Below are 72,089 nucleotides of genomic sequence, written 5' to 3' on the forward strand. Positions count from 1 at the left end.
TTCTTCGATCTGATTTCACTAAACGTTTAAGTGATCACTGATTACCATCAATCAGGATTTTTTTTTACGACCACATTTCTTCCTCAAAGACGATGGTTCCCCACTATCCTTCCAGTTTTTAATAATGCGTTGGACAGTTCTTAACCCAGTTTTAGTAGTTTCTACAATCTCCTTAGATGTTTTCTCTGCTTGATGCATGCCAATGATTTGACCCTTCTCAAACAGACTAACATCTTTTCCACAACCACAGGATGTGTCTTTAGACATGGTTGTTTAAGAAATGAGAAGCTACTCATTGCATCAGTTGGGGTTAAATAACTTGTTGCCAGCTGAAAGATAATCAACCATGCAGTAATTATCCAATAGGAGGCTCATACCTATTTGATTAGTTAAATCCAGTTGGCGACAATCTTTTTGCCCAGGCAGTGTATGACAATCACAGGAATGATATCAGTACATTCCCACAAGCTGCTGTCATTTTATTTATGTGGCATTTACGTACAAGTGAGTTTGTTTTGTCTTGAGCACCACAACATAAAGTGGAGACACACAAGAGGTAGAGTTGCAGAAATAAGGGTTTATTTTATTAAAAAGAAAAACCAAAATGCAACAGGTGAGACACGGTGAGCCTCTGCAGCTGAAAAAATGGTCGTCTTCACAGAGGGCCTTTATTCAGTCATTCCTGACCTTTATGTCTTTTTTCTTGTGTTATTGCAATAATTACGTCATGTCCAAGAAATTAGAGAAACAGATGTATGTAAAAAGCAGATAATCTTTAATCTGAGTAGTCTCACAAAAAAAAGTAACTTAGCATGAAAAAATCTGGCTTCTAGTGCGTCTTCTTTGCTAACTAGCATACGCACAAACATGGGCATGCACACTAGAGCACATACGAAGGCCGTGTAAGCCTGGGTTTCTGTAATTTGAATGGTTAAGATGAAGCAGCACAACATGGCTTCAAAGATCCGTCACTCCTGCGGCTGTAGAGACCCCGCCCAGACTCAGACCCAGATCCAGAGCGTTCCTTTTTTTAAAAACAGGTTTGACATCTGTATCATGACTTTATCAATCCTAAAATAGATTCAAGATGTTCCCGTAAGGAGAAGAGAACAGTGTAGTGAGGCGGCCGGGCTGATGGTGCAGTATGTGAAAGAACAATGATTTAGGGCTTCAATGCACATGTCAGGCGTACTGTAACACCTTGGGAAGGCAGGGCTTCGTCTCCTGTCAGCGATAACTTACTGTAGGGATGAGTCCAGCCAAAAGATTCTCAATGAATAAACACAAGAGGGCAATAGTTTACCAGGAATTTCTGATTGAAGTGTCTTGAGATAAAGTCACACTCTGCTCTCTTATCAAAACCAGACTCGCAGAAATTAAAGCATCTCTTCTGCACGTGGTCACAGCCCCAGTCCCAACCCCCGCACCCCCCTCTCTCTCTCTCGGCCGGACTTGCATCCAGTTGAGCTCCCCGGAAAGCAATTTCCGAGTCTTCCAAAATGTCTTAAAAGTGTTCGTTCGAGACGGATCAATGGATCGATGACTGACACCGAGGGGATCGTGGGATACCTTCCAGTCAGCGTGCTGTCACTCAGAACTTCCTCAAAGGCGAATCTCTTTCAGAGGACCTTGTTAAAATACACCAGCGCCCGTATCTCCCAGTTCTCCCAGTTTCATGTTTTACGACGAGCCGGCCACACTCCCCCGTTAATCAATCAATGGGATCCTTTGCATATTTTGTTTCTAATGAAAGACGCCACGATGAAAGACGGAGTGGCTGTTACTCAAGCCTGGACATTCTTTTCCACTTAAGGACTCGATGGATAGTTTATGGTATGAAAACAGACCCGCTGTGCATTATGTCATGCCGCCTCTCTGTAGATCCATGTGCAGTGCTCGTCTTTATGGACGCATCTCCCAATTTAAAAGGCCCTGAGGTAAATTTGCAGTAAAGACCGGTTTAGAGGCGGGGGGTAATGGGGTGATTTTGAGTGTTGCTGGAACAAGAGAGAGGAAGGGGGGGCACATATCAGACGGACAAATAATTCCAATAATTATTGGAAATAATGTCCAGATAAATGGGGTCGAGCCAAATTCTGAAATCATGCGCTTCTTCTCTGGTACATCACCCGGCTCATTATTTGAAGTCGAGCTTGGAAAAACAGGTGTTTCTAATACCGAAGCCCCGTCTCCACGGTCCTGCAACCCCTTCATTCTCTGATGATGGTTCAGATATGATATTTCATGGCCGGAGCTGTTCGTATGATAGGAAGTGATTGGGGAGACATGCGTTCAGAAGACATGCGTGTAATGGATGCTGATTGCCCCCCCCCCGGTTAAATCCCTGGAGCCGGTGCCTGTGTAACAAGAGGGGAAGCACAGAGCTGGAGCTAGAAATGATCCTAAATGCTGCATGTTTCCCCTCTTTGGGAGGTTCAGATGATTGCTAGGGGATTTCTCTGTCTCTTTAAACAGGTGCCATGTTTATGGGCGTCAAGCACAACAGCGGTGCAGATGAGTGCAGTTGGCACAAGAGGCTCCGCATTCTCACAATAAACCAAACCAGCAGGGAGAAAATTGTCTTTTTTTGGGGGGGTATTTTTCTCCCACTTTGGTTTATGATGGATGCATTACGTCAGCGTTGGACGCCTGTGATGTGGAGCGGAGCAGATGTGTGTGTTTTATAAGCAAAGAACACGCCGCTCTTGTGTGATTAATAATCGTGTCGTTAGTCGGCCTTTGTGCGCCGGAGGTTCTGACTGTCTAAATCATCTCACACGGCTACGCCGCGCTCACACTGCGAGCAAACAGCGCCGCGAAGCCGCTACGTGAACGCGTCGCCGAAGGGCTCGTTGATGTAGCTGGATGCCGTCATCCGCTTAAAAGTGAACTGGTGAAACGAACACACATGGTTGTTGCATCATCCTCACCCAGCGACAAGTGTCATCTGCAGGTTTCCAGCATATTATTTGCAGCCATTGTCTTTTCGCTGCTGGTGGTAAAACAGCATTTCTGCGGGCGTTGCTGTGTCGGTTTCACAACATCATTGGCTGCTGTGTTGCTGCATCATTTCTGCATTAAAAAGTTTATTGCTTCCACGGAAAAAGGCTCCTAGGCTGGTGCTTTTCTGCAGCCAATGTGAACTAGGGGTTGAAGGACTCCTAATATGTGGTGGAAGCCGAGTCGCCATCTACTAGTCGATGACGTCACTAATAAAAACACAGAAGAAAGTAATGCCTTCCATCTTCTTCTTGTGCTTTATTTGTCATTATGCAACGTACACACTATATATCATACAATGAAATCACATGGTCGGATGGAGAGTTAGTCCTGAGCCGCTGCGACCGAGCACGCCGCCACTGTGGGCCAACCTGACCCGGTACCTAGCACCCATGTTTTGATGATGGGGGGGGGGGGAACTGGAGTGCCCGGAGAAAACCCACACAAACACGGGGAGAACATGCAAACTCCACACAGAAAGGCCCTGAGAATGGAACCCTCTCCGCCCCGGGGCTTCAAACCGAGGACCTTCTTGCTGTGAGGCACCAGTGCTACCCACTGTCCTACCGTGCGTGCCAACCACAACAATGAAATCTATGTTCTTGACCTGAATGGATATCATGTGGTAGCATCTCGCACAAAAGAAGCTATGGAGGATTTTCTGCAAAGTAACTGAAGGTTAAACACGGGATATGTATTGTCCATATAAATCTCCAAAGTCAAAAGCATATAATAGTACTTCACAGCGCATCGTAAGATAGACAGGTAATTTAGACGGGATAAAAAAATCGGTATATCTCCGAAGCCTTCCGCATATAACGGCTAAAGGTCTAATAACGAAATTCAACAGCAAATTGTTGATGTGCAGCCTCTTTCTCTCTGTTACCGCAGGTGAAGTTGTTAACCGACTGCGGCTGAGAGGATTTGGACCGTCCCTCTGCTAGCGTTAGCGGATGTATTTTCAGATGCAGTGCAGTAGTACATTTGTTGTATTTCAGGGCTGACTTACATATTCTGCATGTCACGACAGAACAGGCTTCATCTTTAGTGAAGTAATTGCACACACACTTGATGAACCGCTGCTAGCTTGCTCCTCACCTGTCTTCTCAAAGGCGTCTGTGTCGTTATTGTCACGTGATCGGAGGCTAGTCGACTTCCTGCTTAAAGCGTCACAGCAGTGAAGTCGAATAGTCGACTAGTCGGTTAAACCACTAGTGTGAACACAGCATTATGGTGTCGGACTCAAACTAATTGTTTGTAGCTCGTCAGGCTTCGATTAAGTTGTGCCATACGTCTGTTAAAAGGGAGTTTTTCCATGCAGACTGTCGCCTTTGTTGCCTTGCTTGCTCTGGGGGTTCCAGGCCGGGTTTTGTAAAGCGTCTTGAGCCAGTTTGTATCGTTACTGACGCTATATAAATAAAACTGAATCGAAAATTGAATTGAATACGCCCACAGGTTCCACTGAAAATGAATCGCAGCCGTTGCTTTTTCACCGCTGGTGGCAACACGGCTTTATTAAAAGCGGTTACAAAACAAGTCGAACTGTTGGTTTGAAGCTCCTGAAATGCTGCTCAAGTGCTCCTTGACACTGCTGGAGGTCGTAAACCATTTACCATATGATTTGTTGACGTGTCAGCTCAGGATAAATTAAAGGATTATCTTATCGCTCCATATCACTGACTTCCATTGAAAGAGAAGTATAGCCAGTGAACACAGCACTCCACACAAAAACTGTATATTTTAAATAATGTTTTTGGTCAGTTTATATCTACAAAACTTAAAAGACAACCATCTGGAAAAAGCAGAATGTTAATATTCTTCCCAGAACATTTGTCTTTACTTTACTTGATCTTCTAACAAAGGAAAACAAATCCAATCCATGTACATGAATTAAAACGTTTATTGAGCTTTTTTACGTGCTTGGCACCTGTATTTACATTTTTTCAAAATGCCTCAAAAAAAAGATTTACCTTTTTGCTATTTCCTCTTTTTCCACACATTTTTTTTTTTTTATAACAGATCGCCCTGTAAAATTGCTATATCGCTTAAATACACATCTCTAATACACACACCACAACATACTTTACTCTGCTTTGCTATTGCATACTTTATAACTTTTCACACAACAACTTTTAAGCTTATGTTATTGATTGCATTCGCCATCTTCATTTTATATATGCTTAAAAACATAATCCACTCAAACATAGTGAAGCCATTCCAGTCTCGGAGGAAAACGGGTTGATGAAGTTTTGCGGTGGAGTCCTGAACTGTCATGTCTAGCTGGAGTTCTCAGGATGAAGACAGAGTTACTCTCTTCACTATTTGGCACAGACACCGGCCGCCACAGCGTCCAGATGCTTCGTCTCCTGCATGTATGTGGAGCGGTGAGTCATTCAGTGATCTTGTCCAGTTGTCCCTTTCGTTCCAGCCACAACGTCATACCGTGACGGCGGGCCGTCTGACCCTTTGACATTCCTAAACTGATGTGGCACAAGTGCTGCATGAAGTAAAAAAAACTTCTGGATCACAGTGAAGATTCTTTGGTTACAGGACGGCGGGAAGGCCGGATGGTCCTCATTGACGAGGCCGTCGCTACTATTGCACCATATCTGATAATCCCTTCTGAACCAGAGCATGTGCACTGCTCCTCCTCCTCCTTTGCACTGATCTGACTTTGGTGTTTCTTTGCTTCTTTATTAATATAAAGACAATTAAATAATAGCTTTGAATCCCTCTACAATTCTGATGGCGAGCCTTTAAAGGCAAAAACATGAGATGACACCCTTTTTTTCCGAAAGGTTTCTTTTGTACCTCAGTATATTAACACTTCATGTAAAAACGCTGGTTCAACATTAACACCAAACCTGCTTTTCAGCTGAAAGACTTTAAAAACGTGGAGCCCTGTGAGCTGCCGTCCCAGTTCCTACACCATGTGCATGGACATCTGAGAAGAGGAGCCGTACTGCCGTCCATCGCAAGAGCCGCTGCTCTGTTGGCCACCGGTGCTGTTGCCAATCATGTGCATAGTGTCCATGCTTCCATTGGACAAGTACTGGCGCTCGGCGAAGGCTCCCGCCGGAGTGGAGGAGCAGAGCAAACCGCCCTGGGGCTTCTCGGGGCTGGCGGCCAGGCGAGGAGAAGTGGGGAAGTTGTATCCGTACAGGTTGTAAGGGTTGTGGAGGGAGAAAGCATTGTAGGAGCCCTGCTGCACGTGATGGTGGCTTCCGCTAAACATGTGGGCGGAGGAAGGAGAGGATCCGGATGAAGATGACGAGGCAGAGCCGGAGCTGCCTCCTGCTTGCATCACGTACTGGAGCTGAGAGGCAGGGAACGAGCCCAGCTGACCGCTATAGGCATCCATCTTTCCCCCGGAGCCGCCGCCACTGCCACTGTTAGTCAGGGAGGCATGAGGGCTGCCCTGCATGCCAGCGGCGATCAGGGAGGAAGTCCTCTGTGGCAGGAAGGATTCGGAGGGCTGACCAGAGGCCACAGCGCCCCCCGCAGCTTGGAGGCGTCCGTAGGAGCTGTCAGCCAGGCCCCCATAGCCCTGCAGGGCCGCCATGTTGCTGCGGGCACAGGCGGGGTACTCCGACAGACCCAGGTTGCAGAGCTGGCTTTCTCTGCAGCCCACATTGAAGGTGTTCGGAGCCAGGTGGAAGGTCGGAGGGGAGCAGGAGGGAGACAGGAGGTGCGCCGCACCGGAAGGAGAAGGGGTTCCTGTGCTGGAGGTGGTGGGGGACGTGCCTGTGCTGCCACCTGGAAAAAAAAAAAAAGACATGCAAAGCGAATGAGTAAATTACAGCGTGATTTGACCCAACTGTAACTTTAATGCACGTTCTCAAGACCCAATCTGGTTGGATGTGTTCTCGTTCAATAACGGACAAGCCAAAACCAGAAAGCTTTCACATATCCTGAAGTCCAAAACGATTTTTATAAAAGCATTTAAAGTTTATGTAAAATCAAACTGATTGCCTATAAAGCGTTTATTATTTCTCCATCTTGGCAAGACGGACACGTGTTCAGGTCGTAATCATGCATTCATTAACACACAATAGCTGCAACGAGTCGTTTGTTGGCCGTACGCGAACACGTAGAAACAAACAAGATCTCCCTGTGGGGTTTCTTATTATCCTCCCTGTGGCAGCGTCGGAGGAATCACTTCCAAAACTGGGAATATGTTTCCGTTTAGGTTCCCTAAATGTTGTTTTGTGTCTGCTGTGCGCAAAGCCGTGTGAAGCGTCGCCCTAATGACCGCATGCCTACTAAAACCGAGCATGTGTCTTCCTTGGAAGCAGAGTACAGTAGTAATCACCGGCGGGAGTGCTTCCAAATAGAGTCAGACTACTAAAGTAAGTAGTGCACAACAGTACGAATCCACCTGCCTCCAATTTAACGTATAACCTCGTCGAGCCACATGGACTTTCTCAAAGGCCTGTCCTCGGACTAACCGCGAGGGCTTTACCCTTTCAAAATGCGCTGGATGAGAGATGGCGAAAAAAAAAAACGTAAAATATGTCGCTGGTATGCGGAGATAAATGTGGATTTGGTTTTGCATACGTCTGGTCAACAGAGCCACCCCGCGCATGATGTGAAATCTGTTGGCGCAAATGGCATCCACGAGCCGAGCCTTTCAGAGCGAAATGATAGCTGTGGGATATCAATCACTTCTCTATTAATGAGAGTTTGGCCGGGGTTCATGCTGCTGTTGGAGAAATTCAGTTTGAATCAGGAGGAAAAGGAGGAGGAGGAGGAGGAGGCATAACTAAATAATCCAGGACTCGCATGGATGGGGTTCTGATTTTAGACCATATGCCTTCGATAATATCGCTGCAGCACTCAAGGAGATGGAGAGGGGAGTGGGGGGGGAGACTTGCAGAGAGAAAGACAAAGAAAGGTAGATATGTACAATATGAGAGGAAAAAGAAAGAGAAGTGGTGATGTCATGTTTTCCTCTGGTTAGAGAGGCTTCAGTGCCGAGGGAGAGCAGGGAGTTGATTACTTGGAGGGAAAAGGGCGTCTGATGCCATAAGGGCAAAGCTGCACATGTACGTACGGTTACCGCACGCGTACACCAGAGTGTCCTTAAAAGGTGACACAAGGTTCACTGGCGGCGCAAGGACTTTAATTAAGTCCTAATCACTGCGGAGAGGTTGGAAGATAACAAACACATGTCGGAATATGGAGCATCACGTCATCCTGAACCTCCAGAGGTGAGCGAGGGAACGGGGTCGCTTTTTAAAGAGCGCCGCCGGCCCTTGAAGCGAGCCGCCGGCTAAGTCCCCGTCGCCGGCGCTGGAGCGGAGACAAAGGGAGGTGGCCCGGGTGCCGGGGGCCGACGCCGACTCGTGTCGCGGAGCTGTCCAAGAGCCACAGGGTTGGTTTAACGATTTTATTTTCAAGAGCGCGATGTGAAAAGTTCAGCAGACGCAGGACGGGGGCCTGCCAGAGCTGCAGCGCATGGCCAGGCTCAAACCAAGGACAAGCGTTGCTGGTGCAAGCGTGTGGTGAGATATGTGGGGAAAGTATGCAGTATGAGTTCAGGTTGGGACACCGAGTTAATGATCGGCATCGCTCTGCGCCACTATCTGGGTTTGATTCTGCAGTAATTACATGACCTGAGCTTAAAAAAATGGAAATCTGACTTCTTAGGTTTGTCTTTTACCTTTAAGCTCTGGATCTGTATATTTATAGTTATGGTGGTTCAATCCCCTCTGTATCCATGCCTTCAAAGCACAAATCTTTGTATGTGTTCAAGTATACACCGATCAAGCATAACATTATGACCACCTTCCTAATATTGTGCAGGTCTCTCTTGTGGTGACCTCATCAGAGAATGGGCAGGGGCCTTCTGAGGGTGTCCTGTGGTGACTGGCAACAGAATCTTGTTAGTGGGGGGGTCTTTGAGGGGAGGGGCCTCTGTGGATCATCCCACAGATACTTGATCAGTTTGCGATCTAGTGAATTTGGAGGCCAGGTCAGCACCTTGTGCTGTTCTTCATGTTTTTTTTAGTTGTTCCTAAATTGTCTTTGTGTGTGTGTCTGTGTCAGGCTGCATCCTGCTGGGGATGGCTGCTGCCATCAAGGAGTGTCATTGCTATGGGGTGGGGGTGCCTGGTCTGGTCTAGGTGGGTGCTACATGTCTAAGTAACATCCACACCAATGAATGCCAGGTCCAAAAGTTTCCCAGCAGAACATTGTATTGTCACAAGATGGTTGACGTTATTCACTTCTCCTGTCAGTGGTCATAATGTAGCGGCTGATCGGCGTACACATGTTTTTCCAAGTGAGCCGAGGTGCGTGTTTACACACCTTGCTGTTTCTGCATGTTGGTGAAGTCCTCAAACGTGAGGGTCCTCACTGGAGGTCTCCAGAAAGCATAAGTTTCCATGATCGCCTCCAGACCAGTCCTGGCAGAGACAAACGAAAAACAGAAAAACCAACATGTCAGGACACGTACGAGAAAAAGGTAGTCCACTCTGCACGTGCGCAGACCGGACGACAAGAACAGAGAAAGATGCAGTTTGATATTATGATTTGACAGGTTGTTTTTAAAGGAATATTTAATTCCCTAACAAGCCTCAGCAGCACAGATGGCAGACAGGTCACATCTAATATCTCAACGCTGAGACGGACCTAACCCTCTTATTATTGTAATTCAATCACGTGTAATGACGGTGTTGCTCTGGGCAGACTCATTTTCAGCAGAGTTTCTAATATTCTGCCTCCGTCTTGTACGTAAATCATAAATCTGGACGCTCGTACGTCCTCATAAAGCTGGAATTTACAGCAAACGTGACTGTAAGCCGTAGGCGTACTTAATGAAGTGGCCGCTGAGCGTGACTCATAGCTGTGTTTTTGAAAAGAGTAAATAAAAGCCACTTTATATTAACGGCCATAAAATATCCGACCAGTCCACACTGAGAGACGCAGAGAGGATCTGTGAATAAAAATATTGTGAAGATGATTTGAACAGAGGGGAAGTGATACTGTGTGTGTGTGTGTTTGTGTGTGTGTGTCAATGGGAGACAGAGGCCGGTGGTAAACGTCTCAGAGAGCAGCAGCAGACAGACAGAGACAGAGAGGCGGGAGAAACTGGAGTCCTGCTCGGAGGAAACTGGGGCCATTAAAAAGGAGCAGGTTTTTACTGAGCACATAAATCTGGAGGTGACGTTTCATCTTGAATCCGTACACGGTTCTCCTTCCTGCTTGATTTACTTCCCTGCACGCCTCTCGGGGCCCCCGTCCCAGAGAAACCGGCGGCGGCAAATCGCTACCCAGTGTTGTGTTATTACAGGGCCGCTAAACACCCCCCCACCCCACCACCCCGGCTGAGGCTGCTCGTTAGCGGGCGACGCTAATCGGCCTTTAGCACCGCGCCATCACTGCGCTCATTCATACGGCCTACACCGCTTGCTCCGCCGCGGGACCGAAACCCAATAAATGAGCTGTATCCCTCCGCTAGGCCGTAAAGACCGGTCACCAGACAGCTAGGAGAGCTTGGGTAGAGGGCTGTGTAAAGATGCAATAAGAAATTCAGAGAAAGGAAAACAAGTTGGTTATTAATCTGAGAGTTAGCAGTGCAGCTTTTGACCTTTCTTTAATTTGGAATTTCCCCTTTATGTGGAATTAGCTGCTAATGTTCCACCCTACTCCTAAAATCCAAAGAAATCCACCGTGTTTTTTTTTTTGTGCGTGTGCGACTGTTTATATCTCTCATATCCGATTCTAATATGACGTATAAAAGACACGCGCGGCAATAATAACAAACTATGTCACACCTGTTCTGATTTTCTATTTATTTCTTTTAACGTCTGAACCGTCTTCGTTCCAGCTCTCGCAGCCGCAGCTGTTGCCTTCCACTTTTATATCTTTGGCTGCGCTTTCAAGCTCGGCCGCTTGTGTTTCGTAAGAGGTTGCCGGGCGACGCCGTGCTTCCACGGAGCCGATCGGGATCTTCCCCCTTTAACATGATTTTCCACAAGAGGAGAAGTTCAGCGAATGACTGTCAACACTCGTCTCACAGACGGCTGATGAGTCAGACCGAGGACCAGCTTTTTTTTTGAAGGTGAATTTTAACCGAGCATCAAAATCGTCACAGCTGGGGAAAGACGCACCAGCTTCTTTTTTTATTTGTTTCTCTTTGGGGACAGCGTTGTGCATGGTTCAAACCCTCTCAACCTTGCTTTGCTGCAAGTCAGAATATAAGAATTCTCAAACACGTCAGATGTAATATGTGTGCAGACAATTATGCACACGTTATGCATCCGATTCAACCGTGCAGCCAAAATGTTCCCAGCTTTAAATATTCCACTGAATACACTGGCACACCATGCAGGTGCAGAATGCATGTGATGCTCTTAAGTGCCAAAAAGAAGAAGACCCTCTCCCGTGCACGATCGTTAAACAAAGTGACTAGAAAGCTCCAGGTCATGGTGTAATCTTTTCAAAACGTTGGCGTGTCAGCACAATTCGATATTTGCTTCAGATTCACAGGCTAACGGAGAGGGTGTCGACCCGGTTTGAGGGCCGCAGCATGGAGAAAGGTGACGGAGAGTTACAAAAACAAGGGTTTGTTTCATTAAAAAGAAAAAGGCGAAAGGTGTGGTGAGCCTCTGCAGCAGAGAAGTGGTCATCTCAGGCCCCTTCAGCACCGCCCTTTATTCACGTCTCCTCAGGTGTGTCTGGTTGAGGCGATTAAGCTAATCAAGCTGAATTAACCAGCTGCATGGTGCATGAGTAGTAGTGTTACACAGAGAGGGTTTACGGCTGCTTTTATTTTTTAGTAAATTTCTTGTAAAATCTTTTAGATTTTAAACTTTTTTCTGCTTTTTTTTCTTTTAAATCTAACAAAAATATATAAATATTAGTAGTTTACTGATACCCAAGTACTGGACTAATTTTAATAATTCAGGAGACAAAATTTAATTGTCATTTAATTGGTTGACAGCCATAAAATTACATCAGATCAAACTGAAAATGTGCAGGTTTTTGTTGATTAAAAAATCCGATCCGAGCTAAAAATATCTAAAGTTTCAATTGTAGTGTAAATAAAAAATGAAATACGTCTATAAAGAGTAACTTGTATTATGATATCAGTTAAACCTAAATCCTAAATCACCGTAATTATGCCAAAACAGCAGTGTAAAGGTCAAAGGTCAGAGCTGCAGCTCACTAACAATATTCAAAAAATAAAAAAGTGCGAAATTCAATATGAGCCAGAAAGGGCTTTTAGGAAAACGGAATCAGAATCCCAACAAAACTAACTCCCAGAAGGGCCGTAGCGGAGGAACCCCGAGCCGTACCTGAGGATAAACTCATTCTCTCTCTCCGTCTCTGTCTCTGTCTCTGTCTCTCTCTCTCTCTCTCGCTCTCTCTCTCTCTCTCTCTCTGAACCTCGAAATATCTCACTCTCCGTTATCTTTTCATCTGTAGCTTTCTTTTCTGCAATGAAACTCTAACGCCAGTTCATAAATCAAACAGCCTATTGTTTGAAAAACGAAAAAAGATGTCTCGAATATCTGCGTGCCAATAATGCGGACCAGATGAAGGGCCCGCTTTCATGTGCGGAGGGGCCCGGTGGTTCAGAACGCCCCTTCCTCCTCTCCTCTCCTCTCCTCCTTTAGGGTTATATATGATAATTCAGACAGTGAGAGGGGAAAGAGACGAGGGAAACGGAGTGATGGAGAGCAGGAAAAGGAGAGAAAGTGACGAGGAAACTCTCGGGAAAAGCTTTGTGATGATCTAATGCAATTGCAGCCAATAGGAGTCCTCTCTGTGGGTGACATCACTAATCAGGCAGCACCAGTGCAGCTAACAGCTGATTCACGTTGTGTCCGTTTGTGCAGTCACACATTCTGATGGCCACAGAAACACTTGTATTTCTTGTCTATTAACGCACGTTTTGCATATCTTAAAGAATATAGCTCAAGTTTTGCAGCTAAGGGTCGACGTAGCATGGGTCTACAGCTTAAAAAAAAAGGTTCAGACGGTGTTAATAACCCTGGAGGTGGTGATTTGAAGGTCAGGAGATGTCTAGACGTCTAGATCATTGTTCCAACAGGAGTTTAGGATTTTATTTCAGTCTGAAGCCGGCCCTAACTACTTGCTAAATGTCAAAAAAGTCAACTTTTTCATGTACAGCTCACTCTCAGTTTTGCAGAAAATGTAAAATGTAAAATAATATATGCAATAATTTACAGTTAAGATCAAATGATGGAGGTTAGCTTAGCTCTGGGCTCGCTGGTTAAAATGTACCGCGGCAACGCTACACCGATGAGATACAGTACATGACCCAGCAGCTACAGAGGTGAGACCTGCGTCTGTTTTTATTTTCTCCAGGACGTCTCCGATTGTTGACTCTCCAACCGGCATAAAGAAAGTGAACCGCCAACCTCCTGCCGGTGATGATCTTTACGTTCTATCAAGCCAAACACGATGTCTTTGTGGGACGTAATCGGAGCATGACACGGCCCTGGTAATGTACAACACATCTGTCCGCGTGTCTGGTGTTGTGGTGCTAAAAACAGCCGTCAGCAGGTGAAATCTATTAACTCGTCTATATTTCTGGATTCATTGTTTTTATGCGTTTGGAAATTTGTATCGTGCAACCTTTGTGATTTGAATAAAGAGAAAGGTGAGGTGACCTTGTCTGAGACTGACCGTCTGTGTTGCAGATCTGAAGTGCTCCTCTTGGCAACAGACAAAGATTTTTTTTAATATGGCGCAGCATGTGCTTTAACCATATCCATATTAAAGGTCACGAAGAAAAAAAGAAAAGAAGAAGCAGCATGGTGGTGCGGCGGATATCACTGCAGCCTCGAAGCCAGAAGCTTCTAAAAATACGCAGATGGGATTAAATGGAGACTCAGAGTGTCGTAGGTGTGAGTTTGACCTTTTTAAGGATGAAGAGTCGTGTGATGGAGCACGGAGGAGACTCTGAAAAGCTGCTGGTGTTACGTTAACGTACCTGTTTCTGCCCGAGTCCCGGAATCCTTTAGCAAACGGGTTGCGGTCGATCTTTAGTCTGGTGATCTGCAAGAAAAGCAGAAAGGGGGAAGGAGATGTTTTTATTTAATGCAGCTTGACATCCAACAATTCTGTAGTTCCCGTTTCATTTCATTTCATTTATTTATTTAAGGACAGTGCACATTAATCAACATTTCTGTAAATGTGCCAGTGTTAGCCAGCAGCTAATTTTCAACTGTAGTCCATTGGCAAGATGTCCAGGGTTTACACACTCAATTAATTCAATCATTTTAAAGTAAAAGTATTTGTAAAATTGACTATATTTTGCAAGGATTATCTGGATTTCCATTCATTCTTGCAATGTACAGTAATAATCCCTGCAAGGGTAAAACAAGAGCCGCAAACCTGCTGGTTCTGGTAGGCGGTAACCGTGGTGAAGACAGTCTCGGGGAAGCTAAACGTCTTGACTCCATCCCCGCTCGGTACCGGCTTGTTTTGGGACAGCTCGCTGCTGAAGTCCTTCCTGATGACGTGAACGCGAGGCTGATACTTGTGCATAGAGTGGAGGATAATCTGAAAGGATGAAAAAAAAAAAAAAAAGGGAAATTGATGTGTTTTAGGCAAATTATACCTTGAGAATTTTATGAACGATGGCACAAATTTGCACGTGCACGCGTGATCCTGCAGGTCAAAGCACAACACTTCCTCTCTGCGGACACGTGACGCGCGCGCACACACTTTTGTCGTTACGCGGATAAGTTCTCCATCGGGCCTACGTGACATCAAGCGGAAACTCGGTTCAGACTCCAGTGACGCTTGCTGGAGGATTATTTCACAGCAGAGCGGAGGCGTCAGACAGCGTCGGCCCCCACACTCGCCCCGGGGCCTCGGCCTGCTCTTGATTAATCTGAGAGTGAGAAAACCTCCCCAGAGCCAAACACCCGTGACCCCCCCCTCCCTTCTCTCAACAACAGAGGGGGTCATTTCAAACCAGGGCCGCGAGGAGAAGGGGCGTGGGGAGGGGGGGGGCACACCTCTGAATATCAAAAACATTACATCCAGCGTTCCAGACCTCAAATCACACATCGAGGCAACCACATGGCAGATTACGACTCGGACACAGATCCAGGCTCCAACCTGCCATCCTCGTTTAAGATAAAAGAATAATAAAAAATATCTTCATCTGTGTTAGTCTGCGTTCATTTCTGCCGTGGATCAAACTGTGCAGGAGCCCGGTAGATTGTGCACAAATTAAAATAAATATCTTCTGGTGTCGGCATCGGTTTTGCACCATAGAAGAAATTCCCTTCCTTCCTCTGTTTTGTGAGTTGATTTTATTAGACTATTAGAAGTGAAAGATTAAATTTAACGACGACCCACGAGCCTTGTTAGTAATTTACTAATGTCCTTTTTATGATATGATGATTTCATTGTATATGCGAGGATAACCTGTAACCTATTCAGTCACTGTGAGCGCTCTAAGTAAATATTTTCCTGTAACGGGACGCGCCTCATTTCATGCATATCAAGTAATTTTTTTTTGCCCTAAGAGACGACGTTCAACAAAACGCATTCACAGAATAAATCAGAGACATGTTTTAGCAACAGAGATTTCAAAATAGACACACGAATGCAGCTGCTTCGAGGTCCAGAGAGGAGTCATGCTTTCGGTCCCTCGTCAGCTTGAGGTGATGTAAAGTCAAACCGGATCAGAATTAAAAAAGAAGAAAAAAAAAAAAAAACGAGCCGGGGAGCAGCCAGAGGACACTGGCTGACACTTGTTCACGCTCAAATGCAATTAGGTTAATAAGTGATGTTTTCATTTTCATGGTAGGTAATGACATCCCCTTCGGTCCCCTTTGAAAAATCCTCTGGATATTCACACCAGAGACGCTAACGCAATTACGTAACACGTGTTGTTTCTCTATAAAGCCGAATCCCATTAGATTTTGTTTCTAAAACATGCTTAAAAACACTTTAAATTGCCATAAAAATCTGCTAATCAGAGCCATAAATTATGTGGACTGTGGCTGAACTCCTGCGACTTCCACACTACAAGAACATTTTGCTTATTTGCATTGCTAGAGTCGGGAACAATCGCACACAGCACATCGGCGTCATGTGGAAAAGCTGCATCCCTGAAAGTCGAAGGAAAACAGGCAAATGCTTAAAGCAGAGCGCGCGAGAAATATTTCCCGGGGAGTTTTGAGCGATCTCGCACACACACACACACAACAGCATCGATACGTTACGACGCAACGGATCATTAACAAGAAAAGAACAAAAGAGAGGCAACAAAAAAATAAATCTTTTGGCTAGGGCCGGGCTGCTTCAGTTCAGTCCAATTCACTTTTATGGGGTTTTCCCATAGAGCAGCGAGACAGGATATAGACGGCTGGCCGGAGTGACAGTGTGATCTGAATCCATGAGGGTAATGAGTCCATCCGGGCACAGAGGCATGACAGAGCCGTTTAAAGTGTAGTTAGCTTAGAGTGTGACATCCTCTCTGTACAAACGACATAAACTGGCTGGTTTGAAGGCTTTGCTTTTGCAGAATCGGGTTGTTGCTTCGAACAATATCTGCAGATTGACTTTGCAAATATCTAAAAAAAAAAAGTATAGAAGATAAAAGTTACAAAATAGGTACAGCAGTTACCCGTAAATGCTGCATTTAAGTGCACGTTTCTTCAGGCTACTTTCTACGTTTGTTTCCCTCCTTTCTTTATTATTCCACCATATTACAACTTGTTGCATCAGGATAATACATCGTGTTGTGACTTGTCGAGCCATGTGTCGGTTCTTGTGTTTGTGTATTCGCGTGGTGTTAGCTCTAGTTGAGTAAATGATCTGGATGTGGAAGGTTTTTTTATCCTCCGTAACTGTGAGTCACAAGTTCTGCAAATAAAAGTCAGTCAAAATCAGTAATGTGTGATATTTAATGAGCAAACTGTCCCAAGTTAAATCATCTGAAATAACTGTTAAATATGGAACAGTTGCATATTTTGTGGAGTGGATGTATTAAGTAGTAGTAGCTGTAGCCCAAATTACCTCAAAGTACACAAACTGTCCATCACTGTCTGTGACAGGAGCTTTTTATTTTACTTTTATTAAAACAATTCGCTTCTCCGATTCATTAACGACAACTTTTATGCTCAAAAGCCGTCAACAGTTTAACCTGCAAGTCTCATTAAAACAATTACTGGTGGAGACGCTGTTTGACATAATAAATATGGTGTCTCCCCCCTCACAGACTCTGCTTCTGTTGTGCGCCGTGATTCACGACTCGCATGGTGTCTGTTTCTGATGAGGCAGACATTTCACGACACCGCAAGTCAGGAGGACGAGCGATGGGGAGCGGTGAGATTCCCCCACACAGGAAGCGCAGAAATTAATTTCCTTTGGCTTCCAAAGCCCCTCCGGGGGGAAACAAAGCCCTTAAACTGAGCAGCGGGAGAGGAAAGACAACCTCCTCTCGCTCGGAGAGAGCGCCGCATGTGAATCCTCGCCCACTAACACCCATATGTTATTGCATTTGTCACCACCCGAGCTGATGTGATCATCGCGATGGAGCGGGAACCTGCCGGCCCCGTGCAGAAGCGGAGCCGCCATTTTGTCGCACAAGTGGAGACGGCTCTATCATGGCGGGCGGTGCTGCATAGCTCTTATGATCATTGCTTCACCTGCACCTTTGGAGAAATTGATTTGTAGCAGCTAGTTATGCTCTTTCCAACTTTATCTCAGTCTTCGGCAATCAAAGCAGCTTCATTTAAATAGTTTAAAATAGCCACGTTTTAGTGATTTCGTAATCAAAATCAGTGACAGGAAAAAGAACACGCAGCAACTCAGACAATATGAGCACATGGAGTTCAAACAGAGTTAAGACACTGACAAATTTGCTGCTCATTCAACAAGAAGCTGATGCTCTGAGTAGCTTTAAACACTTTGCAGAAAAGGTTGTAAACATACGATCAGAGTTATGAGGTTTTACTCAATTTAAGTCATTCAATAAATGCCTTCAGTTTGCACCGAAAGCGTTGATTTCTTCTTGGCTTATTTGAGACTAAATATCTAGTGTAACCTTGTGTCGGTAGGTTTAACCTTACATAGTTGGAACTTGTGATAAAAACACAGAGAAGGTGAGTTCAGATGTGTTTTGCTTTTCTGTTTAAAGCTGCATAAATGAATTTCTGACCACTAAGGGGCAGACGAGCATGAAACACTGCATGACAGACACAAATAGCTGCCAGCATATTGAAGTCTTTCAAGGTTTTTAGGGCTAAACTGTTATCAAACAGCATGCAGACATCTTGATGTATTTAAGTCCAATTAAGTCTTCCTTTTTTGCTCCATTTTGGTGTCTACCAACTCGTTCAACAAGAAGCTGATGCTCTGAGTAGCTTTAAACACTTTGCAGAAAAGGTTGTAAACGTGCGATCAGAGTTAAGAGGTTTGACTCAATTTAAGTCATTCAATAAATGCCTTTAGTTTGCACCGAAAGCGTTGATTTCTTCTTGGCTTATTTGAGAATAAATATCTTGTATAAACCTTGTGTCGGTAGGTTTAACCTTAAGTAGTTGGAACTTGTGATAAAAACACAGAGAAGGTGAGTTCAGATGTGTTTTGCTTTTCTGTTTAAAGCTGCATAAATTAATTTCTGACCACTAGGGGGCAGATAAGCATGAAACACCGGATGACAGACACAAATAGCCGCCAACATGCTGAAGTCTTTCAAAGTTTTTAGCCTGTTATCAACATCTTGATGTATTTAAGTCTTCCTTTTTTGCTCCAGTTTGGTATCCACCAACTCATTCCATAACATTATTTACAATTATCTTTAGAACAGTGCTTTTTTTCCAGATTTGTAATTTTAATATGTACAGTACACTAAAGAATTGAACATAGGAGGCCAATCAGGCTAAAAGCGTCGGCTAGTATCGTCCCTTCCCACGAAGTCCTTTCCCAACTTTAGAGAACTTTTAAGTGCAAATAAGCGACTCACTTCTGCCCGCTGCCCACTTGCTGATTATACGTAAGGAAGGTAGTAAATCTAACAATCTGTGGCCTGACTTGAAGCATTACAGTTAAATATTTCACCTATGAAACCCACACTATACGTTTAAGCAGCCAAAAACCAATAAGTGTCTTACTTTAGCTCACCACCTCCGTTGCTGACTGGATTGGAGCGAGGCAGTAAATCAGACAGATTGTGGTCATACTTAAAATTTAGCTCAGTGGTGTGGCTGCTGGAGCGAACTATAAATCAAACACAATCATTAAGTGCCCCTAACTAAATCGTTTCATTAAAAAAAAAAATAATAAAAGCTTTACAGAGCCACGGAGGAAGCTAATTTTATACTTTTAAAAGAGGCCGTCGGTTCAAACCTCAGATATATTTCCACATTAATCCCCCGAAAACCTAAATAATATTCGGTCAGAGTGGACGTCGTCAAAAGGGAAGGGCCTGAGCGTGGGCGGGCAGACAGTAAATCCATTCTGAGCGAGTCTCGCGGCCCGTTGAGTCACAAACGCATGAAGTCTGTGGAGATCCGTCAACTTTTGCTTTTAAGCTTCAAAAACATTTCTATCCAAGAACAGTTCCACGGCACCGTGAAGTGACAGGAAGCTGAATTTATTTTTGCTTGTACTCTCTGGTGCAATTGTGTCGTGTGCTTATTATCACAGATTATGTTTGCAGCTGTGCGCACTTCCCCCCGGTGACAATAAAATGTATTCGATTTCTTCTTTTAAAAACTAATATTTTATTCATCTGTGGCTTATAGATGATCTGATGAAGTAATCCCCTATATCTATTGTGTTGTCTTGTGTTGCCTTTAGGTTGTGTGGGAAATATTAGAATTAACTGTGCATGAACAAGCAACACAAGAAGAGCAAAGATGTCAGCATTAACTGCAACATAAATCCTAAAAGAGAGATTCAATTTTGACTTATAGCGTTAATATGTTTGACTGCAATAAGTTGCACAGATATTGATGGAGCAACACTTCATTTATGAAGCAATTTGTCCCTTTTGATGCCCAGATCGTGCTTATTCATTCAGCTTTAGGTCCTGTATTTAATATTTCGTGCTTTGCAAGAAACACTCGTCAGATAACGATAAAGAGAACATCTTTTGCTTACATGTCCCTGATCGTCCAGCTCGTTGTTGGTGAGCTTGAGTTTGTCGAAGCTGACCACCTGCCTCATCCAGGTGTCTCCTGAGGCCAGAGAGTCCGGGTGGATGTAGGCACGGGGAGGCACTGGGGAGTCTGCGTTTCCCGCCACCATCCACTTGGAGCTGTGGTACACGTACCTGGAAGACAAGGTGGGGGGAAGCACAATCTGCTGTGAGAACCAGAACGGGAACCATACAACTCTACAATGGCTCCCTGTGAGGAACCAACTGGACTGTGGTCATTGCTGCTATGGTGAAGCTACTGGACGCCGAATTTCCCTCGGGATAAATAATCATCTATCTATGTATTTTATCTAGATTTGTTTGGTTTCATGTTAAAAACACGGCTGCATGAGTTAATGCAGAATCTATGCAGGACATTTTGTTAACTTTTTCCAAAAAGAATGCAAGGAGAGGACCAGCTCTTCTCAATTCCCAACACATTGAGGTATAACTGCGCCGTTTCTCTCATATTTCGGATGTTTTCAGATTCATTTGCTCGTCGTGTTTTTGCTTCACAGAGAGGAGTCAGCGCGGGGTCTCGTATTCCCTCGCCGCTTAACTGTTTTCAAAAACTCATCCGAGGTCACCTCGGGGTTCAGCGGGTTACCATAAACCCCTGTTTGGATTTCACGAACGCCGGAGCGCCTCTGATTTTTTTTTTGGATTTCTTTTTCACGACGCTGGAAAACAAACTCCAAACACTCCACGCGGCCACGTTGCCACAACACCGGCTGTTGAAACTCATCTGCTGCTTCTTCATTGGGCTTGAAATTTCCAACAAGAGCGACATAAAATTATTCCATATGCAGCCGCACGCTCGACTGCATATTTCCAATTAAGCGCAGCCATAATATTTGATGATGTTGTGCGCGCGAGTTTGGGTACAACGGGACGTCGCGGCCCGTTAAACAGCAGGGGGAGGGAAAACAGAAAAGAAGAAGAAGAAAAAAAAGTCTCCTTTCTTAAAAACAAGTGACAAACCACCAGTTAAGCCTGCCAGCAACGATTGGGAAGAAAAGACGAGAAGAAAGTAGAGTGAGAGGAAGAAAAGTCAAGAAAGGAAGCAAGGGGAAGAAGGAACGAGAGAACATTGGTGAAAAAAGGTAAAAAGAAAAGGTGAAATAACAAAGAAAGAAGAGAAAACCAGGACGGGAGAGGGCGGCTGAGAGAGAGTGTGAAGCACAGCTGTTTGCCTTTAGTTCTGGCCTCGCGCTCAGTTGAAAGTGTTTTATCTGCAGCGTCTCTGCCAAAGTCATCACTCACCCCTGAAACATGGACAAAACTCTCATTTGGTCCTTTTGTTATTGCCTCGACGGGCAGCACCACCCCGTTTTACTCACACACACACAAAGAAAAAAAGAAAAGAAAAAACACACACTCAGCCTCTTCCTGCCACAGAAAAAAACACACACACATATATATATATATGAACGTTCAAAAAGCATATAGGGAGGAGGCGTTTCTGGGAAGCCTGACAAACACGCCCTCTGGTTGCCACCATGTTGGAGCTAAATTCAGCTCCATGCGTCAGCGACACACGGGCCGGAGCGTTTCTAACGTTACGTTTGGAAATAAATCTGTTATATTAGATTAATCTGACTCACCGAAGGCGGCCTTTAAGATCTTAAACATCTTCAGGAGCTCGCTTAAATTAGCTCTCTGATTTAAAACACCTTGAGTCACGTAATAATCAGATGCAAATGGACACTCTAGAAAATATCTGATGCTTTGTTGCTCTTGGAGACGGTGCCCGTCGCTGCAAGAGCAAGTTTGAAGTTTCAGATTTGGACGCTTGTGAATGATTTTGCACCGCAACGAGTCGTGCAAGTTTCACTCGAGTCCTTTCTGTTCACATCTACGTCTTCACACACACTCTGACAGGTTCTGCAAAACCGGAGAAGAAGTCTTGGAACGCCGGACCAGTTGTTAAAAACCTTCCCTTAGCTTTTCCTATGGCGGCCGCATCTGCAAGTGGTCTGCGTTAACGGCCTAATGTCTAAAGCACTCCGCATCCAAAAGTTTTTATTGGTATATTTTCCTTTCTTGCGTCCTGTTTGTTATAAAATCAACAATGCAGTCATCGCAGGGATCCAGTTTTCTCCAGAACGCCGTGATTGATGTTTCTGCATAGTTTGCAGCAATTACGCTCGACACTGCAATCTGCTTTCGCTTCATTAGTCCGTGGGGTCTTATTGTTTTGTTGTTTGTGTAAATAAAGACTTAAGGCTATAAATCTTTAACGCTAGTGGATCAGCTGTATTGGGATGACATAAACACGTGAAAATCTGCTGGCCTGGAAGAGAGCCCCCAAATATTCCAACACCCACTTTTGTCGGGGAATTTCGGCCGCAGAGTCGCTTTGTATGTAATTCACAACGCCAAGCGATGAGTTCAGATCATTAGGGTCAGACCATTCGATGCAGATTCCACTATTGTGTTCATTGTAAAAGATACTGATGGTGAAATAACTCAAAAGGACAAACCGCAACTGCGATTAAGACATTACATACACCAATCAGGCATAACATTATGACCACCTTCCTAATATTGTGTAGGTCTCCCTTGTGCCTCCAAAACAGTTGAGACTCATCAGAGAATGGACATGGGCCTTCTGAGGGGGTCCTGTGGTGTCTGGCAACAAAAGGGTAGCCTTTGAGGGGAGGTGCCTCTGTGGATCATCCCACAGATACTTGATCAGTTTGGGATCTAGTGAATTTGGAGGCCAGCTCAACACCTTGTACTGTTCTTCATGTTTTTTTTTTTTAGTTGTTCCTAAAGCGTTTTTGTGGCTGCATCCTGCTGGGGATGGCTGCTGCCATCAAGGAGTGTCATTGCTATGGGGTGGGGGTGCCTGGTCTGGTGTAGGTGGGTGCTACATGTCTAAGTCCTAAGGTCAAACATCCACATGAATGAATGAACGTCAGGTCCGAAAGTTTCCCAGCAGAACACTGAGTTGTCACAAGATGGTGAATGTTATTTACTTGTCCTGTCAGTGGTCATAATGTTCTGGCTGATCGGTGTAATTTGTTGCTCTGATTGCTTGCAAGGCATGCACAGTTATTTTTTTCTTTGCATCGGTTGAAACACCACATAATAAGACGCGGCGGCTACTGTACTTCTGCTCATGCTCAGTTTACATCCAACAATTTAGAAATGAGAAATTGACTCGTGTTACATTTGCCGTATTATTGCATTTAGTGTTATTTAGTGGACAGGGGGGAGCTGTGGAGACAACGCTGAGACACGATCCCGTTTTACTGGCACCGTTCTCGTTCCTTCATTTAGAGCCTGTGTTCGTGGCCACCTGGAAAAGTTGGACGCTCGCTCTCTTTCAGGTCCGTCCCTCAGAACTCCCGAGGGGGAATGTCGGCCTCTTTAGCCGCTAATCACTCCAGCGCTGTTATGTTCACCAGATTGTCTCTACACGTGTCTGTTTGTCATTTAGCGCTAAACAGGTAACGTGCAGAGCTCCTCGGCTGAAAACAGCTGCGTGCTGTGGCCGGAAAAAAAACAAAGAAAAAAGAAAAACTGAGAGCAGCGAGAGTGGAGTTATAGCCGGACGACTAAAACGGAGTATGAAGCTCAGGAAAGCTGCAGATTTAGGTGATAATTCAACGTCTATCAAACTGCCATATAGTTTTCACGTCAACATTTGATGTATTGCTATAAATTGTCGCCATTTTCAGTCATAGAAAACTGATAACTGGGTCGATATCAGTCTTAAAATGTCTTTGTTCGCCGTTAAACGTTGAAATACGCAGCGGCAAACTGCAAAAGAACAAACTTATTAGATGTTTTTATTATCTAATACCGAGCGCACACCTCCACGCACAGCCCTGACATTTGACCTTAACACAAACACACACACGCGCATGCACGTACACACTCACGACGGGTGCCAGGCGTTTTTGTAATTTCCTGTTTGCAGCGCTGTTTAGGGTTACGCTCGGCGTAGCAGGGAAAGTGTTAAGGAACGAAGAAACTTTAGCCCCAAACAGGACTGGAAATCTGATTAGTCCCCCCGCTTTCATCTTCCATAAATCTGCCATCTGGCACCGGCACGATCAATAAAGACCGGACTTTATGTGACACTCTGACTGGACAGATGGGGGGGTGAGAGGGGAGGAGGAGGAGGTGGAGGAGGAGGATAAGGAGGTGGAGTAGAGGGGGGGGACTCCTCTTTGCCTTCTCTGTCCAAAACCGAACCGTACAGCTGACAAAACTGAACTGCAATGCAAGCTCTAATTCTCTTTTTATTTCTTTCCCACACACACACACACACACACACACACACACACACACACACACACACCCACAGACACACACACAAGTCTTAAAAGACATGAAGCGTGCATGCAGAAACACACACACAACTATCGTTAAAGCGAAAACAAGTCGTCAGTGCGCGTGAGTGTGTTTGCGTTCCCAGCTCATCGCGCATATACTCTAACGCAGGCTGGCATGCACATAAAAACACACACACACACACACACGTTTTACACACTCGCCAAGCCCAGGCTGTATATTGAGTTACTGTACCGACTGAGTAAATATTGCTATTGAATTACAATTCAGGGTTGACTGGTGTGTGTGTGTGTGTGTGTGTGTGTGTGTGTTGGCCAAATGTCCACATAAAGATAGAAAGATATTTTGCGAGTTGTCACTTTTACACAGAGACACAGAGATTTAGATTTGGGTTTAGGATTCAGATCAGGATTAGATTAAGACTAAGACTTTCCTTCACAAGTATAGTAGCCTATATCCCCACGAGTATATATATATATATATATATATATATATATATATATATATATATAAATAATTCAACCCAATAAGAACGTATTCCTTAATATTAGTTGGTAGCCATACAGAGAAAAATACCTCTACACACAGTTGGATAGTCCTACAACCAATCAGAGGCACTTTGTTGTTACTCTTCCTGTCCGACACCACATAAAGCCCCGCCCATATGATCTGATTGGCCGGGCAGATCTTTGCTGGAGTCTAATCATTTCCCAACGGAGTGACTTCCCGCACAAAAGATTTGTACAAGGGTCTGACTTCAAGGCTAATTAGCTGGTACCTATCATTTGTGTGTCCTCTTTCTGCACTAGTTAGCGGTGCGGGTCGATGGATCAATGACCGTCCTCACAAATCTAACCTGCATCTGGACATCCAGGCGTGTCCGACCTTTTATTTCTATATTTACGGACACTTTTACTTAAACTGACTTTAAAGAACAACCGGCAACGAAGGCCGACTGTGGCGTCGCCTGCGTATGGACCAAAAAGTTGCACAAGGCAAAGACTGCAGCCAACAACCAGCAGGTACACGTGTTCTGCACCTGCATGAAAGGAAATTAGTCTACATACCAACAGGTGGCAGTAGTCTGGAGTTATCGTTCAAAGGGAGGAACATGGAAGAGATACAATTAGCTGAGAGGCTAGGAAGCTAGGAAGCTAGGAAGAGCTTCAAACTGTCGTACAGAGCTGGCATCTCCTGAATCGAGCTGATCAGTTGGTCTACACTTCAAGAAGAGCCTGCTGTGTGTGCACTTGAACTTTGTCGTTCAGCCAATCAGAGGGAGCCACCTGGCCGAACCCGAATCAGCTGAAAAGCCGCCAACACAGGTCCAACTGCAAAAGCTAGAAACCACAAAGCGCTCACCGGCAAACGACCGACCTTCAGCTTGTTGCGTCCTGGGCCTTACAAAAACTAAGTCCGCTTAAAACATGGACGAACACATCAAAGTGCATTCTACGGCTCTGTTTCAAATTACTAAAAAGAAATGAAAGTCTGAATTCAGATTAGATTGAATTAGGGGGAAGATGATTTAAGAGTTAACAACTTCGGTTTTTAAATCAGATTCAGATCGTGGTTGTAATTTGGCCGAGGAACAGGGGTCGGATGAATCACTGTGTTCAGTCACAACAAAGATGGATCTTTTATCCCTTAAGAATGTATTTCTAATAGTAACCATGTACGTCTGGTTCTATACTTAGGACCAAATGTCCTCACAGGGAGAAGTATTTTGCCAATCCTTACAAAACAGGCCAGATTTGGACTAGAACTGATGTTTGCAAGTTTTAATTTGACGTTATCTTTGTCTAAGTTTAAAGATTAGGTGTAGATTTGCAGTTGGATCACACGGCTTTGGTATTTTTGTGTCCGTGCCATCTCTGTTTGGCTTTTTTCCATCTTCACACCTTTTCAAATTAGATAAAGGTTTCTTCTTCCTCTTTCAAAGTGCAGACACCAGTCGCTTTAAGTGGGTTTGGAGAGGAGATAGCGCTTAGCTTTTTGGTGAGGAGACGCATCCAGTGTCCTCTTAAGTATAGTAACGTACATGTATTTTTGTGTTTTCTTTCCGTACAATGTGTTTCTCATTGTGTGTGAATCAGATCAGAGTTAAAAGGAAAGACCGTCCTCACATGTAGGATGCCTGTGGATGCGCTTCATCCTTTTTTTTTTTTCTGTTTTCTAAATGTGTGTGGGCGCTCGCTGGTGCTCACGAAGGGCCGGGGCGGGCGTCTGAGGAGCCAGACGGCCCCCGCGTCGAGCGAGCCGCCCGGGGTTCGGAGCTCCAAACCGAACGGCCGTCCACATAAAAGAAGCGTAATATACGGAGGTTTAATGAGCGCGGTACCGACGAGACGTTCCTAAAGAGGGAGGCAAGGAGCCCAAGTAAAGCAAGCCCATTCCAATAAAGACCGTGTTTCCAGACCCCAGACTCCCCAGGACTGTGAGACACTCCAGTGACAGCTCCCAGCTCAGTTTGCAAAGCCCTGTGGTAAATTCCCCAGCCAGGAAGAAAATCCTATTTAATTTTACAAGATCTTCTGGCCTCTAAAAATCCTCCATGATGTCTTGGTTCGCTGGTGGGAGAGCGTGGAGCCTCGGCTAGGCGCTCTGGTGGAACACTTTACATTATAGCACATCGATATGAAATGAAGCAGCTCACAGAAATCATTTTAACTCATTATTTGCTTTTTGCTTCTTTTATTTTTTCCATGCGGACTCTTTTAATTTGAATAAATCTGACTTGACGTGAGCGGAAACCTTCTCCCCAGTGGATGACACAGTTTGGTTTTGCGGATGAGTCTGTGGTTTTTAATCAAATATTCATGAAAACTACACTAAAAAAAATGAGCACTCTGCTTTAGAGCACGCTCAGCATCGAGCCAGAGAGCTGATTTAAAACGCTGCTGATGCACCTGATGGATCAGTGCCCTCTGGTCTCCTTGTTGCTGCTCACAAAGTGAACTACTTCTAATGTTCATTCAAAGGTTTTATGTATCCAGGAGCTGGAAACAGGTTGAAAGACTTAAAGAGCAGACAACATTAAAAAATAAAATAATAAGAGATGTTTTTAAATTGCAGCTCAGGATGCTGCCAATAAAGTAGTTGACTGTCCGAAGTAAAAGATTTTTGCAAATATAGCTGAAGATTTTCATTAATAGATCTTATGTGTTTCAGTTCATTTGTGGTATTAAAATAAAATCCAAACATTTTACATCAAAATGTACATCACAGCTGACTAGTACTGATATTTTTACGCCTCTGTGCAGCCACCACGGCTGCAGGCATCTGTCGTTGGGCTGCCTGCACATATATTCTGTCCTATGTTAAATGTTTTCAAGAAATGGGGAATACTTTGAAATTTTGCACAAACTTTTCTGCACAAAAATGGTCAGTGTTGCGCTGCAAAACCTGTTTGAGGCCAGGACTCCAGGTTTCACTCTTTATTTCGAATAAAATGAATGTCTGATGGCATAAGAGTGATGACGTTTTACATGCAAAAATCAAAAGCTAAACTTCACTGCATCATGATATTCTGCAAGAAACATTTGTCAAAGTCTCATGGATGTAAACTGGAACTTGACTTTTAGTTAGTTCAAGTTATGTGCTCATATCAAACTAAAAGCAATTTTCAGTTTTTTCAGTTTTTTGCATTTTGATCACGTCCTGACACCAATAAAATTTGAATAAAGGCAATAAGTACAAGTAGTCTGGAGACATGTTTTCTCTTCCGTAATAAAGCTTCAGCATTATCCAGAAACCAATCCCTGTTTGACGCTGAGAGGCTCGGCTACTGGACAAAAAACATTCTCGTCAAGTGACGTATTTAAACCCATTTGAGAAACATCAACCTAAATCAGCTATTTTAGGAAATGACTGATCTCTTTTTTGCAAAACTACGATGCATTAGCAAGATGAGGATGAGGTTAGAAGGTCTTGTCTTCTTCGGATGTTGTTTAGGAGGCTAATTTGTCTGAATCATCAAATAATTTCCATTTGATGCCACAAAAGGCGACCCTATAAACCTTCTACGCTCCACCACCACTCCAGCAGCAGCAGCAGCAGCAGCAGCAGGTACATGTGCAGCTCTTTCTGCTTTTTTCCCCCCTCCTCCTCCATTTCCACCATTAGCCATGAACGTTGAGAGTTATCCTATTTGCAGGCAGCCCCCTGGCCCTGCAGCTCAGGCGGTGGGATGATGAATACATTTCAATCTCCTCTCCCTGGCTCTGACTTCAGGGACTCGTAGCGCCGGCCAGGATATCAGTCTTACCGCATATCCAGAGAGATCCATCATGCACACACACACACATACACACACACACACGAGCAGCCTCCCTGCAGCACACGCACTCTTTAATCACTTTTGCTTCACCTCACTCATGCAAATTGATGGGAGGAACTACTTTTTTTCCCCGTTAGCGCCAAGACGGAAAAACCTCTAGTAGCGGTTATGTGGAAGAGGAGGAACTCTGATATATGTTTGTTTGTCCAAATCCTGTTAGCTCCTACGTGAGAAAACGGGAAAAGATCCTATGTTTACGACCTAGTCCAACATGTGAAAATCATCCGTTCTGCGTCCAGCTACAGCAGCAGAGTGCAGGCTGGTTCATGCATTTGCACAGAGAGATGTGGCTCTGCATATTATGTACAGCTGTGCATTTATTTTAAAAGGGTTTCTGACAAGTGATACTGCTATTTTCAGATTTCAACTAGACGTTTTTTTGTTTTATTTCTTATATTTTGCTGATAAGCACCATCTGTATCTCTGACATTCTTTCATGGCTCTGAAAAAAAACAAAACAACCCAAACACTTCTTTCTTTCTTTCTTTCTCAGCATTTCTTTGCTGCAGTTTCATTCTTGTTGTGGCGTAGAAGCATCTGAAACAGCGTTCAGACCATCATGGGACATTAAACCTCCCACTGGAAACCAAAAGAATGGAATCATTTTGATTTAACAGCAGTTTGGTAAACTGACTCTGGGATGCATTTCTGCATCGGGAAGGGGAGTTTAAAAAAAAAAAAAAAAAAAGCCAGGGACATAAATAAAGACAATAGAGTGTAATGTCAGCCTCCATGCTGTTTTATATCCCTGTTTTCTTTTTCGAGGGAGAGGTTCCTTTTTGTTTAGGACAACACGGATTCATTTTGACATTTTGGCGCGGGCGTATCGCAATTCATGTGCGAGGAAGGTACCTGTATCTCTTGTTGTCCACGGGCACGATGTCCATGGCGATGTAGTACTGCTGGTGAGGGTCCAGGCCGGCTATCTTGACCCGCATGGCAGGAAACATCCTCCTGAAATTAAGGGGGACAAGCAACAGATAGTGAAACGTCTGAAGGAGCGAGACCCGGGGTCGGTTCAAACATTTTTTATTTTAAAATACCTCAGAAGAGTTTTAAAAAGACAAAATTGTAAAGCCAACAACCGTCCTTCTGGGACAATAAGACTCTGAACGGCAGACTTGTGAACTCCAGATTAACCCACTGGTTCAGAGGTAGAGTAAAAAGCAAATACATATTCTGATTTGTGAAGATGTCGTTCACTTAAGCAATAGCTTCCCTTATTGTCACATTTCGTAAAAGCTTATAGAATAAATCTTTATCAAGAGAAAAACACATGTAAACAAACTTCTCCAAATCACTGATGGAAGAGGAGCAAAAGTAGAAGGTGCTAAAGTTGATGCAGCAAAACAAATCTACACTAGCTGCTCCGTACGTCCCATTTGAGGCCTTTTCCCTCCAGCCCAGTGCACAACCTCACAACTTGAAAACAGAAATATGCAGCAGTGCCAGTAATAAAGCGAGCGTTGCATGTCGCATGCACATCTGGTCCGTGCAGCGCTGGGCGTGCTTCGTCTCCGAGAATGCAAATTACACAACAGACCATTAAATAAGCGTAACTACTGTATACATCGACAAACAACAAAACCGCAGCCAAGTCTTCATCGCTGAGAGTCAAATGGAGACAGGAGACTTTTTTTTTTTTTAAAGTGCATTCAAGCAGAGGAAGGCCTCGAGCAGAAGTCTGTATACTCTGTTTGCGTCTTTAGTCTTTGACATTAGGAGATATTAACGTGTTCGCATCAGTCACATGAGAAGCTTCTGGAGTGGTGAATGCAGTGATGTGCGTCTGAGGGCAACCGACCGACGGGGGCTTAGGATGGAAATTTAAAACATTTAAAACTGTCTGGAAATGGGATTCTGTGTTTGATTATTTAAAAAAATATAAAAATAAATTCCCACTTTTTCCCGTGAGCAGTTTCATGTCCAGTGGATCTTATGGACAGTAGACAATTTTCACTTTATAAAGCTGACGGCCTCCACTCAGCCTGTTTATCACCTTTGATTAAGACGATGTGCAGCTTTGGTTAAATAAAAAATCAGTACATTAAATGCATATATTCCTAAAAATGAAATCACATTTATTACTTTTTGTTTTTGCACGTATTATCTTGAATCCTCTTTCTCATTATTCTCTTCCTCCTTGCATTTATATAAACTGTCCATTTGCTCTTTTAATTAGACCCAAGTCTCTCAGTGCAGCTCATAATCTCCCTGTAATTGTCCTTTTTACACCGACCCATCCATGTCTTCCAGCCACAGTGACCTCTGACCTTTGTTTGTTTTTTTAAGCTCACGCTGTGATCTTAAAGGTTTAAAGCAGTCAAACTGGATTTTATGAATAAATGAAGAGAAACATCTCAGCAGCCAGCTCTTTATATTTTAAAGCTGCAGTCTGTAAAGACTTGAACTGATGCAAACCGCATGAAAATTATACACCAAAACGGTCCCTTATATTAAATAACGGCCTGTATATGGAGAGGGGAAACATTTCAGCTTAATTCCTTAAGTTTTGCACTTCAAACGCTGCCTTTTTTTCCCCCCTTTTTTTCATTTAAGGGTCGTAAATCCGGCCCTGGCCTAATGAGAAAAGAGGGCTGTTTTCTTGCTTCCCTTCTCTTCTGGATTTATGGGCTTATTATGAGCAGGCCGTGAAATACACACGGCGACGGTCGTGTCCGCCCTCACTCTGCTTCAGCGCAAACTGATTGTTGGTGTATTTATGAGCCGATTTACCAATTTAAACCCAATTCATAAAAAAAAAAAAAGCCGAGTGTAGTCCATAACGAGCAGAGGAGGGCGATATTATTTCAATCTGAAGTTTGAGAGAAGAAGGAGGAGAAGAAGAAGAAGAAACGAAAAACAGATTTGGTCGATTTTGACGCATAAAAAAAAAAGGAACAGAGCAAAATAAAAGGTTTAATTTTAATAATCCGGACTCAAATAGATCTGCTCCAGCTATTTTAAACATTACAAATACAAGTCACCTGTTTAATTAGCGTGTTACTATTTATTAGGTGGTTTTAGCTTTTTTTTCTAGTCTAAAAAAATATTAAAACACACTTTAGCCAATTTGCGCAAAAATAAAAATAAATTAAATTAAAGTAAAAAAATTTACAAAGTTATAAAACGCGTTATTCCACTGAGAAAATAGAAGAAGAAAAATTAAAAATAAATAAATAAATAAATAAATAAGTAGATCAATAAATGCCGGAACTATTTTCTACTTTTTATTAATAACGCTTTTGTTTTGAGAATATCTACATGTTTCCTTCACTTCGCTGTAATCAGTAAACTTTTTATCTAATAAATAACTGCCATGCCAAATAAACTCTAAAAACTCCAAGATCCTGCACGGTAAGAGAGACCTAATTACGGGGGAGCAGTTTGTCGTTAAGCGGAACCAATGTCAGCGGTGATACGAGTCGAGCCGAGTGATGTGCGCAGAGGGGGAAACGTTAGTGGAAACGAGCGGCGCTGCGGGCGCGGGGAGCGGAGCAGGCTGCGGGGAAAAGGTCCTTCCTCCAGGATCCGCAGGTCAACTTCTGTGCGCGCTCTGGGGGTTTGGACCGTTGCGAGCTCAGAAACTCTGCCCGGGACTCTGCTACAGAGACATTAACCAGAACCAGACCCCCTTTATTCCCCGACATCAGGAATAACCTGCCGCGTCATGAAGGCCCGGACACAAAGGAGCGGCCTGCATGTGCAACACATTAACACCCTCCGAGCAGAGCTCAAAGGTGAGGGTGTGTGTGTGCGTTTCTTTAAAAAAAAAAAGTGTTTGTGGGTCGATGCCTCTGCAGATTTAGTCATGTCATGATCTAAACTGTTTTAAATCATCAGAGACTGTGCGTAAAAGTTCTCAGTTCGCCTTTTACGCACAGTCTCTCCGCTTCTGCATGTGCAGTATCTAATGTGTGAGTGTCCGGCCTACCTGCCCGCCTTAGTGATGATCATCTCCGTGCCGATGTCATGGAAGCGCTTCCACAGGTCGGCGCACTGCAGCTCCACCTGGATCTCCTCCATAGAGGCCGGGGGAGACGGGTCACAGGGGCCGGGGGCCAGCTCGGCAGGTGAGCCGAAGGAACACGACGTCCTCTCGGCCAGGCCTTCTCCGTCCGAGCCGGGGCTCGCCTCCGAGTCTGAGGGGAGAAATGAGGAGAGACGGTGAGGAGGCAGCTCTGAAACAGTGGAATTAATGCGCTTTAGGCTTTACGCTTTACGCAGGAAACTTGGCTCGGCTCTCCCCGCTGACTCCTAATCACCTGCCGCTCGCAGTTTTGGAGGGAAGCGGCCAGGTTTTTGCTCCCTGGCTCGGCTCGTCGCGGAGTTCTGGGCCGATGTCAAGAGCAGAATAAATGCAGCGTAACGCCTTTGAAATGCGATGTAGAAAATATTAAATTTTAAACCGGGCCACACAATGAAGAATCCCGAAGGGAGAGGTTCAGCAAATGAAATTTCCGCTCAAGTGCTCCTTCTGGACAGAGTTTAACAGACTGACCATTCAGAGTCCTCAACGCAGTCGCAACGTTTGAGCAGATAAAACGTTCCTTCCATCCTGAAACGCATCCAGACCTACAGGAGAGCTTTCCATCCTGCTGAGCCTCTAACTCCCAGACACCAACGCAAATGACCTCAGTCTCTTTTACATGTGTCTCATTTTAAATGAGCAGGCCGCTGTGGGCTTGACAAAATAACAGGGACAGCTGTGGAATCCAAAAACCATGCGTGACCTCCGGGCTGTTTTATACATTTACGCTGCTGTATTAGTTAATCTCAGAAACTGAGTTGATCTCTTTTAAATGTAAAAATCTACCTGACCTGGGGTGAAGATTTATTCTGCTCGACTCTGTGATGCCACTAAACACACTTGGGATGTTATTTACGTATAAAATTGAGATGTTTTGGGGTCAAATGTCAAAAGGTGTCACAGTTTTTGCAGCTTTAATGCTCCACACCCGAGAGCTGCACTTTACCCGGATCAAACCCCATAAGATCACCACATGCTGGCTCCTATTTCACATTTCTCAGAAATAGTTTATAGCTAAATATCCTACGCCCCCGCCGCCTCCGCCTCCACCGCCGCCGCCGCCGCCGCCCCCCAAAAAATAAAAACGCATCTAATAATGTATTATTTATTGAGGGCCCCTGACACGAGGAGGTTGACTTGGCAGACTGAGGGCACACAAATATGGTTATGCAAATGCGGAGCTGCTGAGAGACTGGACAGCGTCCCAGGCGAAACCGCCGCTGCACAGGCCCGAGCCAACCCCGCTGGAAACAAGAGAATGGAGGGGAGAGAGGGATGGAGATAGGAAGAGCAAGAGGAGGAGGAGGAGGAGGAGGAGGAAGAGCGGCGAGGGCTTGTAATGACCACAGAGAAAAGTCTTTCCATCAGGCTACTTGGGAGATCCTTCCAGTGTCACTGCAGCCAGTGACTGTCACACACGATTTCTCGCCCCACTCTTCTTGTTTTAACTGTTCACACTCATGCAGATGGACACCTACAGTCAGTCAGTCAGAGAGTCAGTCATTCAGACAGCCCCCCCTCCCTCCTCACACTTTGTAAACACATGCTGCTGGTGTTAAAGTAGAGGACAAGATGGACGACTCGAATTCCAACAAAAACCAGCTACTGCACTCATTCTCCTTCAGATGGAGGCAATAAGATCAGATCATGCAAACTTTTGATCTGAGACTGTGATATCTGAGTATTCCTCTCCTCTGCTTCATGCATTTTGCTTTTATAAACTCTCTTGGATGTTTTTCCCCGTGGACTCTCACCAGTTTGATTCGTATCTGCAACTGTTTTGTCAGTTTAATTCTTTAAATACGTCGGCCGAGGCTTCCCACTGAGCAAATCTACAGCAAAAAATGTTTTGGTCACAAGTGGCATTTGTTATATTCTCATTTACGGTTCACAATTGTGAATAATTTCTCATTTAAAGGCTTGAAACAAGAAACACAAATAAGGGGATAAATCTAAAAGCGTGACATTTGTCTGGGTGCAGTGGAGATTTAGGGTCTCGCAACGATCCAAACGCTTTTCCACTACGACGGGAACAGGATTCAAGATAAAACATGTGACATTTCTGGCGTGAAAACTAAAAAAATAAATGTTTGAATGTCTGCAGCCTGAGCACAGCCACGCTGAGCGAGCCCCGTATCTACTGTAGGTATCTAGAGCTGGAGGCCTGGATGTTGATGTGTGTGTGTGTGTGTGTGTGTGTGAAACTGCGGCGCTCAGAGGAAACAGATGCATTCCAGACAGCAAAAGCAGCCCGGTTAAATGAGATAATTTGGCAGGAACGCCTCCGAGATGCAGAGGAGGGGAGGGAAGCGCCGGGCCAAGCGGGAGCCCGGTCGACTCCGCCTGGCCGCCCTGTCATCGGGCCTGGAGGAGCTGTCCTCCGCCACTCAGCAACCACATAGACACACACACACACACACAGGTCTGAACAAGGAGTCTGATAGGCAGACAAACAACACCAGGAAGCAGCTACATGCACCATACAACTCTGTGTATGTAGCTGAATATCAAACCTGGAATTGGTTTGTTTCTAAAGTTTAAAAACAGGAAACACAGGACAACACTCTGAGTCACGGCATCCAGTTTTCTCTCCGTTCTTAAGTCGAATCTTCAGGTTTTAAGATGAATAAAAACTGACATTCGCTTGTGGACAAAAATTTGCCCACTCAGCTGAAAACTGGCCTGACATCTGCTGTGGTTAGCTTCAGAAACACACACACACACACACACACACACACTTGAGACCAGTATCTTGCGGTTAGGGGTTCCCAATCAGCTCATGCCAGGCCTCATTAAAACGTGACTAACATTCATAAGAGGCCACTAATTGGTCTGAATTTAATCAATTCACGGCCGTCCATCAGATATTAGAGTTCAGATGTAGTCAGTCTCACACCAGGAGGCTCCAGAGGAACCGTGTGTACATAGAATAATGTGGAATTACAGAAAGAGGAAGTGGAGCGCTCTGATTTGATGCCTTGGATTAATTTTGTTGGGGTGCATCTCTGGTAGAAATCATTTAAAATAGAATTTGTATTGTATTCTATGCAATTGCAGCTTTTTATATATATATAAATTGGGAGTCAATTAAAATTTAGCATTCACAGATTAGTGATTCTGTAATATAATTTATAATTAAGGGGATTGTCAGATGCAAGTTTTGTGCCATATTACTAGGAATCATTATTAACCTGATCGTTTTCAGAGATGCCTCCAACAAACAGCATGGACCTCCTGCTGCGTGTCGACTCTTTGTAAAGGATAAGTAGAGCTTGACATTGTTAAAACCTGCAGAACTTTACCACAAAGCGTTTCAAAACTAAACCAAAATAATAAAAAAACATAAAATATGCCGTGCCAAAAATGAGAGATTTGGGATCATTTTTTTATCACTGCGCCAAAACGTCAAATAAAAACCTTTTCATTTGATGTTGTGGCGCAGTGAGCATCCTGTGTTTTTTTAGATTTGAATATGTAAGCAGATCCAGGACACACACTCTGCTGTTTTTCTCAAAATAATAATAACTCTTAACTCATCCGATGTCGCATTCGATGTTAAATCTAATCCTGTGTTTATTATTTCGTGCTGCCTTCACGGTGAAACGGCTCCTTCGTGGAGTTGCTATATTTAATGAAGTTGCAGCTGATTTTCAAAGTCAGCGGGAGCGACGTGCCAGCCATGAAATCACTGAGTAACCCAATCCACGCGGTGAGAGCACCTGTTTCCCCGCTGATGGAGAGTCAGGCACGGACTACACGCTCTTATCAGCCTGCGCGCTTAGACTGAGGCCCGGGCTCTTTGCTGGGACACTGAAAGCACGGGAGCAGCATTTGTTTCTGTTTAGCTCAAATAATATAATTACACAATAATCCTGAGAGAGTTTAATCAACAGAAGCTGAGTGGAGCTGAAGGCCTTGGTATAGAATTAGTTCTGTGCGTCATCCGCGCGTAAAAGTGTCACCTTGTAAATAACATACTTTGGGTCAGACCTTTAATACTCTGAATTAAATATGAATTAATATTAGATGTAGTTTAACCTGATAACTGTTGCGTTAATGGACAAATATTATGATCGTGTAGTAGTAGTAGTAGTAGTAGTAGTAGTAGTAGTAGTAGTTTGTGAGGTGGAACAAAACTTCTCCTTTCTGCGCTGACTGAACTGTTGAGCTCTTCCAGGCAGACTGTTAAATGCGAGCCTGGTTCAGAGTCTGGGCTTTCCTCAGTCCTGCCCTTGTCTTTGAGGCTAATAAACGTGTTATACGACCAGCCGGGCTTCCAGCCTCGCCTGGAGCTGAGTAAAAATAAAATCACTCCGTTAAGGATTCCTCTAAACCACATAATCTGACCACAGAGACTCGCTGTTCTCGGTCACCGCTGCCCCGTGCACCAAAGCAGGGGCTTTAGGACCCGAGCAGCGCCCGCTGAACCTGCCAGGAACCCGCCTGCTAATGAGGGAGACCGGGGGGGATAGGGAACCGGGGGGATGGTTTATTCATTCAGCCTCAAATCCTCAAACTACTCGGGAGAAGATGAACCGAAAGACTCTTTGCGCAAATAAACCAAATCGAGTTTAGACATGACTGAAGGGTTGTTTGATGGATTTAATTTTTGTTGATTATCTTTAACCCTTTTTAAAACTAGCTGTCTGTAATCAGCGTTTAGTTTCACCTCCCTCTTTTAACCACAGCACAGGCTACACTTCAACAACAACAACAAGCTTCCCATTAGAATTGACAAAACTCTTCCCCCCATCCTCAAAATAATCCAAGCATCATCATGCACAATCAAGTCTTTTACTATTTAATAAAACTGCTTTGGGATCAGTGTGACTCATGCTGAGCTGAGTGGAGCGGTGCGTAAAGGCGCTGCGCCACGGAGGTCAGATTGCAGCGAGGCAGCGACGGCCTCGACTGTCAGAGCGACACGCAGAGGGAGACAGATCTTCACCTCTGCCTCTGCTTTACGTGTCAGAAATATAACCATCTGTAGCAGAAGATAGCAGGATTTTAAACTCATATTTTCAGGCAAATTAAAGTATTTTAAAAAAAGCTCCCTGACGCGGATTTTCACATTTTTTTAGATTCTACCAGAAGGCGACACAGCGAGTAAAATAAATTAAACGGTGCTCTTAAATTGTTTTGAATTTACAAACTGATGAGGGAATTGAATTTTAAGTTGTGCTGGTGTGACTTGTGCTAAGAAACGAGGCTCGTGTGTCTCAAGAGGCTGAAAGCGAAGCGTGGAGGTTAGAAGTCACTTAGAGCGCGATGTTAAAGTTACTTCAGAGCGGCGGCAGCTTTGTCTCTAAATGTGACATTATTATTATTATTATTATTATTTGACTACACGTGTAATTAGACTGCACTATTATACGACTCATATAATTCCTTGGGGGTGGTAGGAAATTGATTTAAATTGATGCAAATAAATTTTGGATCAAATAGGGTGAATACATTGCTAAGGTGCTAACTTGTTTTTACCGCATGTGTGTTTGTTGTAAGGAGATTAAATATAAAACAGCTTTGAATAAATGATGTGGAGACTTTTTAAAATATTTTTTTTCAGTTTAATATAAAAGCTTAAAAATTGTGTTAATTCTGTTGTAAAATTTTTTTTTTTTTCTATTTGATATTTTGTCTTTTTACACTAGCCGTCCATTCCCACTGTTCCATCATACCTATTCCTATTTTACGCTCAGGTTGAATGATTTTTATGTATTTTTTTTAGATTTTTTTTTTTTTTTTTCACAACACATCTTCAAATTGTTACAGCTCGTTTCCCACTAGTCGCCTCATCTCTAACTTCTCTGAGCGCCTTCAACACCTGGTTAACACGGAGCCTTGTGCGTGTGGAGCAGCGTGGGCGCTTTTATATTGTTCAGTTCGGTTATTTCTCAGCTGATACAGTTTAAAATGTTTGCAAACTGGTCCTCGTTGACAGTGAAGCGCATTTGGTCAACTCGTTTTGTTTCATTCGGGTGCACTTTGGAGCAGAGAGCCGAGGCCTCCCTGCAGGCCTGAGGCCAAATTTATTCTGTCTGCGAGCAGCAACAGTTTTACGCTTTGAGTAATTTATGTATTTAGCCCTGATGTATTATTATTATTTTTAGTATTATTATTGTTTGACGTCTCCTATGTCTCACAGTGTATTCCACCAGTCCGGAGTCAAAACTTGGACAAGCCAACCCTTCATGGCAAACAGATGAATCCTAAAATCTCTAGATTTTTCTTATTAAATAAAGGAATTAGCTCCTTTAATCAATGTGATTCTGTGTCATGTTCCTGTCACTGAGTCATAAGACACAGGCCTGCACGCGTCTATAAACTTCATCTACAGCTGCAGGCCTGAATCTTTATCTCCGATGCGGAATCACTGAACAGAATCTCTCACTTGGAAAAGGCCTCCGCATTCACATGGAGACCGTGGAGCCTACATGCCCTGTCGTGGGTTGGGTCACTGAACGTGGAGCCATGTTTTGACTCCGGACTTGTGGGCTGGTAGTGCGCTGCAGTGATATAACGGAGATCCGGGCATTTGAGCGGTGTTATGCGTGTCTGCGCACTGACCCGGGTCCATATCCAGACAGTGCGCCGGATCCTCTCCGTCCGTGGCGAGGCTCTCCATGGACAACTCCAGCTCCTTCTCCTCCCAGCCCCGGAGCTTCCTTTTCTTGTTGGAGCCGATCAGGGCTTCCACGGAAAAAGCGTGGGCTCTTGAGCTCAGAGCTGCGGCAGATCGTCTCCTCTCACTCATTTCTCTCAAATCCACCCGAAGGGGGGGGGAGGACGCGGCGAAGAACCCACTCGGTCCGTCCAACGCAGTCAAGCAAAACAATGAAAAGTGCACACGTCAGTGTTTACAGCGAGGCGCAAACTCACCGAGTGTCCAAAGTAATCCCAACTGTGACTAGAAACGCCGCGTCAAACTTTTGGAGGCAGACTGTGCCATCCTGGCTGCGCGCGGGATCAAGTCCGGGAGGATTGATAGTTTTGATGCGATCTGCCGCTTTACGCGTCTCTCCGTCCTTCCACTCCGTCTCTTTCTTTTTCTCTTTCTGTGCCCTTAACTTCTCTCTGATTGATACTCACTTCTGGAGGAGTTTTTTTTTTTTTTCAGACGCAGAGGACGGCCCCCCTGCTCCCTGTCAAAGCCGCGTGTCCAATGAGAAGTAAGAAAAGACAGCTAGACAAAGTCCTTTGTCCAATGGCAGCAGAGGGGAGACGCGCGTCCTGGAGGAGGAACCATCCCGAGCTGCAGCAGTCTCATGAACTGACTCCATAATGAATCCTATAGAAAAGTAGATTAGTTTTTTTTCCCCCTCGTTGTATCTACACCTGAATTAAAAGCAGATTCCCTGCAAACAGAATAATAAACTGATAAAACTGTGACAGTTCCGTCATGTGTTCATTCACCTCAGTGGTTCTGTCTCCCTCCTGTGATGCCCAGATCCCGCAGCTTCTCCTCTGAGGGTCCTGGTTTAGAGCTATCAGAGGCCGATAGAGGCCTCGTCCTCATGGCGTCCATCCCGAAGTCATTTTGATATTTGTCATTTCACAAAGCGTCTGATTCCTTCAGTGCCAGGAATGGTAGGAAAAGTCCAATTAAAAGCTGAGGAACCAGAGCAGCAGCAGAAGAAGAATCAGGACAGGTGGGCTGATCTCAGAGCCTCATGCTCGGACACGAAAAAGAGCGAGAAGATTAACAGGTTGAGTTTTTTAGTCTCTGCTCGGATCGTTAAGGGTTTATTTCTGAGGATGCGCACAGCAACAGAAAAAAAAATAATAAATTGGTCAAAATAAGCTTCTTTGTTAGAGGAAGATAATTTGATTTTTTTATATATATTTAAAAAAAAAAAAACATTTCCATTTGTAGAAGTCAATTAATTAATTAACTAACTGTAATTTACTGGACGTTAATGAACTGAACCAAACTGCAGACAGAATTAACCTCCACATCTGCCTTTAAATCAGTCAGTCGATCCATTTACGGCTGGTTTGAATTTAAAAATGACAAACTACAAAAATATTTTTGGTGTAATTCAAAGACGAATTGCAAAGAGATTTGCCTAAAGACTCAGACTAGAATAAAAAGACACAGCAAACGTCTTCTGCTAGCTACTAAATATAATAATAACTATAAAAATAATAATAATGAGAGAAGATCATCTGTCGGTGCTTAATTATTATACCTAATTCTAGTCCTTTCAAACGGAATGAAACCTTTGCTGAGACCTTGCTCGGAGCTGCATGTGGTCCTCGTACAGGCCCCCGGTGCTCAGCGAGAGGCGCTCGGGCCGGAGAGAGGAGGCTGATCGCCTTCTGCCGCGGAGGGGGGGGAAATGTTTAACACATTTTCCCGTCGGCGGCACAAGGAACGGATCTGTGGCGGGGAAACAGGAGCAGGGGACGGTCGCTGCCGGTTTGATCCGTCTGAGGGAAGGCGTCTGTCTGCAGCGAGCAGGCCTGAAGTCGACCTGGGGCTCCTTGACGCGGAGCTTTGGGAACGAGGTCGCTGCGAACTGGGACATTTTAAAATGAATATTTAAAGTACGCATCAAGAGGGAAATTAAGACACACGATTAGATATAGATATAGATATAGAAAGGCACAGACATAATATGTGCGCTACGGCTATCTAATTAAAACTTCAGACTAATTGTTCATGTCCAATTAGATAATCTAGGAGGAATGAGTATTAAGACCAACAGAAGAATGATGGATTCGTCAGCCAATGAGAAAGTAAACATCGCCTCATATGAATTTATTGAATTACCAGCCGAGCAGTCTTAGTTAGTGTAACCTTCCGGACGAATTTGTGCGTAAAACAAGAAAAAAAAAAAAAGGTAAACAAGAAAACGATTCTGCGTGAGCTCGCGTGTGGTTGGGTGGGTCGGTGAGGTTAAATTCCCGCGGGAGGAAACTCGTTAAAACACCAGCAGTAAAAACTAAAACCAACTGTTTGCTGATTAGATCCCAGTTTAAGGCGCGATGGCATCTCGTTCAGCCCAAACTCAAGGCAGAGTCTGAGCCGTTTGTTTCTCTGCTCGAGCCAAACTAAGCGGGATATTTTAATTGGTTGAGTTAATTCAAATATTATTTTTGTTCCATCTAAAACACGCCATGAATTCCTTTAGCTGTGCTTTATTGTTATTTATTATTTTACCATTTTAACGAGGGCTGCGTGAACTCTTTGCGCATAAATAGTGTAAATATGGAAGGTGGAGGAAACTGCCGATAATATTCAATTAGTAAATGAAAGCTTCTGAGGCAGCCTGACCCCGGGAGAGGGAGATGGAGCGTGCAGCGGGCATTAAAGCATCAAAACTGACAGCAAGTCTCTGGTTGTTTCAGCACCTTCCGCCTCAGGCCAAGTCCTGCGCTTCCCCATGAAGAACTGAACGCCCTAAATATCACGTGGAGAGCAGGACGCGATTAAAAAGGCCGGTCAGTGCTGCAGGCCTGCGTGCAACCAAACTTAATCTACCAGATAACTGGTCTAAAAGGCGAAATTGATTTATTATTTTGCATTTAATTAAAAAAATTAAATAAAATGCACATCCAAGAGGTCAGAGTTCACCCTTTTACGCATCACAGATATAAAATATGGAGCCGTTTTACGCAACATACCCGATAAAGACAAATAATTAAGACATAAAATAAAGATAAAAGCCGGAGAGTCTGATCACGTCCTCAATGACTGGACAGCGAGAATTTATTATCTGTTTCTTTGTGGTTAGTTTTGTTGATCGACGTTACGAAAAAAAAAATAAAAAATTATAAAAGATTTTTATAAAGACATGTGCTGTGGATATGTTACAATTCAACACACCACATAAAAGAATATATTAAAAATACAAAGAGTGGCCACTCCAGACCAGCAGCAGTAAATAATCTTAAACACATGTTACGCATATTATTATAAAGTGGAAAAATGAACATGCTGCTCTAATAATTGTATTCTAGGCCTTCGTACGTAAAAAATATATATAAATATATTAAAACGAATAATAAATAATAAATTGAGCTGGGTGGTTTGTTTTGTAAAATAAATTTTGAGCTGTTACGCGCGAGTCGGAAGCGCTGAACATCTTCACCGCTCATTCTCTGGAGGCTAAAGTGTTAAAGATAACTAATCACAGCTGAAGCAAAGAGCTCAAACAGGCCCCGAGTCCAACATCATAAAAGCGCGGCACACATTCTAAGGTCACACTTTTTTAGTAGTGTGGAGCCTTCCCGGACACTTAAGCGCCCTCACCACTTTAACTACACGCCCCGTGCCACAGCTTCTAACCCTAAAACCAGGTTTAAACTCCGACAGAGCCCTTTATAAAGTCGCATCTCAAAAAAAATGTTTTGGGAAAAATGTCCATCTAGACGTTTGGTCACAGATAAAATACGATGCACCTTAAATTAACTGGCTGCGTAATAGCGCACAGAAACCCTGGTCTGTCATAACACACAGACCGATACGATTAAAAAAGGCTGTAATGTCCAAAGTTTAAGAGGCTTTAGTTATAGTTTCCTATTCTGCTCCCTGCATGCGCACCGTCTGACCCAACATCAGTAAAACGTCTCCTTTTATATTTTTTATATACGTTTTTTCCTTCTACAACGACCGTATTTGTTTCCATGTGACACCGTTTCCATTTATTTCTGTTAAAAAGGTAACATGTATTACGACCCTGTTAAAGTTTTTTCTTTTTTTTCTTTTTTTAACTCCTTCGCGTAAAACGGTTCAGTTACGGTGTCGCCTTCACATTAAAACGCGCACTGCTTATTACACCGCGGCTACATCACTGCAGTGCGGCTCTAAAGCTGAAACATGCATTTGTCGCAACGCCGGGGTCCTAACAGGTCGCTGTGATTTACGGCCCGCTGCTCTTTGTATATGTAGTCTATATATTTTTATTTATATTCCGTCAGCTGCTAACGCCAACAGAAAAAAAAAAAAAAAATGGACCAAAAAAAGAAAAAAAAAGGGGGAAGCAAACCAAGCGAGGACACGGCCTGCTCCCAGGTAAACACCGAGATGGAAAACCCACAGCGCAGTCCAGCTCCCCACTGTGTGCGTGTGTGTGTGTGTGTGCGCACGTGTTTGTATAGGTCTTAGCGCACGGTCTGAGTCCCCTGCGCAAACACTGCAGGAGCAGAGAGAGAAGTGCACTTTCAATTAGAGAAAGTGTGATTACAGAGAGCACAAAGTTCAGACTGCGCGAGGAGAAACGGGAGAAGCACGGGCTGTGGGCATAATGAAGGGAGAGGAATGCGAGGGATGGGAGGTATGAGAAGGGAGGAAGAGGGGAGAGACTGCGCGGGAGGGAGAGGAGGAAGAATCAAAGGGCGAGGGAGGAGGAGATAGTAGAAAAATAAAACTAAAAACAGAAAGAGAGCCACAAAAAGAAAGAAGATACGACATGTGGAGCAGGAGGAGGAGGGAAGAAGGGATGAAGGAATGAGTGCAGGAATGAAAAGGAGAAAGATGGGAGAATTAAAAAGGAAAAAAAAGTAGAGATGGGTAAAAGAGCCACTCCAGAAAGAGGATGAAAGAAGGAAGGAAAGAGTGAAAGGGAGAAAATGAAGAAGAGAAGCCAGATTAGGGATAAAAAAATAAAAATAAAAATCACTGCTACACTTACATCATTACAAGAGTGAGATCTCTATCTATGCAGCTGCTTCCTTTGCAGTGAAATAAACTCCACGTGTTTATTAAAGCAACATGTCCAAAAGTATGTTAGAATAAAAATATATCAGAATCAAACTGCAGAACCAGACGCTGTAAGACACTTTAAAGGAGATTGAAAATTCAAACTAGTGTCTAGAACAGTTGAGTCTGGCCAGAACTGCAACTCTGAGACCAGCTTGTGATTACATGTGCATGCCAAATAAGTTTTAAACTTGTTTAGTATAACTCATTATTGATTCTAAACCGTTAATGGTGCGTGGATTTTAACGGTGGCTCTGTGTTTTTCTGTATGTGACTCTTATAGAAATAAAGGAGTGAATAAAAATCTTTTTTATGTGTGTTTCCATGATGTTCATCTGTGTGTCAAGATGGAATACGGATGAAATATGCATAATGTGTGTGTGCAGGTCTTAGTCTGTGGCAGGGGTGTTGAGCATGTGGCCCGTGGGCCGAAACCAGGCCCCCAAGATGGTGCAATCTGGCCCACGGGATGAATTTACAAAGTGCGAAATTCATTTTGTTCATCTTCTGTAACCGCTTGTTCCTGTGAAGGGTCATGGGGGGAAGGGCTGGAGCCTATCCCAGCTGTCATTGGGGCGAGAGGCGGAGTACACCTACTACTGGACAGGTCTCCAGTCTATTTCAGGGCTAACACAGAGAGACAGACAACTATTCACACACACCTACGACCAATTTAGAATCACCAATGAACCTAACTGGCTTGTCTTTGGAGGAAGCTGGAGAACCCAGAGAGAACCCACGCAGACACAGGGAGAACATGCAAACTCCACACAGATGGAATCAAACCCGCGTCAGTGCTAACCACCACACTACATGGAAGATATTAACTGCAATCTCTCAATAAAACTGGCACCTATTCCCAATTTGTCCACTCAGAGTTGGGCTGTTTCAGTAAGAAGAAGAACACTGAGACCCAGAACTTATGTTTCTTAAAAAATGTTTAGGCTGTTCCTTTGCTAAAACAAAGGCAAACCTCTGGAGTTATTTCTAGGTTATCATGCTTTTATGTCTCTACTCCAGCTAGTTTGATACACCGTAGACTCTGCACAAACATCATAAGACCTGAGAAGTACTACTGTCCAAATAGAGAATGGGTGATTACAGAGAGCAGATTTAAAATGTGTGCAAGGAAAAAAAGCAGGAGGACGAGGAGGATGTGTGGGATGAGAGAGAGTAGGTGGGAATGAACACGGGGAGAGATGTAGAAAGTCGGGCAAAATAAAAAGGAAACAGGAAAACAAAAGACATAGCTGCAAATAAATACACAAAACAAAGTGTATTCAGTTCTTTCGAATCTCAAAAATGACCCGTGATGAGCAGAATTTGTGTCCCCGCCACCCCCCCCCCTACCACCTCCACGCTCCGTGCCTCACCTTTGTGCCTTTACCTCTGAGTCCGAGTCTTCGCGAAGGTGGAGCCGAGACTGTGTCCCTGCAGGCGAATTGGAGACGAACAGTTAAGAGCAGATCAAGAGCAGTTTTCTTTCTTTCGTTGTCCCGCTGCTGCTGCTGTGTGGTGTCACGACTTTCAGACACAGGATAAGAACAAACAAACAAACACTCCAAAAGCGGATTAAAAAGCATGAATATTTATTCCTGTAGCCTTGGTTAGAGAAGCACTTGACTCTTGACACGGAGGGGGATTTGATTAAGATTACTTGTTCCTAATTCTAATTATTTTGGTTACACAGCAGCAAATAAATAAATGGTGTAAATAGATGTAAATTATTATATAGTACATGTGCAAAGACAAAATAAATGGCTTCCTTATTCGTGTCAATGGGACAGATGCAGAGTGGAAAATAATAAAAAGTCCAAAATCAGTTTTTAGTCTGAACGACTTAACCCTGCAGCCTCCTCCATGTTGCTTTCAGCACGTTTTCCAACTGGATGAGTTACATCCTAGAAAGTCCTGAAAAAGTAAACAGTCGTTGGAATAAAACTTGACTTTAGCAGCCGTTAAGTACCGAGCATTAAAGGCCCGCCGTATAAACGTGACGTTATTTTCCAGTCTGGCCGCCTCTCAGCAGAAACCCACTCTCTGTCGGACCTCTGCGAGCACAGGCGCGGCCAGTTCCCGAGCCCTGCGCGTCCCCAGAGCCAGCACTCCCTCCAGGTGGGCCCGGTCCGCCCTCAGCCTCTCCAGCTCCTCTCGGATGGGCGTCAACCTCTGGATGACGGCGTCGCTTACGAGCTTCTTGTAAGCTCCCGTGTCCAGCCCTCTGGCCTGGGACAAGGCCTCCTCCGTGGTGATGGTGGCCGTGGCGGCGTGGATCGTCACCAGGTTGGACACACCGGGGCGCGTCTCCGGGTCAAAGGTGACTTCGGAGATGAAGTCGGTGACGGCGCGGCGGATCTTGAGGGCGACGTCGTCGGGGGAGTCCGTGATGGAGATCGTCGCCATGGGCTGGGGGTCGGACTTGGACATTTTGGCGGAGGGGTCGCGGAGGGATTTGACCTTTCGTGTGGAGCCTGCGGGAGGAGACGAGGAAGAATGTGTCAGCCATTAATAAGACGAGGAATTTGACAAATTGCACCAAAGTTAGACACTCGATCTCGGTTATATTCAAAAAGCAGCACAGCAGAGTGAGTGACAGGGGTGAAGTTTTGGTCCAGATAATAAAAAAGTCCATTTATTGAGACCTGATTTTATAATAAAGTCACCACCGTCCCATCTGTGACTGATGTGCAATAAAAGCATCTTTCTTTGGAAATACAAAAAAAAAAAAAATAGTTTGACTCCTTCTGTCTCAACCAATAAAACTGTATACAGCCTGTATTTAGCGTGACAGGCAAAGAGTTTCCCAAGGCTGGGAGTGCACAGCAATAACTGAAACGAGTCTAAATGAGAGTCATGCAATCTTTCTTCGTTATTTTGTTGACTGGACATCTGGACATTAAGATTTTATAAAGGAGAACCTTTAAATTCAGACGTGAACAGCCTGTAACTTTAACACATTATGTCAGAGGAGAGGAGAGGAGACTCTGAGGAGACTCTGGAGACTCTGGAGACTCTGAGGAGACTCTGAGGGAGTAAAAGGGTAAAATAAGTGTCTTTGTGCAGGGATGAATGAATGTACGGTGATGAGCTGAGTTTTCCTTTCTCATTTCATTTACCAAACCCCCACCCTCCCGCCATCTTACTACTCTTCTCCCACATGTGTCCCTTTTATCGACCTGGTGTCGTCTTTATTTCAAGCTCATGCATAAAAATAAAAAAAAAACAACGTCTCTGCCAGCCGCCACCTTCACTTTGAAACCAAAGACAAGAAACGAGGATGAGGATCCAGAAGTGGTGCGAGCCAGCCATCACTGGGGCTCGCTCACACCCATGCCTCTGAAGTCATCTTGAGGACATCCTCTCCTCTCTGTCATCCCTCCATTATTCTGATACGCGAGGAGGAAAATATTTCTTTAATCAAAGCTTCGTGGCACACATGACTGGCTTCATCTCGTGCTTTTATGATGCTAATAACCGCCGAGAATAAGCAGGGAAGTGGGAGGGATCTCTGAGCATGTTGGCCATGTGTGCGTTTAAAGCATGAGCGCGTCCCACTGGGAGCGGAGCGTTCAAAATAAAACTGTGCCAACATTGTCACGCTCTTTATGTCAAATCTGTGTTAAATGTCACTATATATAAAATGACAGTAAATGTAATGACTTCATTTCCTTCTATAGGCTGTTTAGAGTGGAATAAATTACCTACAACAGATAGAAAATGCACGACTTTTCACTTTTCACTTGTTCTGTGAAATAAATTTGCAAAGTCTCTGTTTTTTTTCTACGTAAAATGCTGCAAACAGAAGTAAACTAAAGCACCTTTTAAAAAAAACAAATCTGCAATTTAAGATACTGCATAGAGCACATGTTGGTCCAAACCGTCTCTCCAAATATAGAAAGGACGTCTCTCCATTTTGTCTTAAATGTAAGACAGAAATTGGTGATCTTACTCACCGTTTATATTGGAGGAGGGGTCATGTTTGAAATGCAAAAGGTTCTGAGGAAGGAGCTTAAACTCGACCCGGTTTCCCTCCGTCTGGGTCTTCCCAGTGATCATGTAAGTGATATATATCAGCGAAAAAAAAACTGTATAACGTTTTGACATTTTGCGCATATATTTGACATATTCTTCAGCACTGGATCTCAGATAAAGCCGTCCCTCAATACACACCTCTGGACTTTCTCACTCGTCTTCTGCACTCCAAATGTTTCTTTTACTTTAAATGCATCTTCCTTTATTTTTTTAAATATATTTTTGTACTACTTTTATTCTATTGTATTTGCTCTGTCAACTAGCAACTGCCACTTTATGTGAGCAACAGCGAACAAAACAATTTCCTTGAAGGATTAATAAAGTATTCTGATTCTGATTCTGAAAACTAATGCCTTTGAACGAGCATGGAAACCATTTCTTGACTATATTAATGTAAATATTTCTGCTATACTGATATACGGATACTGTATTAGTTATCTCTGTCTTATTTTTTTATTTTTTCCAGCTGTATTTGTCTGTGAAGGTTCTCAGTCATCCAGGTCATAGTATATCCAAAAAAAGGTTCAAAAAAAGGCAACTGGACTTGAGAACTTCTCAAAAAACTCTACAAGTCCAGTTGCCTCTTTTGAACCTTTTTTGGATAGATCCAGCTGTATTTCACTCTATACCGCACAATGTACCCGTCGCATTTACTCAGAACTGATCTTTCTGTTTGGGTGTTTGGTTTTTGTGCTGTTATTCCCAGCTTGTTTATAAAAAATAATTACAAAACAGCCCACAGCTGTAAAAAGCTCGCTTTTGCCCGACAACGTTAGATCATCCAGATCTTTCAATCCACAAATTATTTTAGTGAATAGAAACACATGAGCTCTTTTCGAAGGCGGCTGTTTTGTTAAACAATCTTTCGGGAACAGGAGGAGGAGGAAAGACGGATGGGTAAACGGACAAAGTTTAAAAATGCAACGTATGCAGTTGGGACTTCAGGCAGCTACTTCAGCCAGAGACTGCCACGGTGCAACTTTAACATGAGCAATGTAATTCTGTCTTTTGTTTTTCTTTTCTCAAGTGCAATATCCAGACTTGTGTCATTCTGGTGCAATATTTGGTTTTCAAGAGCAAATCCCTCTTATGACAGTCTCTCTGAACTGTAGTTATTAGTATTAGTAGTAATAGCTACTTTAAACTTGATGCAATATGTAAGAATGTTTTGTAAAAGTACTTTTAGATCGTTTCTCTTGTCTTATTCTACTTCTGTATCTTTCCCTGCTGCTGTAACTCCTTAACTTCCTCAAGGGGATTAATAAAGTCCCATCTTATCTCATCTTATCTCATCTTATCCTAACATGACCACAATGCTAAAAACAAGTGGAAAACTAATTTAATCTCACATGCAAATCAGTTTGCTTCAAAATAAAGGTTTAAATGTTTTAATTCTAAGAGTGAAAACGAATTCCTTTCTAGTTTTCAGAAACTCTCAATCTTAGGAAATCAATAAAAGAAGTGGATTTAATTCTGAGTTCACTCGCAGCGCTTAAATGTGCCCAAGAATCATACACAACCAATATTATAAAGTATAAATCTGCTAAAGTGTAAGAGGAACTAAGGATTAATGCTTCGTTTTAATAGCAGCTAATGAGTTTAATGTGCCATGATGAGTTACCAAAAATTTACACAACTCCATCGTTGAGTGTCTGGACCCAGGAAGCTCAGGTGTTGTGTGTGTGTGTGTGTGTGTGTGTGTGTCGTCCTGCGGTGTGTGTTCTTACTCAGCAGAGCGCGGGGTTCAGGGAACAGGTCTCCGTAGGTGTTGTTGAAGATGCGAGCGAGGTCCTGAGCCAGCTCCAGATGCTGGACCTGATCCTCTCCGACGGGGACGTGAGTGGACCTGAAGAAAGAGAGATAATCCCAACGTTGAGAGCTCGTCCTGAACGACTGAGCGCTGGGACGGCACGGGAGGCAAAACACACACACACTCACACAAGCACAAGCTGGAGACACTTCCAGTCAACTGCTGCTTAACAGCGTCTGTTTAACGCAACTGTCATTGGGGAGGAAGAGACCCATTAATTTCCTCTTTATAAAAGTCATTCGTGAATAGTTTTGGTTTTTTTTTCTGCTACGTACGTCGTCCTGTTTGCACCAGAAATTTGGTTCTACTGGTTTCTCAGACAGTTCCCCGGCTCTTTCTTCTGATTCTTATATCGAACACGTCAGATCAGTTTAGTTAGCAAACACACGTTATTTATTTAGCAATATCTGCTCACGGACATCCAGTAGTTTTAGTTTTATTTACGAATTTATGCATCCACCTTATTGCTCACATTGGTAATTACAAAACATAGCTCTGATGTCTTCTGTATTAATTTACGATGAAGGAAAAAAAGAATAGAAATAAAGACAAAGCATTGTGGCTAAAGTTTTGACTGGTTCTATAGAGTATGGAATAATTTATCCTTCCTGTTTGACACGTCTTCAAATGCTTTCATGTCACATAATTATATATAAATGCGATCTACACCCTGTTGTGCCCCAAATGAAGTGTACAATATGCTGCATAGGAAATAGTTGAAAAGAAGTTGGCTAAAAGGGAAAAGAATTAGGCGATACATTATTTTAGGCTTTATAAATAGTCAGACAGACTATTTGGAGGACAAAAATTGCACGGTCGATGGGATAAGACAACACGAGGGTTAGTTATATTGATACCCGTCAGCTCCAGTCTGTCCTGTGTTTGTGTCTAGGGCGTTATAGGAGGCTCCTCACTCTCCCCAACGCCTCTCAGAGACCCAGGACGACCACCACTTTTTTAGGTCAGTTTTAACCCCATTTATCTTTGTATAACCGATTAATTCTTTGGCATTTAACTTGGGGTTGTGTCCGTCCTTGGTTGCGTCTTTCTGAGCAGGCCGAAACAATCAGCGCCACCACCTCAGAATATTCACTGAAGTAAATCTGTCACTGAACGCAGCACGGTGACACACGTCTGGCTGCGCTAAGGATAAGTGAAAGGGAGTGTGTTATAGAAGGTGTTTTCTTTCTCAGAGGCCAAACAGAGGCCTAACTCAAAGGAAAGAACATTTAAATAAGTTTGGCTTGAAGCTTTAGAGTGTGGAATACACAGATTACGCATAACATTATGACCACCTTCCTGATAGTGTGTAGGTCTCCCTTGTGCCTCCAAAACAGTTGTGACTCATCAGAGAATGGACATGGGCCTTCTGAGGGTGTCCTGTGGCATCTGGCAACACAATGTTGTTAGTGGGGGGCCTTTGAGGGGAGGGGCCTCTGTGGATCATCCCACAGATACTTGATCAGTTTGGGATCTAGTGAATTTGGAGGCCAGGTCAACACCTTGTGCTGTTCTTCATGTTTTTTTTAGTCGTTCCTAAAGCGTTTTTGTGGCTGCATCCTGCTGGGGATGTCTGCTGCCATCAAGGATAGATAGATAGATAGATAGATACTTTATTAATCCCAAGGGAAATTCAAGGAGTGTCATTACTATGGGGTGGGGGTGCCTGGTCTGGTCTAGGTGGGTGCTACATGTCTAAGTAACATCCACACCAATGAATGCCAGTGAATGACACTGAATTGTCACAAGATGGTCAATGTTATTTACTTCTCCTGTCAGTGGTTTTAATGTTGTGGCTGATCTGTGTATAATGAAGCTAACACGTGGTAAATAAGGACTGGAGACTGTAAATAACAATGATCAATCTGCCATTAATGCACTGGATGGCAAAACATTATCAAAACAAGACATCCTACTCACTTGTAGAGGAGAATGTCTGCAGCCTGGAGGACTGGATACGTGTAGAGACCAACGCTGCCTTCGTTCTTCTTTAGTTTGCTCTTCATCTGGAGGAAAAAAGACGGAGGAAAGGAAACGAGTTGAAACAGAGGAGGAAAAAAGGACGGGAGAGAAAGAAAGAGAGAGAGAGAGAAAAAAACACTTAAAAACATGCAATAATAAAAGCAGACGGGGAAAAACCGACTCCCCTCCCCCCCTCGACAAAAGAGCCATTTTCACTTTTACGACTCATTGCCTGTCAGACAAACGGGCTACGGATGAGTTCACGTGACATTTTCCACCGTGTTTGAGATCCACTCATCTGTTGGGTTAAACAAAAAAGGTGTTTTCTGTGCAGCAGCAGCAGCAGAGACCGAGAACAGAGGACCGCTGGCTCTGCTGCTTCCTGCATGTGGTCAGTGGAAATAAACTGTGATTATAGGACTTTATAAAAAATAAAATAAAATAAAACAACCGGCAGGTGGAAATATAGGAATAAAACGATAAAATGGACAATAAGGACGCAGAAAGAGACGGAAATTAAAGAGAAGCGGAAGAAAGAATGGCCTTAATTTGCAGCTATTTAACTTGGCAATAATTAAATTAACATAAATCCAGACTCTGGAAATAATCACAAGACAAGCAGCTTTTCCTCTTTACTTTTTAATTGTTTGAGGACTTGGCTTGAGAAGAAACTACTTCAAACTCAGAAATCCCAGTTTGATTTTAGAACTCCTCTCTTTTTAATTACGTCCGGCTATGAAACAAATACTTTTCCCCGTCCGGGCGGCCGATGGCAAAACAGAAATCCGAGCTGGACGGGCGACGCGGCGACTCCATCGGCCGATCCGAAATAGCATCTGGCGCCGTATCTGCATAATGACAGGCGATGCGATATGGATAAAAAGAATGCACGTAAAATGCAAACCGCTTGATAGAAAAGGAAAAACACGCTTAACAAAAGCTAACTTTATCATTTCTGCAAACACTGCATTCACGGTGTTCTCCTTTTGCTCATTGTTGAGTGACAAAATATTGTTTATAAGAGCATATAGCATTCATAAAAGCTATTAATTGTCTGTAATGCGTCATGAAGAAATAACAACTTTTACTATACTGACGTTTATTATCTGTTTACAGAGACTCTGCACTTATAGGTCCCTGCAGGGGGAGTTATAGTTGTTGAGAAATAAAGTAATAAAAGCTATATATGCTGTGTTATAAAGCATTTATTAGACGCTTATAAATGCTAGATAGTGAGACACAAAGTACTTAAACACTAGGGATGCACCGAAATGAAAATTCTTAGCCGAAACCGAAAACCGAAAATGAAGAGCCCGAGGCCGAAAAACCGAAACACCGAAAGAAATTATTACGACAATTATTAGTCCCATTGGATTTATGGCCATGACTGTTTACTAACCTCACTAAAATCAAGGCATTGCAATTGCATAAATTAATAGTAATGTTTCAAAGGGTAAATCAATTAGAAAATTATCAAAATATTTATTTAGCACCTTCCAACAATGCACAATATAAACTAAAATTAAAAAATAAAAATTGCTTGGATGTTTGGATTTCAGGTGATAAATTAAACCCGACACGGAGAAATTCTTTGCAGACGCACGCCTCTTGAAATTTCAGCATCACACGTTTTGCAAATCGCTATCAGTGGGTCTTTATATACTATTTATATAATACTTTATATATTACGTCCAGAAATACGTCCATACGGCAGACATGTCCGTGCTGGCTGCGGTTATTGCTTGCGTCATCACAACATCCTGTTTCGGCGATAAAAGTCTTTCGGCCGAAAACCAGAAATGCACTTTTGGGCCGTTTTCAGCCGAAAAAGTTCGGTTGGCCGAATATTTGGTGCATCCCTATTAAATACCTTTATTACTCGTAGTATTTATTCATTCTCAGTTTGCATCATCATCATATTTTTACCAAGACTGTCAAAAACACGTTAAGGCAGACTCCTTTTTTCAGTTTGTGATTCACGATTAACGCAGCCGTGCTCTGTGATTTGACCCTCTGTGTGCAGAGACTACAGTCACAAACTGATTGGTGAAATCAGGAAGCAGTGCAGCAGTAAAGATGGCGAGCAGAAACAAACCCCCTTCCCTCCCCGAGCAGGAATTAATAAAGAAAGGATTCTTCCTCATCATCGGCTGACAAGTCCAGCTCCACAGGCCCAGCAGACGGTTCTCTTAATAGTTAGAACCAATTTCATTCTGCATTTACCGTGAACCGAGCTTCCACCAGAAGACACAGAAATACCACTACATGTTCAAGCACACGGCCGGCGCAGAGAGCACTCCCTCCCTCCTCCCCATCCCAAGTCAGACCGCGCCTTTGGATGGGGCAGTTTGCAACGGAGACGTGGCGTACATATTCTTTGAGCACGTTTGAATTTAATCTGGAGAATATTCTGGACGGCATTTAATCATCTTGGAGTGTGTATAAAGCAAGCTGATCCGTCCACTTCTATGGTGAGAAGAACTACATAAAAGAGCGATTCAATTTCTAATTAATTAGTGAGTTAACTGTAGACAATCTAATTTTTATACACGCTGGTAATTATTGAGATTACAAACAAAAACTCCATCTAATATTAAAGAACTGCAGTGAAGGTTTAGCAGCAGAAACTGATACTAGAGCTGTTTGTTCTGTTAGTCCTAGTCATATGTTTGTACCAGGAGGCATACTTATACAGTGATGATTAAAATGTACCATGTCTATCTGTCTTATGGTGGCTACTGTTAACTGGCGTGTCTGACCTTCCACTGCGGCAGGTGGCGGAGACGAGGCATGCTGGTGAGGCAGCTGAGGATCCAGGAGAGTTCAGCGTGTTCGGACACCTGAAAGAGAGAGAGATGAGTTTATCTGCATCGCATCAACGCAACTCACATCATCACTTCCATGTTTATTCTCCTACTCTCCATCAGTGAGTCGGCCTAAATATATTCTGTTCTGGCATCCACTCACTTGCCAGTTTTGAATTATAACACAACAGTCCTGCACTAATTCGTAGCTTCATTAAAATTCTGGGATTCAGCAGCTGTTTAAAAGTAACTGAGAGCTGCTGATTTAACTGGGATTTCATGTTGGATTGTGCACCGATCAGCCACAACATTAAAACCACTGACAGGAGAAGTAAATAACATCGACCATCTTGTGTCGATTCAGTGTTCTGCTGGGAAACTTTTGGACCTGGCATTCATTGGTGTGGATGTTATTTAGACATGTAGCACCCACCTAGAGCAGACCAGGCACCCCCACCCCATAGCAATGACACTCCTTGATGGCAGCAGCCACCCCCACCAGGATGCAGAAACAAGAAACAACTAAAAAAAACACTTTAGAACAGCACAAGGTGTTGACCTGGCCTCCAAATTCACTAGATCCCAAACTGATCGAGTATCTGTGGGATGATCCACAGAGGCCCCTCCAGTCAGAGGGCCCCACTTCTGTTGCCAGACACCACAGGACACCCTCAGAAGGCCCATGTCCATTCTCAGATGAGTCACAACAGTTTTGGAGACACAATATTAGGAAGGCGGTCATAATGTTATGCCTGATCGGTGTATTGTATTATTATATAGTTGAATTACCACCTTTCTGACGCTATTTCAATGTGAACTGAACATTATAACAGTCATGAAGGGAGATATAGAGCAGGACTGTTATATCAGAATAAAATACTTTTCACTTGTGTACGTACCTAATAAACTGGCCAATGAGTGTAGGCTTTATGACTAGTGCTGCTTTATTAAATCTCAGATCTTATATTTTACTCTTTGCAAAACGTAAAAAAGCTCAATCAGAACTCAGTGTAATTAATTCCTAAGCATGAGGCTCAACAGTTCACACCGACCCTTCAAACTGTAGATGCAGGAAGAGAAACAGTAACTGCGTCTGCCACACGTGCTGCAGGACTCTGATCCGAGGGGTGCTTGTTTGCTCCCGCAGTTTTCTGCGGGATTCTTCCTTTCCTCATTGTGTAAAGCTACAAACACAACACATGCGAGCTGCCTGCGCGTCGTACTTTACTCTGCTCGGTTGTTAAAATAAATGCTTGTCACATCAGAGGAGGAGGATCAGACCGAGGGGACGAACAGAAGAAATGAATCAGGCCCGGGCACACATTAAACAAACGCAGATGAATCAATGAACGGGGCAGCTGTGGTGGAGGAAGAAGGAAGAGGGTGACTCCGTAGCGCCTCCTAGTGGAAGGAAGGAGCAGGGACACGCTCTGCACCTCCAAATGCTCCTGAGGAGGACAGGTGCACGGTCACACCTGAAACTGTTATGATAATGATTGGAACCAGTAGTTTTAGATGGTTTTTCTATATTTTTGTACGTTTGTTTTTCAAATATAATTTTTTAATCACACAAGAACGTTCAATAAGAAAAAATAAGAGTAATTTATCAAAAAAGAAGACGCTGTTAATGAGTTTTTGAGCACAATTATTGAATTATCAAAAAAAGAAAACAGCCTGCTGCTGTGAAATAAACATATATGCAATAATTTAATATAAACAATGTATATATTATATTAAAAACTGGGTCAATACTTGAACTTGGATTTTTTATTCTCTATTTTTTTGCACCATAAGCTGCAGACGTTGCTTCTGTTTTATTACAAGTGTTAATACCGTCTTGCTTTATGCTGTTTTTTTATGTTTATTTTTTTGATTATGATTTTAAATCCTGCTCTTATCGTACTTCACTGTGCAGCTGCATTTCCTACAATGAAGATGCCTTATAAAGAGTATTTAAAGAAAGTTAAATGTTTTTATATTAGCATGGATCCTTTAAGACTCCCATCCAATTTTAAAATCAGCTTCACGTCCCTTTAAACACGAAACCTTCTTTTACTGATGCTGAACAGGAATAGCTTTTACTTTTTATTTTTCCTCTTATCGACGCTCACGTCTTTGTTCGTAAAATTAGTTGAACGCACATGTACAAGTAAATTAATAACACGCTGTTGTGAAGCGATCAAGAAGCTAATGCTAATGCAGTGAGGCTGCTGCATCTGGCGGCGGTAAATTAACTCCAACATAACATATCCGCTTTCATGGCGGCTGTCCTCAACGTGAGCGAAAAAATAAGTGTGTGTGAGTGTGTGTGTGTGTGTGTGTGTGTGTGTGTGAGAGAGGGAGAAGAGACGCAGGAAATATCCCTCTGCCTTCAGCAAATTAAAGTTTATGGACGCTGGCTATATTACCATCCTCTCTGTGTCTTGTTGCTTGAAAAGCATTCTGGGGAGCGTGACGTCAACACCAGACAGCGGGGACATAAAGCAGGATTTCGGGCTAGCATGCAGGGGGCCGGTGTTCATTACACACTGCACACAGACAAGAGATGGGACAGATGTCGACGACAGCGCAGAAAGAGAATGGAGATGGTTTGAAGTGCAATAAAACTTTGATATGTAAGGCCTTGGGAGGAACAAGATGTCCATTCATGCTCCGTGGCAGGAATGCACCGCAACGTGAGATATGCTTAATGTTACACATCATATCGGCGTTACACTGATAGTGAGTTATCACACAGCCACGGCGATAACTCCATAAAACTGTAAAGAAGTGGCCCCGTGCGGTGAATCTGCATTTTTTCCCCTCAATAATTCTATAAAACTCAGCGGCGTCCAGAATGAAGTCAGTGAATCAGCAAATCCACAAATCCTCCGAGTTCGGCTCGTCACCAGCTCTGTTTCTTTTTTTTCAATGAAGTCGAGTATTTTCTTTGGGCGGCCGTCGTATTTTTACATGTGGAGCAGGCGTGTTCGACACGGGGGTCGCCCCGCTGCCAAGTTATGTGGCATGAAGCTAAACGGGGAATAAAAATAGGACTGTATGTGTGTGAAGGAGGGGAGGGGAGGGGAGGGGGGTGGCAAAGAAACACAGATGTACTCAGCTTAATTATCTCACACTCCTTCTCTCTCACACTCTCATTAACTTTTTAAAAAATGTGCATGTAAGAAAAAACACATACGTCCAGTGTGATCTTTTAAAACTCCGGGACGTGCCGAAGCGCCGCAAGCGTTAGGACCATCGTCGCTATCCTGCTCATTTCTTTCATGTGGCCAGAGAAGTTTAGGTTGAGGGCAGTTTGTGTTTTTACAGTCTCTGTGAATTTGCAGAGCGTGCGGTGGAGATAAGAATCAGGAGCAATCGAATAAACATTCAGGAGCCAGTCGGCGTGTCAGCAGGTGAACTTCAGAGCCGACGGTGGTAAAATAAACTGGTTTTCCCCTTAAGCAAACTGAGAGCACAAGTGTAAATAAAGACTCATATATTCAGGAATAGACACTGATGTACTTTCATGCCTAATAACAACATTAAAAGCGTGAAATAATTTGCAGATGTGAACATGAGCGAAAACGTTTGCACAAACATACACCGAACAGGTTCATTGGCGAATGGACATGGGCCTTATGACGATGTCCTGTGGCGCCCGCCAACAGAATTTTGTAAGTGGGGGGGCCTTTGATGGGAGGGGCCTCTGTGGATCATCCCACAGATACTTGATCAGTTTGGGATCTAGAGAATTTGGAGGCCAGGTCAACACCTTGTGCTGTTCTTCATGTTTTTTTGAGTTATTGAGATGTATTGTCACAAGATGGTCAATGTCATTTACTTCTCCTTTCAGTGGTTTTAATGTTGTGGCAGATCGGTGTATTTAAGACTGCAGCACTTCTTGCAACTATTTTCATCACTGATTGTCTTTCAATCACATAAAACTATTCTTTGGGTTTTTAAATGAATTCGAGGCACCTGATTATTGGCGTTGCAGCTGAGGACAGTATTTCCATCTGTGAAACTTAAATTCCAACTCAGATGTTCGGTTGACCCACCCGAGACTGCTGGAAGAGAATCGCCTTCTCTGGGTCGATACCGCAGGCTATCAAGCTGGCTGCCATGTCCAGGATGTTGCTCCTGAGCTGGGCCGGATCCTGGGGCTGGGTGATGGAGTGCAGGTCCACGATGCTGTAGAGCACCGAGGGGTACTGGTGCTGCAGGGCCACCCAGTTCTCCAGAGCGCCCAGGTAGTTGCCCAGGTGGGGAACTCCAGTCGGCTGGATCCCAGAGAACACGCGGCCACTTCCTGGAGGCTCCTGGGAAAGAAGGGTGGGAAATATGTTTAGGTTGACTTTATCTGCACTTTTTGGCTGTTTGAATCCGTGTTTGATTTTTGAAGGTGTTCTGTTTAAATTACCATAAAAAACAAGATTTTTGAAACTGCACACATATCGGTGGCTTTGAGACAAAATAAAAGACACGAGCAAGGACAAAAGACTTGGAGAGCGGGCGAAAGTGAAAAGGGGAGAACATCACAACTAGAAGGAAGTGTCTAAAGTGTCGGTGTTAAATGATTGGCAAGTTGGAGGCTAGCAGCCGTCATGCTTGTATTACCGAGATGCTAACACCGTGGCTAGCACCTCTGTTCTCTCCCAAACACATCACGCACAAAGAATGCATCGCCTCACTGGCCAATGATATCATTTGACATCCAACCAACCAACGTCCGGCACCACAACAGGGAAGGACCCCGAAGGAAGAAGGCGGCGGCAGAGCCTTGGGAATACATGAAATGTACCAACACGCAGACCACAATATCATCAACGTTTCAACAAGGACGTCATGTTACAGACCAAGACAGCAGCAGGTTCTTGCAGATCACACATTGTGTTTGTCCCGTTGGGCAAACACTGCGATTCTGTTTCTGCAGAGCCCTCATTTCTTCTGGCATCAGCCCACTTCACTGAACCTTGGCTTTCCATTGGTCCTGCTGGAAGAGAGTCTTAACCACGGCTTGTGGCAACGCGTACCACATGATACAATTAGAGGGCAAGCAGAGCGGCACCTGTCATGAGACATTAAACCACACTGGCATCCAGAAAAACCGAGGGTTTCTTCACCGAAGCATTTAGGCAGTACACTGAGGCCTTGAAGAAGATACAATAACACAGAGTGGAAGCTGGTGTTTTTGTTGGATTGTGAGGAAGACAAAGTGGTTGGCGAGGTGGCATGCATGGATGCTCAAAGTCAAAGGTGGCTTTAGGGCAAATAGCTTGGCAATGACATGGTTAGAGGGTTAAGATCTACCACCTCCTTGACGACACCAACACCCCACATACTAATGACACAAGTTCAACAAAAATTGTACTGCTTTGGCCAAAAAAAAAAAAAAAGGTGCTTCTCTGTTACAAGTGTGTTGCCCCATGTACCAGAGAGGTTTGGAAAACAAAACTAGAAGCTACTACTAGCAATGGGTCCTTGCATGGATGATGTGCCTCAACAAAATGTGATGCTTGCAGAAAAAGTTCTATGCAGATGACCCTACCTTTTTTGTTTGTTCCCTTGGTCCTTTGTGACTTTTTTTGTGATTATGCCAACATCATGTCTTCAATAACATAAATGACAAGGTTGTATTTTATGATGCAGTGTCTTGGTCTGAACAAGATCCTAAGAATTAGTGCTTAAACAAGTCGAGTGACTTGGTTCTCAGTCGTCCAGGTCATGGTACATCCAACAATCAAGCTGAAACAAAGGCAATTGGACCTTGATCAATTAGCTTCTTTAGTTGATTTTAACATTCTTAATCTTGTACAAGAGATCCAATATCCTTGAAAACTGAACTTGTTGTGTTAAACTGTGGACCCTGCAGTCTTTCTCTGCGTCAAATTGTATTGATGGGTCAAAAAAAGCACCCGCACGTTTCAACAGAGCAGCCCGTTTCAAAGACTTGTGGAATCTCCGTGTTATCACCTCAGATCTGACTGGCGATCATATGTTCCCCGGCTGTACTCTTCAAGGTTATCATAACTAATCACTCAAACCTGAAGCTTTCAGAGGATATCCTCTTCGGTCGCTGCTGAGAAATCGGTTATCTTGACAGCTCGCTGAGCTACATCACATTCAATCTGACTGAGGGACAGGCTCGGCACAGCATCTGAGATCAGATAACAGCTGCTCTCTCACCGGCAATGCCCCGAGCTTCCACATCCCTCAGCCCTGAGGGATCGAATAACAACTGCTCTGGGGCCAGCGTGGTCCACAAAGTCTCCATCTACCGGCCTGAGGGAGCGGCCCTCTCCCCAGCAAGAGAGAGACAGGAAGGAACTGGGTGCTTATGTCATTACCGACGGGGTAATTGCACTGGAGTGCCATTGATGCTGAGAGCCTCTTAAGAGGTGTCAGGATTGATTTGGGTGCGGACGGGGCCCAGAGTCTGGCTCATGTGTGTTCTCACCTCGAGCTGACACGCCAAACGCATGTTCCCCCTCCACCCCGGCCCCCGGGGGAGGCCATTAACCATGCAGACATGGTAATGGTGTCATTTGAGCCAATCGAGTGTCAAATGAGAGTCAACGCCGCAGCTAACTAGCCACCGGGCAGTCATGGGCTATCACGCATTACGCTACTTCGCCAGACACCTCCGTGTTACTTTTGGTCAGAGGAGCGTGTCTTTAAACACGTGCCCCTATAGCTGACGCAGGAAAAGGTAGATTACACGAGGAGGTAAATCAACCGGTGCATGATGACAGAGGAGACAGCAAAATGTTTTAAAGCAATTAATGCTCGTAATGAATACTACGCTGCAAAGCCAACAGCAATAAAATATTATCATCTAGCGTACTTTCGCCACGGACTATATTAACCCCGTGCACATTAAACTTATTTGCTTGTGAAATACTCAAAGAATGTCTGACTTCATACCTTGTGGCTTGTCAAAAGTTCCAGTGAGATAAATCAAACTCCTAGCAAACAAAAGACAATTATGAGCAGATTTACAAAAACATAAAACCATCATAGAATTAGGGACAAACTTTGGCAATATATAATAAAATCAAGAATACTTTTATTTAACAGTTTCATGTATTTTCATTGAGTTTCTTTAGATTGTTTGAAGAATTGATTGAAGACAACAAGGATTGGGCCTACTTAGGACAGGAAACCGTGATGTGGCAACTGCCTTGTGTTTAAAATGTTAAATATATAAAACTATACACCAGTCAGCCACAACATTAAAACCACTGACAGGACAAGTAAATAACATTGACCATCTTGTGACAATTCAATGTTCTGCTGGGAAACTTTTGGACCTGGCATTCATTCATTGGTGTGGATGTTACTTAGACATGTAGCACCCACCTAGACCAGACCAGACACCCCCACCCCATAGCGGTGACACTCCTTGATGGCAGCAGCCATCCCCAGCAGGATGCAGCCAAAAAACGCTTTAGGAACAACTAAAAAAAAACGGCACAAGGTGTTGACCTGGCCTTCAAATTCACTAGATCCCAAACTGATCAAGTGTCTGTGGGATGATCCACAGAAGCCCCTCCCCTCAAAAGCCCCCCCACTAACAATATTGTGTTGCCAGACACCACAGGACACCCTCAGAAGGCCCATGTCCATTCTCTGATGAGTCACAACTGTTTTGGAGGCACAAGGGAGACCTGGACAATATTAGGAAGGTGGTCATAATGTTATGCCTGATCTGTGAATGTAATATGTAAAGATGTGGCTACTCTGGTTTAAAATATTCAGACACTTCACTGTTTAGACTGTAGCCATAGGTGTAACACACTTGAACATGTGAGTAGGTGCAGAAGAAGATTTACACTCAATGCCAAATTCACCTTTAACACAACAAGAATTAACCAGTGCTTTGACAAACATGCTAATATCATCTGTGCTGATGTTTAGCAAGTATAGTATTTGTCACTTACCATTTTAGTTAGTGAGTTAGAATGCAAACATTTGTTTTTTTGAAGATATTTTGTTGTACGTAAAAATTTGCAAAGTTAAGGAAATTGTCAACGCAGATGGAGAGATCTCACTCGAATTCACAAACGCTAACCTCCCTGTGACACTAGAATAAAAGTCAAGGGAAGACCAAACACATTAGAATTCATCATGTGGGAGACAAAGATGTCTGAAGTAGATGTTACGCCAATCCACTGAGCGACAGTTGAGATAAATGTGTCTGGTCGATAGAGGTGAAACTCCGGCTGACCAACCGACTGACTTCCAAGAAGCGGGCAGACGGCGTTGCTAAAACAAAATCTGTAAAATTCAATCTGATCTGAAAAAATATTCACACACAGTTCATAGCGGCAGACATTACTCAGTCCTTGGACAAATGGAACATCAAGTTCAGTTCAAACAGAATACTATGTTCTCTTATGCGGTTCCAGATTAATAAAAGAGCAAAGCCCTGATGAGCAGCGCTATCCGTCTTCCCACATTACTCTGTGTCTTCGCTTCTCCGTCCTCTTCACAGTCATTGGCTGCCCGCTGATGACACGTAGCCGACACGGGAAGCGAAGTCGGTTCTCTCCTCATATTTTACACCGGCATGCACGGGCGCTGTCGTAGTACACCGTCGCAAAAGGTGCCGAAAGTTTTCTTCATCCACGTCTGCCATATGCTGAACGAATTACGCACCATGTGTGTGTGACATTAACGCCAACAGCTAGAAGGTTACATACACTAAAAAAGGCCATGTTTTCACACTTGCAGTACCTTTCCGGGAATACGTGTTCATTTGCCGGTGTGTGTGTGTGTGTGTGTGGGTGTGTGTGTGTGTGTGTGTGTGTGTGTGGTAATATCCGTGGGGAAGGAGGTCATGTGCAAACACAGACATACGTCCGCACGTGTCTTTGCCTACATCAACATCGGCGAAGCTGTGAAGGTGTCCGTCTATATGAATTTGACAGCTCACATCAAGGATCAACACCGGTGGAAGGAAAACTATCAGACAGCCCATCAGGAACAGTAACACGACCAGGTCCTGCACACAGGCTGCGTAATTAAATGGAAAACAATAGTCACTTCATTTGTCTGAGGACAAAAAGAAACCGCTATTCCAGAGGAAACCTCACTCGAGGGTGTCACGGAAACATTTTGCTTTTCTTTCTTAGTCGTCCAGAGCGTTGGAACTGCGCATAAGTAAATGAAAAATGTGGGATTTATCATTTAAATGAGCTGGAGTTACACACTCGGGGAAGAATGTGCGACAAAGACAAAGAAAAAAAAGTAGAGGTAACACGGGGTTTGGTCTTGCATCCATACAAAGACGAAAATGTGCATGCAAATAGTTTCTACCTGATTTATTGGACGGTTTAAACTCCCACATTCATTTACTACCCCTAGGTTAAATGATCTGCAACGAACACCTAAATGAATGCTGGACTTAAACGTTTGTTGCAAAAACCTGGATAATGCAGCATCTAAAGCAACTAAAATGTCCAGGTGTGCAACACAAATCATTAAAAACATCCTGAAAGGAAAACCTGTCTCACCATTTCAGCCAATAAATTAGAAATCTTATGTGCAGACTTGAAATATCCAAAGGGTTCACAGGTTCTGACAGCATCCTCTTCTTTTATACATTAGAAGTAGGGATGCACGATAATTATCGGTCCGATAATTGTCGGCCCGATATCTGGAAATATGACGTCATTCCGATAAGTCCGATATCATAACGAATGGCCCAGATAATATATAATATATATTTTTGTCAGTACTGCGGCCTGAAGCCTGAAGTGAATGCTGCGTTCATGTGGCATCAGTATAATCGGAAAAACAACATTCTGGCTGAAAAAAATCATTAAAATACTCCCTCATGTCGGAAAACAACTCGTCAACTCGGTCATGATTTTAGTAGTAGCTGCTATTACCCAGGATGTTACACATAAACCACAGAAACATAAAAGGTCGGAAAAATGACTCTCAAACCGGGAAGAGGGAACTTCCAACACCACTTGAATGCAGCACAGCGTGCATACGTTTGTAAACAGACAACATGGCGGCGGCGGTGGTGGTGGTGTGGGACTTTCTCAAAGTTTCAGAGGATGACATTTCTCTGGCTGTTTGTAATAAATGTTTAAAGAAAGTGCCACGAGGTGGAAAAATCAGCACCAGCTTTAATACCTCGAACGTGAAAAGTCATTTAAAACGTTTTGAAGGCGTATGAGGACGCCAGCGCGGCTAAAGAAGGTAGCAAGCTAGCCGGAAAGAAGACACCTGGACTTGTACCCATTGGTACATATGTTATCGGTATCAGTATCGGCCTTTGGAAGCGGAAAGTTATCGGTATCGTTTTTTTAAAAAAGTTATCGTACATCCCTAGTTAGTGGTGCAAACCTTAATTGAATCTAAACGGAATATCATATTCATTCATCCTTATATTATTTTTGTGCTTCTCTTGCAGCTGCTGTCATAATAAGAAATGGGTTTATGTAAGGTTTGGCTAAAGGATGCTATGCAAGGCCGCAGCATTATTATTATTATTGAGTATTTGCAGCCTGCAGTCTGTCCCTGCCCACCGTCTCCATGTTATTAATCACGGCCATGATTTTGGTCGGGGCTACAACTTCCAAAACGGTCCATTTCTTACTTCTCAGATCTGCTTTTCATGGCTCATACATCATATCAGAGCCTCAGCGTCCCGGAGCGGTCCACTGACATCTCTCTCACCGAGCAGCTGAGCGGAGGGCACCACAGTCGCCGGCCTTTTTTTTAACCGGGCCAATTTCAACACGTCCCAATAACCACCTCTGGGAGCGCCGCCGCTTGCCCCGCTGCGAATTACCATCAGCTCTTTGTGGGCCAGGAAAGCGCTCCAGATCTGACCGCCTGCGCTCAGCGCCGAGAGGGGCCCTTTTTTCGGATGGGAGGATTTTTCGCGGCTCCCCCTCGCTGGGTGTCTTACACACAGGGTCCAGTGTTCTTCTTCTGTCCTGAGGACCCCAGGCACCCCATTAACACCAGCATCATGCTGAAACACTCGTCGACGCACCTCCTGCGTATCTTTCTTCATCTATGTCTTTCTCTCACTTTGGGACCTGTTAAAGCAGGCGACCAACGGTGCTGCACTTCAATGAGGAATCAAACAGGAAATGGGGCTTACTGTATTACCCCCCTGCCGAACCCCCTTTATCCCTAAAAGTATGTGTGTTTTTAGCCAATGTGGGAACACACCACAGCTTGAAACAAAGTGCATATGACCGCAGAGAAAACATGCACACACGAGTGCATATAAACACACTTGGAATAAAATTAAGAAATAAAACTGTGCAGAAAGAAGAAGAAGAAGAAGAAAGAACAAGAGGAACAAAAAACTGACGGAGGAAAAATGTAGTAAAAAAAGGAAATAAGAATAAATTTGTGACTATAGTCCAGTAAAGGCTGCAGCTTTTCCTTTTTTCTTTCTTTCCACCCAGCGAGCGAGTTGGAGGGGCAGCGAAGGGGAAGGTCCAAAAGGAGCGTTTGATTAAATCTGCGGTTGACGTGTGGGACAGGTGAGATTGATGAGGTTCCTCTGAGCTTCACACTGTGCGGAGAGCGGGGGTACAGGAACAGAACGCTGCAGTGTGGCGGGCCAGGGCTCGGGGCCCGCTCGCGCCGTGGGGTCCCTCGGCTGATTAATGGGACTGGAGGCCCTTCAAAAACAGCACTCCCCGCAGACAGGGCCCGACGGTGCTCCAAAAATAACCAGGCAGGGGAAGGCAGGCAGGCAGCTCCGGCCTCCAGCCCTAACAGGCTGCAAGCTTCTGAAGGAAGCAGACTTTCAATGCAGCCTGGGGGGAGATAACCGCGAGGATTGTGCCTACTTAGGACAGGAAGCCGTGATGTGGCTCATTAGAAAGCGAACATTTAATGACTCCTCTAGTTTATGGGACGTGACAAACACTGACAACTGATAGTGTATCAGTGCCAGGATCGTGTTACCTGCTGTTATTAGACACAACATTTATTAAAGATGGGCAACTCAGAGAATTACAGGCTTCACACCATGTGACACAAAGGTCCATAATAAAACATCTAACTGACAGTGATTCATCTAACTGAAGTCTGGTTCTGAATACTTCATGCACAAAGATCCAGAATAGCCTCTAAATGCAACGTCTACTATTATTTCAGTTGATTTTTTTCACAGCCAACTGGAAAAATATCAGAAAACACCAGTTTGCACAGTTCAGACAACAGTACGAAAGGCTCTTTAAGAGAGGATTCAGGCTGAAAATTGCAGGATTGTGGGAGATGCAATCAAGTTTGTAGACTTAGACAGGTGTCGTCTATATTAGGTTGTATCGTTTGCCGAGTTCTCGACAACGTGGCTGCGCTAAAATGAGCCACGTTTACACGGACAATAGTTGACGGTCCGTACATCTTTTGGCGATTCAAGTTTGCTTTTAAAACCAGAAACAAAAACAACAATTTTCAATATTTAAATCCAAAAATGAAACCTTTCTTTTAGTCCACAGTCTGAAACAAAAAAGAGAAAGTTAATATTAGACTTATGTTTCTTACTACTAACATGAATTTAAAAAAAAAAAAGTGCAAAAACAAGAAAGAAAACGGCAGAAGCAGCCTACATGTGGGATTTATACCGCTCTCACATGCAAGGATCATTATGACAACCCGGAGAATGTTTCTTGCATAAAAACCTGGTGTTTCTCCAGATTCAGAAGACAAACGCTCGAGGTAACTTCAGATGACAAACCTTGTGTCGTAAAGTCTAAAATAACATCTGAATATTGTTCCACAGTCATGTCTGTGGTCTGGTTTGACCAACAGAAAAGTTCAGTCTTCATATTTTTCACTTACAAAACTTCTGGTTTTATATTTATCAAAAAACGCCTGTTTTCTCCTTTAGTTCTCTTCCTGTTTTCTTTTATTCATATATTCACATATAAGACGATTTTTTATTTATTTTTTTTAATTGAAAATTCAATAAACTCTTTTTTATTTCTTTATTTTAGAGAATACCAAAATACCAAAAGTACACGGACTGTCCATCAACCCTATCTTCAACCATTCTGATCATAGATTCCAACATAACACTGGTGCTAAATACAACTATCAGCCCCGAAGCATCAACCTGAAGTGGTTCTGCCTGCTGTGGAGACTTGAATGTACAGAACAGAAGGGGATTTGTTTCCGACCTTGATTCCAACACTGGCTTCAGTAGAAGACGACGACCAAGATGGACCCATGTTTTCTACATTGCTGCCCACATTGATTCTCCACACCTCCATGTTTTGGTCCCTACTTAAATCTCCACGTGGAGAAAACATGCTCAGAAAGAATAGATTTATTCCAACGAGGGGGAAACAACCAGATCAGGTGTAATATTCTCCTAATGAATAGATTATCAAAGGTTGACACCACCGCTCTCAATCTGATCTATGAATTCCTTCTGACCGGACCAGGCTGCCCTGATAGAGGCGACTGCATATCCCGACTAAAACTGACTTTAAAGGGGAACTACTGTTTTTTTACAACCTGGACCTTATTTCTAGCATAAAATATGATAATTTACTCACCCATATAACTTTGATGTTGTTTAGTGTTGTTCGTCAGATATTTAGATCTGCTTATATCAATATAGTGGGAATGAATGGGGCACCGAAACACAGCCTCTAAATAATGCATTATCTGCCGCGAAACTCGTTCATTTCACCAATATGTTGTTATGATACGCTAGTGATATTCCCCGTTGAGTCCAGAGTTACCCGTTATCCATTCGCGGACGTGTAGCGGTTTGTTGTTCTTTGGTCAGGTGTTCCTCTTTCTGCCTCCACGTCCTCCTTTCAACGAGCTCCTCATCCGTATACTCTGGCTCAAAACGGTAAGGACGTCCATCATAAACAAAGTCGTCGTCCACAATCGGAAAAATATTCAGCCATGTTGCAAAAAACTAGCAGTAGCAAATTACAGGTAAACAAGCCGCGCAGGGAGCGCGCAACGCTCAGAGATGACATCATCCTGGTCAGAGGTTAGTAGGTCAATCTACAGACCCCGGATGACGATAACAGGTAACTCCGGAATCAACGGGGAATAGCACTAGCGTATCATAACAAAATATTGGTGAAATGAACGAGTTTCGCGGCAGATAATGTGTTATTTAGAGGCTGTGTTTCGGTGCCCCATTCACTCCCACTATATGGATATACGTTGATGTAAATATCTGACGAACGACTCCAAATGACACCAATGGGTGGGTGAGTAAACGATCGTATTTTACGCCAGAAATAAGGTCCAAGCTGAAATAAGGTTAAGCTGAGGCTAAAACCAAACCAGGTCGCCTACAGCACGTCCATGATCACATCCAGAGCAGCTGCGTGCAGCTGGAAAAGGCCAAGACGAGCTTAATTCATAAGGAACTTTATCACCTTTATATAAACACATTCATGTCAGAGCTGCTCGTTTCCACGCCGCACAACTTTCAAATGGCTCCATTAACCCGCCTCCTCCTCCTCCTTCTCCTGTTGACAATGGACATGTTGAATTTGAATTCCACTCGCAGGAAACAAATGACTGACAGGAGCGCTAATAACACCCGGAGAAAAGACGCCTCGAAGTCACGGCACAGCGAAAAGTGACCGGCACACATCATAAATTTATCGCCGTGTAATTACGGGGCAAGCCTCCAACAAGCAGCCTCCGTCTGAAGAGAGCGCGCTCATTTCCTCGTCTGTTGACTTGAGTGCAGCTCAAAAGGCACAATATCAGATGCTTGGTGGGTTTTAATTAAAAGTGTCAGATTCTCGGATCAGGAGACAAACTAAAACATAGGAAAACTGCAAAGGCTCCCCAGGTACCGGCGTGGGCACATGGACTGATCCAGTAATTCAGCTTGATGAATTTTTAAGGAAGAAGTAAGTCGACATATGGGACTCCTTTATGTGCACCGCATCTGAGCGAGCGCCCTGGCTGGAGAACGCTTACGACAGACCTAATTACACAGAAGGGACTGCTGAGAATTAGCGGGCCGCTCTGACAGTTGAAAATAAATAGGGCAGTTAATGAACATCCTCAAAGGGGGGAGAGGCCGAGTTTCCTCGCTCTCGCCGGCTCCGTCCCATGTGGCGAGCCGCTCTAATGGTTTTAGCCGACACCCGAGTAAGTGAATTTGGAGGAGAACACGGAGGCAAATTAGAAGTCACTTCCTCTTTCCTGGGGTCCCGGGCTGACATGACGGATTTCAGCCAATAACAGGACCCCAGGGGAGGGAGGGACGGCTTGGACGGAGGAGCAGCAGCGCCGTATTTACAGCTGACGTGAGGATGGAGGTTAGTGGGAGGTGGTGAGGTAGTGAATACAAACGTTTAAATTCTGACTGAACAGTACAACGGAAAAAGTCAGTGCTCAGGCTAAAATTAATAATTAATAAAATTAATTTAATTTAATTTAAAGACTTAATTCATCCACATGGGAAATTGCTTGGTCATAGCAGTTTAGTTGAAAAAAAAAAAATAAAACTCTTGAGAACCACAAGTAAAAAGAAAAATAGGTGAAGATAGTTGGTTATAAAAATGAAATAAAATAATTTAAAAATATATATATATATATATACACAAGTAAAAATCTAGTAAACAGAAATCACTACATATATTTGCAGGAATATAATCTGGCATAACATTATGACCACCTTCCTAATATTGTGTAGGTCTCCCTTGTGCCTCCAAAATGACCCATCAGAGAATGGACATGGGCCTTCTGAGGGTGTCCTGTGGTGTCTGGCAACAGAATGTTGTTAGTGGGGGGGTCTTTGAGGGGAGGGGCCTCTGTGGATCATCCCACAGATACTTGATCAGTTTGGGATCTAGTGAATTCGGAGGCCAGGTCAACACCTTGTTCTGTTCTTCATGTTTTTTTTTGAGTTGTTCCTCAGCTGTTTTTGTGTGTGTGTCAGGCTGCATCCTGCTGGGGATGGCTGCTGCCATCAAGGAGTGTCATTGCTATGGGGTGGGAGTGTCTGGTCTGGTCTGGTCTGGTCTAGGTGGGTGCTACATGTCTAAGTAACATCCACACCAATGAATGAATGCCAGGAGGAAAAGTTTCCCAGCAGAACATTGAACTGTCACAAGATGTTATTTACTTCTCCTGTCAGTGGTCATAATGTTGTGGCTGATCAGTGTAGCTTTCCACAGGTTTCACATTTGTCGATTAATTATTTGGTTAACTATTAAATTAACGTCAGTGAATAAACATTTGAATTTTATTGCTTAATGATACTATTCATCACAAATTATTTACTTCCAGATTTATGGAGCGTAACCCTAATTAGTAAAACTGCTGCTTTATTCTGCCATTAATTAGGACCAAGCCTGATTTAATTTCAGTGACTAGTGCCGACTGGATTCAGACCTGCACAGCTGACTTATAGTCGAACACTGGAAATGGAAATCTCTGCTCTGGGGAGTTTTCATTGTTTCTTTCCTTAAATGTTTCTCTCTTTTGCTCCTTGCACAGGTTAACTCTCTGATATTATAAACAGACATTAACGGTAAATCTTAACAACAGGTGACAACATTTTATTAAGCCAACCACAGCTGACAAACATTTAACTCAGAATTGAAGCACTAAGGTCTCACTTCATTCCCAGTGGTCAGTCCCTTTTTAAAACTCTTTTTCCAGAGCAGAAAAGCCTCCAAAGGAGCGTCTTGTTTGACGCACATCACACCTCGGGAGCATTGTGAGCGCGCCGCTGGTTGCACTCGGCCGTCCACATTTGGAGAAAATTAAAACAAATGAAAACCAACACTTCATTTCTGATGTTATTGCTGGTAATGAAGCACCGCTGCGATGCTTCCCCCCCCACCACCGCTTCCTCCCCTCTCGTCGCACACCTCTCCGGCCTCTCCCGAGACTTTTGCCTTAACAAAATACAGACGGGACGGCACATACTGTATTACTGCTCGTACGTCAACCGGCGGCAGGGCTTTGTGAGGTTTTAAACTGCACTGTAACGGCTCGG

At 43.7% G+C, this 72,089-nt stretch overlaps 2 protein-coding genes across 2 annotated transcripts; both read right to left on the reverse strand.

Annotated features, from left to right (window-relative positions):
• Positions 1–4,897: 4,897 nt before the first annotated feature.
• On the reverse strand, positions 4,898–39,957 carry tbx15 (T-box transcription factor 15). The gene is made up of 8 exons (XM_084545473.1): positions 39,382–39,957; positions 32,719–32,926; positions 29,627–29,738; positions 20,104–20,304; positions 14,371–14,538; positions 13,967–14,031; positions 9,310–9,407; positions 4,898–6,756 (listed from the first exon to the last, which is right to left on the reverse strand). The coding sequence occupies exons 1-8, from the start codon at positions 39,566–39,568 to the stop codon at positions 5,924–5,926; spliced, it is 1,872 nt and encodes a 623-aa protein (XP_084401599.1). The 5' UTR covers positions 39,569–39,957; the 3' UTR covers positions 4,898–5,923.
• A 6,108-nt stretch (positions 39,958–46,065) lies between these two features.
• On the reverse strand, positions 46,066–59,341 carry wars2 (tryptophanyl tRNA synthetase 2, mitochondrial). The gene is made up of 5 exons (XM_084544035.1): positions 59,167–59,341; positions 55,082–55,162; positions 52,281–52,366; positions 50,278–50,396; positions 46,066–46,989 (listed from the first exon to the last, which is right to left on the reverse strand). Exons 1-5 carry the CDS (start codon positions 59,230–59,232, stop codon positions 46,541–46,543), a joined length of 801 nt encoding a protein of 266 aa, XP_084400161.1. The 5' UTR covers positions 59,233–59,341; the 3' UTR covers positions 46,066–46,540.
• Positions 59,342–72,089: the final 12,748 nt, after the last annotated feature.

The sequence above is a fragment of the Chelon labrosus genome (genome assembly GCF_963514085.1).
Source record: "Chelon labrosus genome assembly, chromosome: 5".
Lineage (NCBI taxonomy): Eukaryota > Metazoa > Chordata > Actinopteri > Mugiliformes > Mugilidae > Chelon > Chelon labrosus.

Excerpts from the sequence above, each read along its gene's own strand:
- tbx15 (XM_084545473.1), bottom strand. The coding sequence starts at position 39,568 with ATGAGTGAGAGGAGACGATCTGCCGCAGCTCTGAGCTCAAGAGCCCAC. Across the intron at positions 20,305-29,626 it reads AGAGATACAGGTACCTTCCT|ATTGTGCTTCCCCCCACCTT; the intron begins CGCACATGAATT and ends TTCTCACAGCAG. Across the intron at positions 9,408-13,966 it reads CGGGACTCGGGCAGAAACAG|GACTGGTCTGGAGGCGATCA; the intron begins GTACGTTAACGT and ends TGTCTCTGCCAG.
- wars2 (XM_084544035.1), bottom strand. The coding sequence starts at position 59,232 with ATGGCAGCCAGCTTGATAGCCTGCGGTATCGACCCAGAGAAGGCGATT. Across the intron at positions 50,397-52,280 it reads GCAGACATTCTCCTCTACAA|GTCCACTCACGTCCCCGTCG; the intron begins GTGAGTAGGATG and ends CTCTTTCTTCAG. Across the intron at positions 46,990-50,277 it reads TGAACCCCGCGCTCTGCTGA|GCTCCACACGAAAGGTCAAA; the intron begins GTAAGAACACAC and ends CTCCTCCCGCAG.